We start from the raw sequence: 72,089 nt of genomic DNA, 5'->3' as shown, positions 1-72,089 counted from the left end.
TACAACACAAACACAATGTCAATAGGTCACAATAATGTTGAGATTTTATGAAATATAGAAGCATGTTTAGAAATTATGAATTTCTATGTGACCAGATGAATTCAACATTTCAGATCAACAATAAATCTCATTTGAATAATTTTTCAATTCAACCTATCTTACAATGCATAGTTTGTAAATAAAACAAAAGAAGAATGACTTTATGATCGCTTTACAGTGATATATAGAGATCTTCAATCACCAAAATTTTTGACTTCAATGTTCTAGCAATTCTCATTGAATTGAAAATGGATTTAAAGAAAAATATTTCTATTATTTGAAATTACCGAATTATTTGCGCCGAAAATATTTCCAATCATTTGATTATTTGTACCCGAAAAGATGATAAGTTTCTTTGAATGTGAGAGAAGATAAAACATTAAGATTTCGATTGGAAGGTGAGATAAGATTTCGATTGGAAGGTGAGATAAGATCCGTGTAGGTGAGAGAAAATTGGAAAGAAAGGAATATATTCCAAATTATCCTTCAATAATCTTTAATCTAAGTAAAAATAAATTCCTAATATAAATTTATACATATTATTTTATAGAAAATAAAAATTGATTTATAACATGATTTTTGAAAAAATTCTACAAATTTAATATTCCTGAAATTCTATTCTTAATGTATAATAGTTATGATTTTTCCCTTGAGTAAATTTTAACCCAACTCGATCCAATTCAGTTGTTGAAATCGAACCAAATCAAATCAGTTTGGGTCGATTGATTTGGTTTGGTTAGTTTGAACATTTGTCTAAGTTAAAAAACTTTGCAATCGATGCTTATTTTATATTAAGCACCGGTTATGTGCCACATTAATTTATTGATGAATATCAAATTTAATTCCAATCTTGGAACTTGCAAAATTTGTTGTCCACCAATTAATTAATGTTTTTGTTTGCACAATTTTACAATTTAAATTTGGAGTTTACAATAAACAATTCTTCTCTTTGCTTTTCTTTTATTTAGAAATTTAGAGTTTTCGTAGAAAAAGTGTAGATGGTAAACAAAGTATTTGAGAAATAATTATATTTATGTTTTTATTATTTTATTTTTAAGTTTAAAAGTATAAATTTTAAAATATGAAAAAACTTTAAAAAAAAAATGTATTAGAGAGTTGGATCGATTAATTGACGGGTTGGTTGCTTAAACCACAACTAATCTAACCTGACTTTTTAATGGTTAAAATTAATCGATCCAAACCGATATTTTGGTTCAAACTAAGCCGATTTGGTTTAGTTTAGTCAGTTTTTCGATTTTTTTGCCTACCTTGATGAAAGACTACTGAAAATTTCAATATATAATTTTTTATTCTATTTTGATTATTAGTTTATCTAATTTAAGTGACTAAATTTTTTTATTCTTTTGATAAAAACTGTTATAGGGGGAGGAGGATCAAACACCCACATGCTATTTGTGATTTTTTATTTTTAATGTTTTTATTTGCTATCGCACTAGATCAAGTGAATTCTATCTTAAACGAAACTCTTCAAAAGTTAAATTATTATTTCTATAAAAGTTTAAAAGTTTTAAAATGAAAGTTTACAAAAGTCTATGAAAGATTTTCATTAATTTTATATAGCCCATGTAAATTAAAATTCAGATTTTAATATAAGTCAAAGTCAATAGTTAATTTTAACGACACATTTTATAGACCCACATCTTTTCAACCACACATTTAATCAAATTTTATTAAAATCTTATTCTAATCCACACCAAACAGGGATCATAAATCTATTAGAGTTTACGAATTCAACAAAAAACTACCACCTAAAAAAGTCTGAACCTTGCTACATTTAAACTTTGGCGTACATTTGGGTTTACAATTTGTCACGTGGCATTATTCAATTGAAAATTTTAAATTTCAAATAGTGTTTTCATCCAATTGACACTTGATAACAATACAAGTATCAATCAAATTTAGGGCATGTTTGATTGGTTCGGATTCTGTGTAAAATGGAATTTGAATTCCACCTTCTTCCAATTTTGTGTGTTTGATATGATTTATTTTCCATGGAATTCGATTTTCTTGGTTGTCTTGAAAATTGGCATTTTCTTGGTTTTCAAGGAAAACCAATTCCCAACTACTGTTTACGTTTTTTTTTTAATTTATATTTTAGCAATGGAAACAAATTTTAAGAATTATTTTAAAAAAATATTTCTCTTTAATTGACAATTTTTATGTAAAATAAAATCAAATGAACACCAAAAGATAAATGATTTTTTCTTGATTTTTTTTTTTGGCAATGAAAATCCTCATTACCAGTAAATTTGATCTCTTTAATTGATAGCTTTCATATAAAACAAAATCAAACGAATCCCAAAAAACACTTTTATTTCAACATTTTACATGTGGAAAATTATACCAACCAAACACAAAAATTGAAAAATTCCAATAAAATAATTTCTAAGCAATTCAATTTCCTAAAATTCGTTTTATTTCCACCCAAATTTCATCTTTGTAATCAAACAGACCCTTAGTGTACAAATGGCAAAATCCAAAAAGTTTATAAAAGACTTCTAAAATTTCAATCGAATACACCCCCTTATGCTCCAAATGGCTGTAGTTACTGTAGGAATTGGTTCAAATAATTAACCAAAAATTGAAAAATGAAAAGGTGTGTAAAAGTGAAAAATGAAAAGGTGTGACTACATGTCAATTTCCACTAAATATTCGGACTTGATCCGATGGTCAAATTATAAAAGTAAATAGACCAACTTATTCTATTCGTCGAGTAGATCGTCATGGTATATTTGAAATCTCGAAACCAATTCCGGATGAATGATAAATTGCGGACCAAAGTTGGACGAAATGAAGTGTTGCAACTTTTTGAAATGATGCATGTTTTGGCCAAGTGTTGCAAATTTTTGAAAAGATGCATGTTTTGGCCCACACTACTTCATTTGCACCCTTTCTACATCAATAAATAGAACCCTATGGGCATGATTTTGAGTACACCAATTGCATTGAGCATTCATTCTCCTCTTGCAATTCTCTCCTTTCTAATTTCATAGCATTTTCATGCATTTCCTTGGTAAAGAAGGAATTCCGTTTGAATTCGCTGGTCGAAGTCATTTGAAGTGCTCTTATGGCTTGACGTGGTCGATGTATCTGGGAGATGATTGTTAAAAAATCGTTAGCACCGATGCAGGGCAAATTCATTTTAAGGACCAAATGTCAAACACTTGCATTGACCAAAAATTCATCATTTGCATCTTTCTTCATTTATTTTCTGATTTCTCTTAATTATGATTTGATTTCAGAAATGATTAACATTGTTTACATGTTTATGTTGCAAGGTTTGATCAAAAGAATAATTTGCTTTCGTTCAAGAATCGAAAGGGATGAGTTCATATCTATGCATTCAGATTCGATAACTTTTATGTTTTGCTTCTCAAATCCTATTTCTGTAAGTCGAAATTACGTTTCGATTTCACGCAAATAACTCTTATGCTTTTGTGAATATAATATGCACGTAATCGGTGTAAATTTCCCCAACAGTTACTGTATGGACTAATTGTTATGATTGATGTTTGATCTCAAGGTCTTTCAATTTGAACTGTGCATTGAGTGCCTGGATCATATTTGCCTGGTGACTTTCGAAGATGTTGTGTACGCGTTTCAGCCGCTCTATTCTGTTTTTCATCACTGGAAATATTAATTTTCGTAAGGGTGGTACTTTTTCTATGTACAGTTAAAACTTTACTGAGTATCTTCAACTGCTGACACTGTTTAGAACTAATGGAGGTCTCCTCGTTTATGGTTCGATGTTATCCCAATCTTTTATTTTTGATGCCCGGTAGTCTCTACTAACTGTTTTAATCCAAAAACTTTGTTAGTTTAACTTAAAAAGATGAACTTCCCTTTTTGCGTTTATAAGATCTGCATAAAAATGTCATAAAAATTGTGTACAAACCACCTTAATAACCCAGAAAAGAAATTAAAAGGGCATGATCCTCTATTCAAGCAGATGCTCCAACTGGTTCAGCAGCCTTAAGTCTGGAGGATCCGTATAGTGTTTCTTCAAACCGGATAATCTCATTTTTGGATCCATATGCTACTTGAGTCCTGTCATCAAGATTAGTGACGACCCGGTCAAGTACGGATTGTTTGCCATCACTGCTATAGCCACCGGCTTTTTCGATCAAGAATCCCAATGGGGCCACTTCGAAGAGTAATCTCAGCTTGGCTTTGGCTGTTGGGGATGTTACATTTGTGAAAATTCCTTTCTCTTTCACGATAATCTGCCAACGATATATAAGGATTTTTTAAGGCACGGTTTTATGTGGCACATAATTTTGATATCGATATCTTCTTTATAGAGAAAACATGTTAATGTGACTCTCACATTCGATATGAACGTTTGTATTGCATTTTTATTGGTTTCTTTAAATAGGATTAGGACTTAATCCGTAACATGTCATGGAGCCTGATTAATCACTCGATCACATTCATACAAGATTTTATCGAAGGTCGTGTAGGGGAAAGATGTAAAGACCTGGTTAACATCGGGAACCATTCCTCCGGTGTATCGCAAGGTGTATTTCGCACGAACATAGTAATCAATCAGCTGTCAATGAAAAAACATCAGCATGTCAAAATTTAAAGTTGTATTAAGACTAAATCCACACAAGGAAATGAGTCGTGAAGAAGGAAATTTGAGCTTGATGCAAATAAATTCTGTTAAATAATTCTTCTCACTACCTCTTCTAAGAAAAAATTATTCCATCAAGAGAAGGAATCGAGTTTGTGCATACTTTAAATGAACATTTGAAAGCATAATTCAAGACCTTAATAGTAAAAACCATTACTATACAACCTTGGCATATTCAGGATTGTCAAAGGTGGCCCTCAAATTGCCAGGGGAAAACATTTTTCCTTCACCAATTGTTGTTGTATCTTTCACATGTTGCCACTTTCCTGCCAGACAAGTATACCAATGAAAAAGATGTATGGAACCATAGCTGTCGATATTCAGGACAGTAAATAAAGACTTACTGTCAAAAAAAGTAAAATTTGACTAAAAATCCAGAAACAGTAACTTATTTTTAAAATAAATTGTTCTCCTAAAAATCCAGAAACAGCTAACTTATTTTTTAAAATAACCATCAAATATGTTAGAAATTGTTCTCCTGTCCACAGTGGGTAGAATAAAATGGCCCACTTGCTGATGTGATAGAAGGACTTTACTTACGGTTCTTTCCAAATGTGAGAACCTGAAGTATGGTTTTCTTCAAAGTGGGCAAGATAAAACTTTCCACTGTGAGCATGAGAACAGGACTGCAAATATGTTAGGCATAAAAAGTTACTCTTAGCAGAACATTTCCAATGTTCAAACCTTCATCGAGGAGGAGGAATTCGTGAGTTCCAGGGATGTCCTTAAGAGCAAGAACATATGTAGTACGAGGTCCAAAAATCCCCATGGCTGCTGCAACTTGATCTCTTCCTGTAATCCCTATAAGCTTGTCTCCAGGCCACACTCCAAAGATGGTTCCCACAGTGAAGTTTGTGTCAACAATGCTGGAACCATCAAGTGGATCAAATGCAACACTAAATCCACCTGTTCAAAATTTTTCGACAGAAAAAGTTTAGTAAGCATCTTTTAAATTATCTGCAGATAAGTTCAAGTTTGAAATGAACATATGTAGACCTTCGGCTGGTCCTCCCATGTCTTGGAGCTCAGGCACTTCTTCTGAGCAAGCATATTTGCAGAAGTGAGAGTATTGCAAAGCCTAGGAATCAAGAAATCAGAAGCTTGAATTTTGTAAGGATCTTATAACCTCAATCAGACTTGCTAGTAACAAAGAAAACGTAAGTTGCCTTGACAAAAATTCATGGAATCAGACCTTAAGAAGCCATTCTGGTTCGCATTAGTTATAAGTACAAAAATATAGATTTCTCTTATTTATATATACTTTCTTCGAAGTTTTACTTGGGAAGGTATTAGACCGGTATTGCTTCATTGATAGTGAAATGAATTCTCTGATGGTCATATGACCCATGTTTTATCGTTTATTCTCATTTTCAAAATAATCAATGAGCCGTTCAAATTTTGTTTTCATAACGAAAAATCAATACCTTGATATGAAGTTAGGGTATATTTGATACATTTCTGGACACTATAATAAACAAGACTTTAGCTTCTTTTTCTTCTTCAATACTGGCTCGTATTGTCGGGTCTAACTTACCAAATATCCATTCCAAAAATGGAAAGTTCGACACAATTGGGATTTTTTTGGAAATTGGATGCAATTACTAATTCATGATCTGCCCAAAAAATCTTGCTTTTGAGGTGTAAAGACACGAGAAAAAGCTCTATTAGCATGTCCTACCTCGAATAGAAGCTTATTGGCAAGCATATCAACAGCAAGCTGCTCATCTCCAAAAGAGTTGACACAAGCTGTTCCTCCACAAGAAGCTGTTCTTACTTTGAAGGAAATAGTTCTCAATGCTTCTCCCATGCACATCATCAGCCTAATCAATGCCTTATCGGCTGTTGCCTTTGTAAGAAATTCTTCCTGAAGTCCAACAGACCATAAGAACAATGAAACCTAAGCTCGCATGTTTGATACATTGGATTAAGTGACAACTATTTGTTTTCCTTAACTCTGTCCATTTCAGCATACCAAATATGTTTTTTCACATGAATCCATCAGAACATATCAGATTCAGGTAGTTTTTTCTTCAAATAATTAAACTGCTTATCAATCAATCATCTGAACTAAGCTAGTTATTGAATTAACTCACCAAACTATCACCAATCTCGCACTTGGTCACAAGAGAAGAGTTCTTCGTCTTCGAAACTCTAAACGAAGATTTTGGTGCAATACTCAAGGATTCTCCAAATAGCGAGCCTGTTCTTAGGCTCTGCAATACATTTTGTACTTGTGTCTTCAGTATTTTTCTTCCAAAAATCTTTCATGAACTGAATCATATACTATATTATAGCTATGGAAATATTACAACTCAACACACTGTATCAATCGTTAATCAAGACATGTAATCCCTATCGAGTTTACAGAATAGTATCATAGAAGAATTGCTGTCACTTAATTATGAAAATTATGCAGGTATTATGCTTTAGAAGAAAAAAAACATACCCTGGAAAATGATGGAGTACTTGAACGAGGCGAGGCCATGGCAGTGGAATGTTGAGACGAAACTGTGGGCAAGAGGGTTCCATGGGCACAGGAAGCAATACCAGTCTCCATTTTTTCAAGAAATCCTGAGTTAAAATCTTGCAAGAACTTGGATTTCTGCTAAAAATGTCTATGTTTTTTTAGCTTGAAAATGGGAGAGTAGATAAGCAGTTAACTGGGGAATGCCACCTGGCATATGCTCAATAGATAGAATGATGACACAGTGGCATGGGATCAAATAAATTTCTATCGCTCATTAATTTGTGGCTCAAATATTAATGATACAAAGAGATATGGTATGCTGGCCTGGCTGTTCATTTTTTGTTTGTATTTGCAATTTGATTTTACAATTTTTTACGTACACTGCTTGCATACGAAAATGCATTTATGCATTGAATGTTAGAGTTTTGAAATTGAAAAAAAAAATAAAAAAAATGTTGAATTTTAAGAAAAAATTGTGCTCAAATTAATTTGCTTGAATTTAATATTGAAGATTCCAATTGTTTTGTTAACCACAATACCTACCTATTAACCACCATTTTAAACCTAAAATTCAAGCGTTTCATAAAAAAAACTGGCATTAGCACTACAATTATGCTAGACGTACAATCTTATTTCTACAATCATGGATGGCAATCTTTGTTGACATCATCACATCTATCCATTTTTTGAATTGTTAAAAGCTGTTTTTTAAATCATTGGCCCGAATTTCACCACCTCTGACGTTGTCAACAATATTTGTCAACTAACATTGTACAAATAGTTTAATTCTTAGCATTAGGACTATTTGTAATATTTGGCTTTTCTCATTTTAATCATAAAAATTACCCCAAGCGTCCTTCATTTTAAAACTCCAAAATTATTTTCAATATTTTTCTATTCCATAAATACTGACTTTTTTATTATCCGCATATAGGAATTAAAAATGGTATCGAAACATTTGCCAAAACCTTTACATATCCATTTAAATCCTTCATGTTGAAATCAAAGATAAGATTATGAATGAAAGCTTGTTCCATAGATGCGAGTGTTTTTGAATGGATTATGATCTTCCAATTAATACGTAATTTCTTGAAATTTCTTCTCTATTGAAGGGGAGGCAGAGAGATGAAAGAAAATCACTTACAATTGGAGACTATGACCCCATGATAAATAACTGCATTAAACAGTTAATATTTTGTGTCATTTCAAATTGGCATATCATCAATTTTAAATAGCATTTTCCGGTCTCTATACTTAATTCCCATGACATTTAATACTCAGTAGTCTAAAAATTGACTTTAACAGATCACTTTATTGATTAAACTTTAAAATAGTACCACAAATTTTTAATATATATACATGTTTGGCACTATACGTTGGAATTTTTCCAACAATCTCCCACTGGACCATATATGTAATATTACAAATGTACTCAATTTTATGAGCTAAAAAATCTGTTATTATTATTAAGGGTATTTCCAAACAATCTCATTCATCAATTATATTGACGTAGGATCAAAACGATTTTCGTCACATTTAGTGTGACTAAATCCATCAATGATCATGTACATCCATACAACCAAATGACATAGATCAATCATGGGAGTGTAGCATCAAAATTACATGTTATGTGATCCAAATATGTCTATTTTCAATTGGTACAACCTTACTTCTTAAGTGAGATCAATACTGAACATAGTAACAGAGTGAAATGAGTTGAATACTTCATTTCTATATGGAAAAATATTCGAATACACAAATATGCCCAAAAAACTAAACATAATATAATGAAAATACAAACTCCAACTAAAATATGGTATCCTCAAGAAATACAACACTCATATGAGCAGTGTGCTCATGAAAAACCTTGGGTGACAATCCCTAAGTAAGCGAATCCACAATCATAGAGTTTGTTCTAATGTGCTCTAAGGAAATTTGTCAACTCTGTACTCTTTCCTTCATCACCAAGAACTTAATGTCAATGTGTTTTGACTTAGATGAGCTCCTGTTGTCGTTGGAATACAGAATTGCTGGGTTATTGTCACGATCTAACTTTATCGGTCTTTTTATGCCATTCAGAATGTGTAGCCTGGTGACAAAATTTTGTAGTCATATTCCATGGTTAGATACCTCATAGCATGCTACAAACTCCACTGTTATGGTAGAAGAAGCTATGAGTGTCTGGTTGACACTCTTTTAGAAAATAGTTCCTCCAGCTAACAGATAGATATAGCCTGATATAGATCTCATACTATCTTGGCATCCAGTAAAATCAAAATTAGAGTACCCTGTGATCTCTAACTGATCTGATCTGCTATATGTGAGCATGTAATTCTTTGTTCTCTTTAAATACCTCATAACCCTTTTGGCTGCCGTCCAATGATCCATCACTGGGAGTCACCTGATTTACAGTCTTGCATGCCAAATCTCTTAAGTACTTTATCGATGTAGCTCTTTTATGACAATCCAAGGATACCTTGAGAGTGATCTCGATTTATCTGAATCTCTAATACAAAAGAGGTGTCATTAAGATCTTTCATCTTAAAATTCATTGATAAAAATCTTTTGGTTTTGTGCAGCATGTGTATATCGTTAGTGACAAGCATTATGTCATCAACATACAAAAAAGGAAAATATGCTTACTCTCACTGAACTTGTGATATTCACAATCATCAATGACATTCATTTCAAAATCAAATGAGATAATGACTTGATAAAACTTCTGGTACCAATGACGGAAAGCTTGCTTGAGCCTATAGATTGATTCCTTTAATTTGCAAACCACATTCTTTGAGTCTCCTGACACAAAATTTTCTGGTTGCACAATATAGATCGTCTCATTAATGTCACCATTGAGAAACATTGTCTTAACATCCATCTGATGTAACTCAAGATCAAAGTGTGAAACAAGTGCCATAATTATCCTAAAAGAGTCTTTCGTTGAAATTTGAGAGAGAGTCTCTTTGGAGTCGATGCCTTCTTTTTAGGTAAAACCTTTAACCACAAGACGAGCCTTATATTTTTTCACATTATTTTTCGAATCCCTCTTGGTCTTAAAAATTCATTTGCAACCAATTGGCTTCACACCTTTGGGCTACGGGACAAGATCCTAAATTTTATTGTTTTGCATAGGCTTATACTCTTCATTCGTGGCATCAATCCACTTTTGAGAGTTAGAACCCTATGGTCTAATGGAAATTGATTAGATTGTCTTCCACCATTCAATTATTTTCCTCATGTTCCTGGAGAATTACTATAAAATCATCCGAAATAACATTTTTCCTTTCTCTCATGGATCTTCTTAATGGTATTGGTTTTTGAGGTTGTTGAGTTTGTACTTCTATAACCATTACTTCTTCAAAATTGTCTTGTTGAGGTTCTGGATATACTTCTTGATTAACGATAGGTATAGAAACCTGTATATTATCAAAAGCAACAGTAAGAATCGAAACTGATCATTGCTTAAAGACAATGTCTCTAACCTTATTCCCCCCCCCAAACTCAACATCATCAAAAAATGTTGTGATTCTCATTTCAAAAATTAACTTAAGTGTGAGATCATAAAATTTATAGCCTCTAGATCTCTCAAAATAGCCAATAAAAAGCTGCTCATTGTTTTGGAGTCCAATTTCTTTTCATGGCCTCAGTTAGAAATTCCTAAATGTGAAAATGCTTTAGATGAGGTTTTCTGCCTGTCCAAAAAGTTCATAAGGTGTTTTGGGAGCAGCCTTAGTTGGTACTCTGTTCAGAATATAAACTGCGGCCTTTAATGCCTCTCCTCAGAGTGATTTTGGTAAGGTAGAACGACTAATCATACTCCTTACCATGTCCTTAAGAGTCAAGTTTCGTCTTTCAACTATACCATTCATACTAGGTGATCCTAGCATGGTGTATTGTGGGACGATTCCACATTCATCTAGGAATTTAGCAAATGGTCCTAAACATTGTTCACCTAAACCATCATATCTGTCGTAGTACTTATCACCACAGTTAGACCTAATGCTCTTTATCCTTTTGTTGAGTTAATTCTCAATCTCAATTTTAAAAGCTTTTAACATGTCCAGTGACTCAGACTTTTCATGGATAAGATATATGTACCCATAACATGAGTAATTGTTTTTGAAGGATATAAAATATTGTTGACCTTTCCAAGAAGCCGTAGGGAATAGTCCACAAAAATCTGTGTATCAACTCTAAGAAATTCGAAGTTCTATTAGCACCGAATCTCATTGTTTTGCTCTGTTTTCCCTTGATATAATCAATATATACATCAAAATCTGTGAAGTCAAGGGAATCCAAAATACCATTTGATACAAGTCATTCAACTCTACCTTTTGAGATGTGACATAAGCGCTTATGCCATAATTTTGATGAATTTTCTGTATTTAATTTGCATTTAGTGTCATGTGATTCCATATGCAAGGTTTCATTGTATGATGCAATAATATCAAGCAAATATAGGTTATCATATGTACATAATGAACCAGGACAAATAACATTGAAATTTCATGAAAGGCTAAACTGATTGTTTCCAAATGAACAATAGTATCTAGATTTGTCCATTGAAGAAATAGAAATTAAATTTCATCTAAAGAACGATATAACAAAGGTGTCTTTCAAATCCAAATAATGACCAGTTCCTAATAATAACCTAAAAGTGCCTATTACATCAACTTCCACCGATTTTCCATCACCCAAATAGATGTAACTCTCACCATCATTTGGCTGTCGGTAGTTCAAGCAACTCTGCATAGAAACACTTATGTGAGTACTAGCACGAGAATCTATCTAACAAGTATTTTTAGGTACTGAAACTAAATTATCCTCAGAATAGACCAAAATAAGAATTGTACCTTTCTTTGCATGCCAAGCATGAATAGTACAGTCATTCTTCACATGTCCAGTCTTATTGCAAAAGAAACAAGTCCCTTTGTCTTCCTTCCATTTCTTTTGTGCTAGACCCTTAAGAGCAGCTTCATATTCCTTCTTCTTCTTCTTGCCCTTATCCTTGGAAGTGCTTATCAAGTGAGTGCTTTCAATTCTTTCTTACTTCAACCTTTCTTCCTCTTGCAGACAATATGAAATGAGCTCATTTAGAGACCATTTCTCCTTCTAGCAGTTATAATCGATCTTAAATTGACTGAATTATGTAGGTAGTGATGGCAATGGGTTGAGCCGACGAGCTCGGCTCGGGTTTGTGGGGAGCCGAGCCGAGCTTGTGGCTCGTCGAGCCCACGAGCTGCTTGCGAGCTCGTGATTTTTTCAATTTTTTTCGTAAATTTGCACATTTTGAACCTTTTTTTAAAAAAAATTTCATATTTTTTGACGAGCCCACAAACTCGACTCGTGGGCTCGTCAAAATGGCTCGTCGGCTCGAGCTCGAGCTCATCAAATGATGAGCCCAAGCCACCCACGAACCGGGTTTTGACGAGCCGACTCGGCCTATTTGATATCCCTATGTGCAGGATACGAGATCAATACCAAATGTACGAAGTAAGTCATCAGATAGCTCAAGCTTTAGCCCTTTAATTTTAAAAGCAATGTGGGACATCTCCATAATGTACTCTCTTATATTCCCCTTGCCTTTATACTTCACTGAAATCAAGCTTTGCAAAAGCATGTTTGTTTCAACTTTATTGTTTTTTGCAAAACACTTCTCAATTTCGTCGAGAAATTCCTTAGCATTAGTTACGCCTTCGGATACTACACCTTTAAAGGCTTCCGGAATGCCGCGCTTAGTGATCATTAGACCCATGCGATTTGAGCAGTCCTACCTTTCAAAGTTCCTCTTTTCATCAGGTTCGTAAGAGAAGCGGTTCCTCAATCCGGAATGCAAGGTATAAATCTATACAACCAAGAACAATCAATATGTTCTCTTTACAATCCTTGAATTTGTCCTATTAAGCATGAAAATAGAATTAACACTGGCAGATATAGTAGTAGCAGATGAATTTGTTGTACAGAGAACAAAAAGAAATAAATAATCATGCTCATATCAATATCCACATTTAATGATCAATGAATTCAAACAATGGTAAGCCCCATCTCAAGATAACTAGTGCAACATTAATATTAAGTCTATGGACAGTAATATTAATTGCAAGTGGTACTTATGATATAGTGATCAAACATTGACAATAATTCCTATCAAACAATAAACTTATCTTTGGATTGATTTATTATTCACATGGTAACCTTATAATTGTCACACATTTACCACCACAAATGTATATGTAATTCAGTCAAATATTAACCTTCCTTTGTGGCAGTTAATATCCAATGAACAAGCACCACACAATATCTAAACATCACAAACAAACCAATCTACACAATAGAGGTCACTTTGGTGACATATTGTTTCAATTAGTTTATTAAAAATCCTAGACAGCCTTAACTTATCATGAATGATTTACCAAAATATTTAAATTTGATTGTCTCACATAATTAAATCTCAATTATACCTCTCAAAAGAGTTCTTAGTACCAAAAATTGAGAAAGACAATCACCAATTTTGCATCATTAGATGTCTTTTGAAACTTTAGGGACCTAAGAGTTGATAATTCAAAACTTTAGGGGTCAAAATTTGAAAACTTTAAAACTTTGTGGGGATCAATTTTAATTAATTATAAACATTGAAGGCCTTAGTTGTAAAATTCAGAACTTTAATGGCCCAACTTTTATAATTTTCAAACTTCGGGGAGTGAATTATTAAACTCAGAACTTTAAAGGTCCAATTTGGATGGATTTCAAACTTTAGCGACTAAAATGTAAAACTATATTTTAAAATATATTTAACCTTAATCTTAAATTGGAAGCAAGGGCTTGAGATTATCAAAATTGCACCTCAGGCCTTGTCCCCAAAATCCATCCCTAACCTCTTTCTCTTATCTCTCTAGCCAGCGACGTCAAGCGCTGTAGTGCAGAAGACACTAGATTTTTCAAAAAAAATATTTTGAAACCCAATAAATCCATAAACTAAAATTTCAAAACTTTTAATCCAAATCTAGAAAGACAACCGAGAATAATATGCCAAAGATTTTTTTCAAATTCAACAAAAACAAATCTCAAATTGTCAAATCTGGAAACTTGAAAGTATGGCAAGAACTAAATTCCATACAATAATATGATAGAAGATCAAATAACCCAAAAGTCACAATTGTTAAAACCTTAATTTCTCAAAGATTCAACAATGGAGTGCTCTTTTACCAATTGTAAGAATAGAAAAGGGAACCAAAACTTTTGCCAAAACCTTTACATATCCATGTAAATCCTCCATATTGAAATCAAAGAGAAGATTATGAGCGGAAGCATATCTTGTTGCATAGATGTGAATGTTTTTGAACGGGTTATGATCTTCCAATTGATACGTAATTTCTTAAAATTTCTTCTCTATTGATGGGAATGCAGAGAGATGAAAGAAAATTACATACAATTAGGGATCATGACCACATGATAAATAACTGCATTAAGCAGATATTATTTTGTGTTATTTCAAATTGGCCTTTCGTTAATTTAAAATAACATTTTTTGATCTTTACACTTTATTCCCATGACATTTAATTAGCCCAAAAATTGACTTTAACGGATCACTTTATTGACTAAGCCTTAAAATAACACCACACATTTTAATGTATATATACATGTGTGGCCCCATACGTTGGTGATGCACAAAACCGTGTCGTTTTAACCCCTATTGCTTATGGTTCCTCTTTTTCAAGAGGATTTGCGGAATGTCAAACCCTTGTAAAGTTCTTCGCTTTACATCGAATTAAACCACATACTCTCCCTATTTATAGATATGGATTTTACCGATTAGTAATAATAATGTCATTCATTTTAATGCACCATCTCCTCCTTCAACTTAATTGTAGATCTGTGTTTAGTTTTGAAACCATTTTTTTTTTTACAAATTTTATTTTATTTTGTGTTGGGTACTATTGATTGTGGTGATGATTTTTTTTAAATTTTATTTTTTGGTATTATTTTTAGGTGATTTTGGTGTGTGAGGCCTATGGTGGTAGTGCTAAGGTTCAGGGTTGATTGTTGATAATGGTGGTCTTGATGATGGCAAGCGGTGGCGGTGGTGGACATGTAACATTGTGTTATACATTTATGGTGGTAACGGTGATCTAATTATTTTTTTAATGATGGTCGTATGTTGTGACACACTATGTTGTAAGGATAATGGTGGCAATCTGAAGATGTAGGTGGCATATTAATGAATGTTACAAGTGAGGATATAATAATGAATATTAAAAGTCATGATAATGGTGGAATAAAGAATGTTACATGCGGCGAGGCTACCAATGATGATAGTGTAACGCTAAATGTTACAAGTGATAGTGGCGACGATTGCGATATGGTAGAAATAAGGGCTAAATGTGTATAACAAATTGTGTTACATTTGTGAAAATGGTAGCGACCATAGAAACATGGGTTGAAATATGTGTAACAACACGTATGGATTGTCTAAACATATGGTGAAATGTGTGTAACATAATGTTACACATTGTATGTTGTTCGTGCGAAACCCGCAAACGTACGGATCATTGACAAGTAATAGATTTAGTGAGTTGAAAGTATCGTCCCACGAGAAAAAAAATTTAATTGAGTGTACTAGTCCATAATTAGATTCAAAGTAAATAAAATAAAAGTGTTTTGTGGATTTTAATTAATCTAACTTAATCTACGAAAGTGAGTAAAATGCAAATTTAATAAGTATATGGGAAGAGTATGTTGAATTACGAATCTACATATTATCATCTATTCCAATTCTTGGCTACGTAGTTAGTTTCGTTCATGCATTCTTGACAATTGATAATTCTATTGTAATTAATATTCTCTTTTCAAGACAAATTAAATCTATCTAATCACGACCTGAATCCATTCCTAGTTCGAATTCTAATGAATAGAACGCATTCAATTTCACAACTATCTCAAAGATTACACGCTTGATAAATCTTACTCCAAAAATTTATTACATGCATGTTAATCAAGAAGTGTTCTGAATCTATTGTGAGCCATCCAACACCACAACAAGTAATTATATATTTAATTGGTGATCAAGCAATCAAATAATAAAATTAAGCATGTAAGATTAATCAAGAATTGTAAAAATTTAACTAAATCACATGTCTTGAATTAAAAATAAATAATAAAGGGTTTCATCTTCATCCAATACGTGAGAGAAATTAACCTAGTATAATGTTGAAATTAAACAAAGAAAAGAGGAATGACATCACAACGTGATTAACTTCCCAATTTTTCTCGGCTTCTGCGTGTGTATGATATATATATATATATATATATATATATATATATATATATCAATTTCAGGCAACTAATGTTTTTTTCTTTATTCATCTCGGGCAACCGTCTCTTTATTTTTTTGGCCCATTTAATTTATTTTTTCCTTCAACTCCTCCACTTTCAAAGTATGAAATTTGATCTCCAATCTTTGCATCCAATAATCGATTTATCTCTCATCCTTTTCCAAATAGCCCATCACTAAAAACACAAAGAAAATTAACTAAATTAAATAGAAATTAATAATTTAATGACGTATAAGTTTAGAAATATAGCTTAAATAAGTACACAACTTGCACTTTTCACACTCCCAAACTTAAACCTTTATTCATCCTCGAACAAAACTATAACATAAATAACAACAAACATGTAAACATGTAAAAATATTTAGTCGAACAATTTAGTTTTTTACCTCAAGAATTAAGATCATCGTATTGAATCAATAAACCACTTTAAAGTCATAATGCCAAACTAATATCCACTATTCCAATGGAAAATCCACGTGTGTGAAGAACTAAAGTAGACCTCAATGTATTCACAAGTTGTTTTAATTTTCGACCCTCTATGGTCAAATATATCTTTTCATCTCTCGTAAGATTCACTCGCTCCAAACTTATTCATTTTCATTCTTTTCTCAATGTGTGATCTAAGGCTATGTTTGATAGCCACTTATTTTCTAGGGGAAATGGAAAACAAATTTCAACATCCACTTTTGACTTGTTTGATTGGCAAAATTTTTCAAGAAATTCGTTTTCCACCTTTGGCTGCCACGTCAGCATTTTCTAGTTTTTTCTTGAATTCGAATTCTCACAAATATGGTAAAAATTCGTTTTTCCGCGTTACTGTAGCATTTTTTTCGATTTTTTTTTTTTTTTTTTGCATGGAAACAAATTCTAAGAATTATTGTAAAAAAAAATATTTCCCTTTAACTAACAACTTTCATGTAAAACAAAGTTAAACGAATACCAAAAGATAGATGATTTTCTTGATTTTATTTTTTTTGGTTGACAATTGAAACAAATTTCATCCCCAATATCATTAAATTCTATCCTTTTATTTGACAATTTTCATGTAAAACAAAGCCAAACGAATCCTAAAAAATAATTTTATTTCAACATTTTGCACATGAAAAATTATACTAATCAAACACAATAATTTACAATTCTCAGGAAAATAATTTTTAAGCAATTCAATTCCCTGAAATTCGTTTTCAATTCCATCTTTGTAATCAAACGGACCCTAAGATTGAATTTTTCATTCCTATCCCCACCATCTCCAATTTAGGTGGATGTCACTGGTTGCAGGTCAACACATAAATGAACAAGGATTTTTCAATTATTTGATTACTTCGATTGTCAATACTCAACTAGGCTAATTATCCTTCATCAAAAGTCAAATTTACTCGAACGAGTGTTGGGACTTAAAAAGGCAATTAGAACTTTTGCTTTTTTTGATACACTTGCTTTTTTTATTTTCAAAAGATTTTTTTTTTTTTTTTTTACATTTCCTCTTAAACTTTCTAGATGACCTATGGTAGGTTTTAGGTCGATGACTCCCAAGTCAGATGACTTTAGGGTACCAAGTTTTCAAATATCCTTATAGGCTTAATAACCCAAGTAAAAAATGTTTCAAAGAGAATAATTTTTTAGGGTAACTTCATCTTTGATTGCTTTCTAAATGACACATGTAGCAAACTTTAAGTCGATAACTTTCAAGTTAGATGACTTTAGGGCACTAGATTTTAAGATACCCTTATAGGCTTAATTACTCGAATTATATATGCTTTAAAGAGAAGTTTTTAAATTTCAATATATGCCTTGATCAGTGCAATGCCCCTTATCACACACCTATTCAAGTAAACCGACCTCCAATTTAAGACTTTCACACAATTTTATCATATTAATCTTAGACAATCCACACAAATTTTTTCACAAAAGAAATTCAAATTCATATCCATATTTTCCTACAACAGTAAGATCACCCAAAATTGTGCTAAACTTGGTCTAAGGATGAATAATTTGTATGATTTGGGTAAAGCATCTATGTCCCACGAAATCAATCTATCAAATGCATGAATCAACTTATTTCATTATGATGTCAAACTCAATTATGGTACATGTATAATACCAAGTTTTGCAAATTTAAGTTTCAATCAATTTAGCATGTTTCCTATCCACAGTTTTATAAATCAACACTAAACCTCAAATTTAATCAACCTTGTCAGCAAACTGTCAAACCCACACAAGCACACAACTAGAAAAATTTAATGTATTTTTAAATAAACACTCAAAAACAAACTTACAAAATACATATGAAAACCAAGAATTCAAAGTTTTTCCCATCCCCAAACTTAAACCCGACATTGTCCTCAATATCATAAAGCATAATTAAGAATGTAAGGAGATGGGAAGAAAATGACGAAAGTACTCCTCGAATTTTTCTGTTGAACGTGCATGTCGGTTGTTTTTAACCATAGACATTTTGCCAGGAAGTTGGTGGGCTCATCATGAATTAGGTCGAGGTGGCTGGTGGTTTCGAGATCCAGTAGAAAATGTGTCAGAATCCTATATATGGCAATCAAATCAAGCATTAGAAATCAAATAATCTAGAACATGTGTTACTTAACCAAAACACTTGAAATAACCAACATTAAATTTAAGTACCCTAGCGAAAACATGATCAGATGATGATACCCTATAAATTTAAACGTGCTTAAATCTAATGCAAATTAATAATCAAAACAAGTTTATAGAAAATGCAATCAAGAAAGCAAAATAAATAAATGGTAACGAAATTGGGTTGCCTCCCAATAAACACTTGATTTATAGTCTTTAGTTAGACTTTGTTGTTTTGGCTACTCATGGTGGCTTGAAGAGGGAATTTTCAGTTCTGCATTTTATGCACCGATTGCACTTCCTTCTTTCGTCTTTCATCCTCCACAAACTTAAGTTTTCATTGTTGTCCCTACCAACAATTCCACCTTAATTTGGCCTATGTTTTTAGTTCTCCCAAAGATCAACTCGTTGACAATTCTCAAAGCACGATGGTTGCTTGATTGGATTTTCCATGGTAAAGCTCTATTGCTTAACATCCACTCTCAAGACTATCTCATTAGTATCAAAATCTAATAAGGCTCGACCTGTAGACAAGAATGGCCTTCTCAAGATTATTGACATCTGATATGCCTCTTCTATGTCGAGGAGGATGAAGTCAGCTGGAAAAATAAACTCCCTAGCCTTGATAAGCATGTTTTTAACTATTTCGTATGGGTGTTTCAGTGATCTATCCGCAAGTTGAAGAAAGATAGAAGCAGCATTGGGATCTCCCAATCCTAATTTCATGTAAAGAGACGAGATAATTAAGTTAATACTTGCTCCTAAATCAATTAAACAATTTATATTATGTAAATTTCCTATGGAACAAGGTAAAGTAAAACTTCCTGCATTTTTAAGTTTGGGAGGGATCCGGCGCTGAATGATCGCGCTGCACTCTTCTGCCAATACTACTGTTTCATCTTTTGAAAGCTTTCGCTTCTTAGTCAACATCTCCTTAAAAAAACTTAGCATAATTTGAAATTTGTAAAATGGCGTTAATGAAGGGTATGTTGATGTGAAATTGTCCAAGGGCATTCAAGAAATTCTTGAATTGTTTGTCTAGTTTATTGTTCTACAACCTTTTGGGGAATTGAACTAAAGATGTGTGTTTATTGCTAAGAATGGTTGCCTTGACCTGTACATTGTCTGACTATTCTTCTTGATTAACATTTGATGATTTTTCAGACTGACCCACTTGTTCTTTCCCCGTGGTAGGTACTTGATTCTCCTCAGTCACTTTATTCTTCACTGTGATTTCTGGCAGCTGATCTCCGCTTCTCATTGTGATAGCTTGGACTTATTCTTCTTTAGGCTATCTTTGAAGTCTTTAAGGAAATGGGATAGGCGGCACATAAGTTAGAACATGTATAGCTGGCTTGATATTGATGGTGTCTTGATAATTGCATAATTCATAGCTTCAACTACTAATACCTACTCCATTAGGTTCTAGTTTATAGCACTTGGCAGAGTACCATGTGCTCTTTTTGCTAACACAGCTACCATTTGACCCATCTGAGTTTTCAAATTTCTAATTGCAATACTTTGGTTCTGGAGAATAGTTGCAGTCTTAGCCATATACTGCCCCAATAAATCCGCAACTGATGCTTTCTCGGTTGTTGTTGTTGCTGTTGTTAGACCCTCAACCGTTTATTTGGAATATTTTCTCCTTGACATTGATTATTTGCTCACGAGAAATTTGGATGATTTCTCCAGCTCGGATTATATATGTTGGAATAGGGGTTGTCCTGTTTACTCTGAAAGTTCTACAGATAATTAACCTCTTCAGGCTGAATTACATGTGTGGAGGCTAAAGGACATCTTTTTATAATATGATCTGCCCCGCAACCGGTTTTGACTGGTGTACCATGTTCACATTTTGAGTAAGGCTATCAAACTTCTTTGCTAGTGCTTTCTGTTGGGCTACCAATGATGTAGTTATGTCAACATTGTGTAATTCTACTGTCCTCCTTGGCACTTTCCTGTCTATTGGCCACATGGATTAATTTTCTGCAATTCGCTCAAAAAGGTCCAAGGCATTATCCAATGGAATATTCAATATTGACTCTCATGCAGGAGCATCTGTAATGTTGCGAAATTCAGGTCTCAAGCTGAATAGGATGATAGATTTTTGATTCTTTAGGAATATTCAGAGTAGGGCACGTTCTAAATACTCTTTAAATCTTTCCCATGCTTTTGAATAGCTTTCGAGGTCCTTTTGTTTAAAAGTATGGACTTCATTTCGGATATGATGGACTCGAGATGGCGAGAAAAATTTCATTGTGAGCTTTTACACCATGTCATTCCATGAAATGATACTCCCGAAAATTAAGGAATTTGGCCATTCTTTTGTGTACTCCTTTAACATGTGAGAAAATATGCGTAGTAAAAAAAAATCCACAAACATTCCTTCATGGCTGATCATATCGCAGAGTATCAGAAGGCTTGAATATGTTCATGAGGATTTTCGGTTGATCTCCTAGAGAACCTGATATCTTGATGATTCTGGAATAAGTTAAAAACGTCAGGTCTAATATAGAAGTTGGCCTGTTGAAAAGGTGGATAGATAATAGTCGATTGCATAGGGGCTGGCAGAGGATTTACATAATCCCTCACTAAAACTTATCCCTGATTTTCTACTGCCCTTGGTTGATCTAGTTGGGATAATGGTAAAGGATTTTGAACTTGATTTGAATGTTGATTTTCTGCCATTTTACTCGCTTGTCTTTGCTCTGTTCTTCGCTTCCAAAAGTTCTTTCGATTTCGGGATCTATTGAAAGAAGCTTGATCTCGTCAAAATTTTGTATAAATTGTGATTTCCTGAAAATTGTAAAACGAGAGACTTAGATCGTTCAATGAATAGCCAAAACCAATTAAAAAAAAAACTTCAAATCTAAAAATAACTAATAAACTCAAATTAAATAAATTATTTCCCGGTAACGGTACCAAAAATTTTTTCGTGCAAACCCGCAAGCGCACGAGATCGTTGACAAGTAATAAATTTAGTGAGTTGAGAATATTGCCCCACGAGAAATAAAATTTAATTGAGTGTACTAATCATTAATTAAATTCAAAGTAAACAAAATAAAAGTGTTTCAAGATTTTTCATTAATCTAACTTAATTTATGAAAGCGAGTAAAATGAAATTTAACTTGTATATGGAAAGAGTGTATTGAATTACAAATCCACCTATTATTATCTACTTCAATTATTGACTTCATAGATAGTTTCGTCTATGAATTTTTGACAATTGATAATTCTATTATAACTAATTTTTTTCCAAGACAAATTAAATCTATCATAATCATGACGATAATTTATTCCTAGTCCGAATTCGAATGAATATAACGCATTCACTTTCACAATTATCTCAAAGATTGCACACGCGATAAATCTTATTCTTAAATTTTATTGCAAGCATGTTAATCAAGCAACATTCTAAATTTATTGTGAGTCTCCCAACATTACAACAAGCAACTACGTATTTAATTGGTGATCAAACAATCAAATAATAAAATTAAGCATGCAAGATTAATCAAGAATTACAAAAATTTAACTAAACCACATGTCTTGAATTAAAAATAAATAATAAAGAATTTCATCTTCATCCAATACATGAGAGGAATTAACCTAACATATCACCAATGAATCGACGAAACGTGATTAACTCCCCAATTTTTCTCGACTTCTGCGTGTGTACGATATATATATCAAATTCCAAGCAGCTAATGTTTTTTTTTCTTTTGTTGTCCCCGGGCAACCGTCTCTTTATGCGTGTACACATTGAATTCAAGGCGCCAATTTTCCTTTCTCTATGAATACATACTAAAGGCAGCCGTCCAATTTCTGTCGCCTTTGCGTAATTCCCCCAGTTGGCGTGTCTTTTTCTATGGTTTTGTCTCCGCTTTTTCTCCCCACAACCGCAATATTTGACTGCCAAACAAATTCCAATTCTCCTCCTCCTTTTCCTGTTGAATGGATATATAAAATCAGCCCCAAGCAGCTGCCCAATTTTGTTGTTTACCTCTCTATTTAATATCCATTTGATCTTCATTCTCATTCTTTTTCTCTCTTATTTTCAATCACTCAATCTTATCCGCTGGAATGTGATGTATATATATATCTATAAATTCAGCAAATCAACCCCTTTTGTAGCCCAATTAAACTTGGTGAAATTAATTGGACCAGCCCACTTTCTTGTGTAAAATAGGATTCCAATTGGTTAATTAATTTGATTCCAAATTTAAGTCCAAAACTTAGGCCCATTTAGTTTATTATTTTCTTCAAGTCCTCCACTTTCTAAGTATGAAATTTGATCTCCAATCTTTGCATCAAATAGCCGATTAATCCCTCATCCTTTTCCAAATAGTCCATCACTAAAAACGCAAAGAAAGTTAACCTAAGTTAAATAAAAAGTAATAATTTGACAACGTAAAAATTTAGAAATGTGGCTTAAATAAGTGCATAACTTGCACTTATCATATGTATCATAAATTTAAAATTCAGGATCTATAAATAGGGACATATGGTAAACAAATTTCGTTATATTTCAGTATTCTCTATAATCGTGCTAATGTATCACTCTTATCTTTTAGCAGTATAATTTTACAACTACCACTTTCCTATTTATTTGCTTGAATTTATTTTCTAATTTCATAATTTGTTCGAGTTGGTATTATTATACAAGTTTAATAAAGAACTTTCACTATCTAATATCTACTTCTATATTTTCTATTGTAGTACTATACCACGTAATTTATTAATGGCTAACTTATCATCTTCCGCTTAAACAAATATAATTTATTGAGTTTTGATGAACTTTCATTGATCCCATGAAAATGACAACTGTGGCATGGCGTGCAGTAAGACGAAAGAAGAATGACTTCATAAATTATTGCACATTTTTTACAAGATTTTAATTTAATTAGTTTAAATATTTAGTGTATTTTATAATCCATATACGATAAATAATAATATTTTAAGACATATATAAAAATTAAATTTTCTTTTCGTTTTGGTTGAGCATTTGAATATAACTGTATTAGTTTTCTACATTCAAATTATATAATCTGATGACGCTCATAAATTGGAAGGTCCTTTAGGTAAATGAAGGAGTGCAAAATCGAAAATATGGAGGCGTCAACTTTCAACGTAATTTTCCTCATATTCCCAAAATATTGTTGATATTCAAATATTAATTTTTCACATAGATTTTGAATGAAGTTATTGTAATATTGAAACTTTGATTCACTATAGAAAGAACGGTGCTTCATGTACAGAAACCAAGGCTACAGACTTCTGCCAGAATACACACAAACATGAATGTGATGAGATTTTTTGCAGTATTTTTTTAATGAGTTGGGTCCCACTTTATATCTCACATCTGTGAAAACCCCTGTGAAAAGGGGTTCTATACATTCAGCAATTCTGCTATAGAAATGAGATAACTACTGCTTGTCATCACTTTCAAAAATGAAATGATTGATGACAAGTGGAATATATACAATTTATTTTATAATATGTTAAACATATTTTCGTCTTCTATGTAATGTCAATCGTGTTTTTCCAATTTAAATTCTATTATATCTTTATTGTTAAATATTTCTTTAACCTTCTTACAGTGCATGGGTGAAGATTCTGTATTGCTCTACTTATGTGTCGTGATGGAAAACACTTTCGAAAATATTTTTTTTACTTGTACCAATTATTTTTCCGAGCTGTTGTGTTCAATCACTATCTCAAGTTGTGTAAGGCCGAAAATTGCTTTCAGTTAATTCAAAATAATTTACATTTTACCTTCAGAACAAATATATTGCTCGCTACAAGAAAGAATTATAAAATTGTGTAATTTGAACTCCATTTCTAACTATATTTATTTAACTTTCCTAGAATTCAAATTTTATGAAATTCATATGCTTGGAGCACCTACATAGCACGATACATTAGTAGGGGCCGACTTCCTCAATTTACTTCAATAGTGGAATATAGAGCGATATCGATGTCTATTATAACCTAGGACTTGATAACAAAACCCGCGACTTATCAGTACTCACAGACATAAAATCTAGATCATCTATTAGATTGACATGTAACACATGTACATCTCAAATAGAAACACATGTTGTGTGCATTGATGGCTTCAAAAAGATGAATGTGGCATTCTCGACATCTTTTCAAATGTTCAATTGTAAAATGCTGAGTTAAAATTGTAAGTATATTTTCCATTTTATTATTTAACAAATTATATCTATTTCATTTTATTTTAAAGTACATGAGATTTTCATTAGTTTATAATTTTACAAGGCTATCCTCAACTATAGTTTCGATGGATTTTAAAATATTATAAATCATAATGAATTTCGTGGATTTGAATAGATTTTTACAAGTTTCGAAACAATCTCGTCAAACCTTTTAAAATCTCTCTGTCATTAAAAGTTTTATAAATCCACTATTTATTGAGAATACCTAAATTTTAAAAGATTTCATTGAATTTCATTAAAATTTTAATTAAAAACACCTAAATTTTAATAAATTTTCATTAAAATCCATTAGAATATCAATTAAGGACACCTAAATTTAGAATAATTTTAAAAATTCATTACAATCTCGATTGAGGACACCCTCCTTACTTGCGTATACATATTGTAGTCAATCTCTAGCTCGGACAAAGGATAAGGATTTTACAACTTTACATTTCTTTAGAAATTTCTCTCTTCGTTATACTTCAATAAATTAAAATATAATTTTCAAGTTAACCAAAAAATAAAGGAAAAAAAAATAAATTCACGAGCTAGCTCATCTCATCCTACCACGTTAAGTTAGTGGAGCTAGGCGAGTCCACATTTCATGAAGTGAGTTAGAGGACTAGCTGACTGGCTCGGTTCATTGCGGCTCATTTGATACACATCCCTGTTATCCAATCGGCCAATCCCATGTTGGCCACGTATATTCGTATACTGGATAATTCGATGGTCCAATTCATTATTTTGCCCATTCTTTTAAGGGTGATACTACACGTACATTAGCGTATTTATAATGATGTCCATCTCTCATATGGCGGTACCACTTCGAATAAAATATAATTTATTCGAAGTGGAACCCCTCCATTTGAGAGTTGCATTTTATAAAAGTAGCATATTCATTTTTCCAATTGTATTTTGCTACGTGATCCTTGCGTGGGAAAAGGTTCAATGATACAGAGTCCAGAATCCTATTCAAAACGAGAAGAGAGATGACAAATCTTGTTAGTATAGAGCCATTTTTTTTTTGTGTTCATACAGTTGCCACATTATCTTTCTTGAATATTTAACTATTTTACACTCAATAATGTTTATCTTCTGGTATATCGCATTCTCTCTCTACACCCAATTATTTGATTGATTTTTTATTTCATGATGTTGAAAAAAAATGGTTTAATGGGTCAACTTTGAACCCAAATTTCAGTGGGACCCACCTTTTAAATAATACGGGACCTAGCATATTCACGTTCTACTCCGCGAGATGATTAACGTGATATATTTATTTATCGAAAACCATTTAAAATTGAATGAAATATTAAGTGTTATAGTAACCCACATAAACTAAGGATTATGGAAGAATTTGATTTACCAAACACTTATCCCACATAGGAAAGTTAGGAAACTTTGGTGTGGTTTATAAGGTGGAAGTTTGGAATTGGGTTTGGGCCCCAAGGGGTACCAATAGTCTTTGGAAGGGGGAAGACCTATATCCTATTGGGTTCGGTCATAAACCCACACGCGCGCGCCGCCGCCGTCCGTCCGTCCGAGTCCGGTGCGGTGCGGATCCGGGTCCGGGTCGACCTTTACACTATATTAACTTTTTGGACAAAATTTATTTAAAATTTTGGACCAAATTGTAAATAATCAAATTCTTGGATACAAAATGAAATTTAAATTTTGGCTTATTCCGGGTGTTTTATTTTCTTTTTAACAGTCGACTGTTTCGACTGTTTACCGACCAAATAGTCGACTGTTTACCGACCAAACAGTCGACTGTTAACCGACTTAACAGACACGACTTTTTAGAACAGTATGTCTGTTCGGATTTTTGAGGCTTGTCTGAAAGGTGACGACTGTTCGAATGGCCACGAACAAGTCTATAAATAGCCAGCCTTTCTATCATAAAATTTACACCATTTTCATTGCAAACTTTCTGTGCTTTGAATCTCATTTCCCTCTCTCTCGTTCTGATATTGTCTCGAAGTAAAAAATACTTCGTTGAGTTCGTTGGAACTCCTACAGACTGCAGTGCTGCTTCCGTAGGAGACGAAAAATTCGTTCTATCCTGGGAAACGATTGTTGAACGTCTTTAGCACCATTGAAGGCAGCAAATTCGTTTTAAGGACACATCGTGAAGTCGGTGGGCTCGAATTACAATTTTGGATCCTGTTGATCAATTCTTGCATTCAGGTAATTCTGTCAGATTGTTTTAGAAGGAGTGAATTCAAACTCTAGAAACAACAATCTTAAACGAATTTGTTTTTTTCAATTATTATTTGTTTCTGTTTCTACTCCTTCTTATCGTTGATCTTCTGATTGCATTCAGAAATGGCAACTTCTGGTACCACACTCCCGAATACGACCGGGGAAAAACCAGAAAAGTTTAATGGGTCAGATTTCAAGCGTTGGCAATAAAAAATGCTTTTTTATCTGACGACATTAAATCTGGCTAAATTTCTCAAAGAAAACGCGCCTTCATATACCGAGCAAGACAGTGATGCTGAAAAATTGGCTGCGGTTGATGCATGGAAGCATTCTGATTTCTTATGCAGAAATTATGTGCTTAATGGACTAGATAACACATTATATAATGTGTACTGCAATGCTAAGTCTGCAAAAGAACTGTGGGAATCTTTGGACACAAAGTACAAAACCGAAGATGCCGGCACGAAAAAATTCATTGTCGGTCGTTTTTTGGATTATAAAATGGTTGACAACAAGACTGTCATATCCCAAGTTCAAGAATTTCAGATCATACTTAGCGACATCCATGCCGAAGGAATGAAACTAAGTGAATCATTCCAAGTCGCTGCACTAATTGAGAAATTACCACCTTCATGGAAGGATTTCAAGAATTACCTCAAGCACAAGCGGAAGGAAATGAAACTTGAAGATATTATTGTCCGTTTGAGAATAGAAGAAGACAATCGCAAAACGGAAAAAATGAATGGTGCATCTACTTCGATGGAACCAAAAGCCAACATTGTAGAAGGAGGCTTCAAGACAAACAAAAAGAGGAAGCACAATGGGGAAGGACAAATTGGTTCTTCAAAAACTACTAAAAAGTTTAAAGGCAACTGTTACAATTGTGGCAAGGCAGGACATCGATCCAAGGATTGTCGAAAGCCAAAAAATGTGAAGGGAAAAACTAACCAGGCCAATGTAACAGAACATGAGAACCTCACTGATAAGGTACAAGACATGAATCTTTCTGCGGTCGTCTCTGAATGCAACTTAATTGGAAACACTAAGGAGTGGTGGGTAGATACTGGAGCTACTCGTCACATATGCTCAAACCGCGGGATGTTCTCTACCTACAAAGCAATGGATCATGATGAACATCTTTACATGGGAAACTCGTCATCTTCCAAGGTAGAAGGACATGGGAAGATAGTGCTGAAAATGACAAGTGGAAAAGAGCTCACTCTGAATGATGTTCTTCATGTGCCCGATGTTAGAAAAAACTTGGTATCTGGTTCTCTACTAAGTAAGAATGGGTCTAAACTAGTATTTGTCTCGGACAAATTTGTACTATCAAAGAATGAAATGCTTATAGGAAAAGGCTACCTGAGTGAGGGGCTCTTTAAATTGAATGTAATGACTGTTGTACCTCCAATTATGAATAAGAATACATCTTCTTCTTACTTGCTTGAGTCATTTAACATTTGGCATGAACGATTAGGACATACAAGTTATAACACTTTGCGTAGACTAATCAAATTAGATTTATTACCAAAGTGTGATTTAAATCCTAATCACAAATGCGATATATGTGTAGAAGCCAAAATGTCACGTCTACCCTTTCGTTCTGTTGAAAGAAGTACCGAACCCCTAGATTTAATTCACACCGACATATGTGATTTAAAATTTGTTCAAACTAGAGGAGATAATAAGTACTTTTTTACTTTTATCGATGATTGTACTCGATATTCCTATGTGTATTTGCTCAAAAGCAAAGACGAAGCAATTGAAGTGTTTAAACACTACAAGTTAGAAGTTGAAAATCAACTTAGCAAAAAGATTAAGGCCATAAGAGGTGATAGAGGTGGTGAATATGATTCACCATTTGAGAAATTCTGTTCGGAACACGGAATTATTCATCAAACTACCGCGCCTTATTCTCCTCAATCTAATGGTATTGTTGAACGCAAGAATCGAACATTGAAGGAGATGATGAATGCTATGTTAATAAGTTCTGGATTACCGCAGAACTTGTGGGGGGAAGCCTTGCTTTCTGCTAACTATATTCTTAACAAACTACCACATCGAAAAACGCAAAAGATACCTTATGAAGTATGGAAAGGTCACAAACCTAATTATAAATACTTGAAGGTATGGGGATGTTTGGCTAAGGTAGTAGTTCCTAAACCTAAAAGGGTTAAGATAGGACCTAAAACCATTGATTGTGTATTCATTGGTTATGCCTACCATAGTAATGCGTACAGATTTATGGTATATAAGTCTGAAATACCTGATATGCATGTTAATACAATTATTGAATCAAGGGACGCTACATTTTTCGAAAATACTTTTCCTTATAACGTGCAAGGTGAATCAAATTCACAAAAGAGATCTCATGAAAACGAAGAGACTATAGATCAAGAATCCATAAATGAACAACCTAGACGAAGCAAGAGGGCTAGGACGTCAACCTCCTTTGGGCCTGATTTTCTAACATATTTGTTAGAAAATGAACCTCAGAGTTTTAAGGAGGCTATGTCATCAACCGAAGCTTCATATTGGAAAGAAACTGTTCATAGTGAAATTGAATCCATACTACAAAATCATACTTGGGAATTAGTAGACCTCCCTCCCGGTAATAAGCCTTTGGGATGTAAATGGATTTTCAAAAGGAAAATGAAAGCAGATGGATCAATTGACAAATATAAAGCAAGACTTGTCGCTAAAGGCTATAAACAAAAAGAAGGTCTTGATTATTTCGATACCTATTCTCTTGCGAAAAGAATCACATCCATACGTATGCTTATTGCAATAGCAGCATTGAATGGTTTGGATATACATCAAATGGATGTTAAAACGGCATTTTTGAATGGGGAATTGGATGAAGAAGTTTATATGGAGCAACCTGAAGGATTTGTGGCCTCAGGACAAGAAAAGAAAGTATGTAGACTTGTTAAATCATTATATGGATTAAAGCAAGCTCCTAAGAAATGGCATGAAAAATTTGACATGGTTATGATGTCAAATGGTTTCAAAATTAACGAGTGTGACAAATGTGTTTATGTTAGGAACACTCCAAATGGATATGTCATGGTATGTTTATATGTAGATGACATGTTGATTATGGGTTACAATGATACCATAATTCAAACTACAAAAAGGATGCTAACAAGTAAATTTGAAATGAAGGATTTAGGTGTGGCCGATGTTATATTAGGAATTAAAATTTCTAGAACATCTGATGGTCTCATATTGTTTCAATCACACTACATTGAGAAGATTCTTGATAAATTCAAGAAATATAATATTATTCCTATGAAAACACCTATAGATGTTAGTATGCATCTTGTTTCCAATACTGGTGATAGTAAGTCTCAATTGGAATACTCTCGTATCATTGGCAGTTTAATGTATGTCATGAATTGCACTCGACCTGATATTGCCTATTCAATTAGTAGGCTAAGTCGATATACAAATAATACAAGCACTGATCATTGGAAAGCTATTGTTAGAGTCTTAGGGTATTTAAAACATTCCCAAAATTTTGGATTACACTATTCGAGATATCCAGCAGTACTTGAAGGATACTGTGATGCAAATTGGATATCAGATACTAAAGACTCCAAATCAACAAGTGGATATGTCTTTACACTTGGAGGTGCTGCAATATCATGGAAATCTTCAAAACAGACATGTATAGCTAGATCAACAATGGAATCGAAATTCATTGCATTAGAAAAAGCCGGAGAAGAAGCTGAATGGCTACGAAACTTTCTAGAAGATATTCCATGTTGGATAAAACCAGTGCCTGCTATATGCATCCATTGCGATAGTCAATCAGCAATTGGTAGGGTACAAAATGCAATGTACAACGGTAAATCTCGACATATACGTCGTAGACACAATACTGTTAGACAATTGCTCTCTACAGGCATTATCTCTATAGAGTATGTGAAATCAAAAGAGAATATTGCGGATCCGCTAACTAAAAGTTTAACAAGAAAGCAAGTCGAAAGTTCATCGAAGGGGATGGGATTAAAACTAATAAAATAATCAAAAGTTTTCATGGTGGCAACCCAACCTAGTAGACTGGAGATCCCAAGATCTAGGTTCAATGGGACAACCGAACTGTGAAAAACTTAGTATGCACTGGGAAGATTTTACTTCTACCCATTCCTATGATGAGCCAGTGCCTAGCTGCTTCGAAATAGGTTAAGATACGCTTTTAATGATTTCTATATCTTGATTTGTTCAAGTGGAGAAGTGGAGTATAGCAGAATACTCTTTATGGAAATCACCTATGTGAGTGAGAAGGGGCCGCTTCTAAGAGAATTAGGTAAACATGAATTCTCTAAAAATCACTCATGAACCAGGAGGTGTCCAAGGCCAAAATGGACACAAACGTGAGAACCAACTGTGTTCGAAGAAAAACTGTGTGACTTCTATTGTCTAGGTTTCCACAAACGGCTGACTGTTCAAAGCAACTTGCTACTGATTGGCTAAGGAATCCGATAGATTTTACTAGGGAAAGTTCAAAGTCATTGACTACTTATCCCGATGCAGTCTTCTTCAATTTTTTTCTTTGAAAAAACATATCAGGTGTTATCGTTTGGAATAAAGGCCAACATATTTCATTCATGTGGGGGATTGTTGAAAAAAAATGGTTTAATAGGTCAACTTTGAGCCCAAATTTCAGTGGGACCCACCTTTTAAATAATACGGGACCTAGCATATTCACGTTCTACTCCGCGAGATGATTAACGTGATATATTTATTTATCGAAAACCATTTAAAATTGAATGAAATATTAAGTGTTATAGTAACCCACATAAACTAAGGATTATGGAAGAATTTGATTTACCAAACACTTATCCTACATAGGAAAGTTAGGAAACTTTGGTGTGGTTTATAAGGTGGAAGTTTGGAATTGGGTTTGGGCCCCAAGGGGTACCAATAGTTTTTGGAAGGGGGAAGACCTATATCCTATTGGGTTCGGTCATAAACCCACACGCGCGCGCCGCCGCCCGTCCGTCCGATCGGCCGGCTCGGCACGGCACGAGCACGTGCCCATGCCCGAGCCCGAGCCCGAGTCCGGTTCGGTGCGGGTCCGAGTCGACCTTTACACTATATTAACTTTTTGGACAAAATTTATTTAAAATTTTGGACCAAATTGTAAATAATCAAATTCTTGGGTACAAAATGAAATTTAAATTTTGGCTTATTCCCGATGTTTTATTTTCTTTTTAACAGTCGACTGTTTCGATTGTTTACCGACCAAACAGTCGACTGTTTACCGACCAAACAGTCGACTGTTAACCGAATTAACAGACACGACTTTTTAGAACAGTATGTCTGTTCGGATTTTTGAGGCTTGTCTGAAAGGTGACGACTGTTCGAATGGCCACGAACAAGTCTATAAATAGCCAGCCTTTCTACCAGAAAATTTACACCATTTTCATTGCAAACTTTCTGTACTTTGAATCTCATTTCCCTCTCTCTCGTTCTGATATTGTCTCGAAGTAAAAAACACTTCGTTGAGTTCGTTGGAACTCCTACAGACTGCAGTGCTGCTTCCGTAGGAGACGAAAAATTCGTTCTATCCTGGGAAACGATTGCTGAACGCCTTTAGCACCATTGAAGGCAGCAAATTCGTTTTAAGGACACATCGTGAAGTCGGTGGGCTCGAATTACAATTTTGGATCCTGTTGATCAATTCTTGCATTCAGATAATTCTGTCAGATTGTTTTAGAAGGAGTGAATTCAAGCTCTATAAACAACACATGATTCAGTTGATATTTTTTGATCTGTTCAAGTCTTGGTTCCTTAACGCTATCTGAACTTTCCAGATCCTCCTGGCAGTGTAATAAGTGGGATGCATGTGGTGAGTTTTTTCTTTTTCTTTTTCTTTTTCTTTTTCCTGTTAGATGATTGTGTAGAACGTCATAGAACACATTTTCTCTTTTTTTGAAGGCAAAAATCCATTGGGATTCCCTTTTTCTACAGCCAATTTTCTGTTTGATTAGCGGCAATTTTTTGAATAATTGTCGTTTTGGTGGGAGGATCATCTTTTACTTTTTAAGTCATGGTTCTATTGGTTTTGCAGCTTTAAGTTGGAGTAGTGATCCCATCTATTAAGCCTTGTTGCCGATAAATCTGGCGTTGACCATATGAACCCCTCGGTGATTCTGGGTTGACCATATGAACCCTTGAGTGATTCTTCACTGAGTAATGGTCCAGAAAAAAATAAATCAATGTAATTTCTTGAGTAGTAATACTTACGAACATGTTCAAGTTTGATAAAAATGGAGCTTCTTTAAGTTTTACATTTGTTTGGAACTATGCTAACCATAATTTTAATTATTATGAATGAGCTATCTTAAATGTGTGGTATTATGTATTGATCTACGATTGATGCAGGTGAACTAATATCAAGAAGGGAATTAATTAATAGAATTTTTCGATGAAATATACTTGAGCTGCTGCTTGCTTCTTACGCTGATTGTAAAGAATGTCTGCTTATGGACAACAGATGGAGCGGGAGTACTCCGCTCAAAGTCTTTCGAGTACAAGAGGTTCCGGTAATTCTGCTCTTGAAATTGAAAATAAGATATCGGTGAGTAAAATTAATCATCACATGTTTGGTTCATGAATATGAAAAAGATGAATTTTCCATAAGAAAGGCAATTCTTTCAATAACAACTTCTAGGGATTTACTTGGATTATCTATTGATTTATCTAAGTCACTTGTTGTAGAAATGGGAAGTCATTTTACAATGGAGAGAGGAATTTACATGTCATCTTTTGCTGCTACAGTCTTTATCTCTGGGCTAGTTACAATCGGGGTATCATTGATGGCATTGCTGATTGCATTGACAGTAATGTTGCAAACTTGTGAAAATACGAATTCAGGAGATTTACAGATGTATAGAAACATTGAAACATATTATTATTGCAAAAGTTACGCTCTGCATGCAGAGTTGAACAGTTTAGAAGTAAATTTTTTCCCTGCAATTTGCAAGGATGCAGCCATACGATACATCAATGAAGGTCAATATTTGAGAGATTTAAATATCACAGTTGGCATTGCTGAGGATTTCTTCAGCAGAGTAAAGCCACTGAATGATGGTCGAGACATTGTGCTGATGGATGCAGACGACTTCATTACTTCAGAAAATGTGCATTCTCATCTTTTGATGCGCTGGTAATTTCCTGCATAATCTAAAAGCATGTTTAGTCAGTTTAAATTTTAAAAACAGAAAGTTATAGAGCTTTCTTATAAAATAGCAAAAGATTTGTGTCTGGTTTGTTTTGTGCCTCCGTTGTTATTGACTATTCCCACGAGTTGTGCATAGTTTCTGGTTTCTGGGAGACTCTAAATTAGCTTCAGGTCAAATTTATGATTGTTGTCTTAACAAGGAAAGTCTGTTACTATGATGTTCTGTTTCTCTTCCATCTTGAAACTGCACCCTCTTATTTTTGCCTTTATGGATACTCTGTCCTAGAAAATAAAATCAAATAAATACTTTCCAAACCATTTCCTGGAGACTTTCTGAAAATACAAGCTTGCAAGCCATTAGTAATCCAGATGAAAAAAAGTAAGTCTTACCATATTCTTTTTAAACTCGTGATATATGGAATAGAGGTGAATGCTATGCATGCAACAAAGTCATATGTATTCTTCGTTATGGTAATAACTTCTTTGCTGAGCTGATTGGATACCTGCTCAAAGGGATTAGTATCAAGCATTACCATGTTCGATACAAGTCATGTTTTTTTCATTTAGGATGCGTATTCAATAGAACTATAGTGAGTAGACGAGATTCTATCTTCTTCTTTTTTTTTGGTTAGTTATGCTGTTGAGCAATGTCCAATCGATCCTACTAAACATACCCTTTAGTATTTTTGAAGAAAGGCAAGACTAATTAATAGCAATATAGTTTCAGAGGGACCAAACGAATAGTGTGATTCATCTAGCTTTGCAAAGAAAAAAAAAGGGTAATGGTGACTGTCTCTTTTTGCTGCAGGATCAATAAAGATGCCTTCCATGATAGCAGTAGGGTGAAAAGAATGTTTGTCGTGAAGTTATATCTGAAACTTCAAGCCTGGCGATGGCCATTGATTTTGATATCAAGGAAACCCGAGAAACTGCGTGATGCCACAATAGAGCATCTGGCATCAGTGGGATGCAGTGGTTGGTCTTCACTAATCATGAGGTAATTCATTCTTTTCTTAATAATTTCAAGACATCTATAATATGAGCCTTGTACGACATACTCCTGTATGATTATAACACAAATCTTCTAGTTCATGTGAGATGCTAACTGCAAAGTTTAAATTCTTTGAAGATATTTTTTTCTTGATTAGATTTAGAAATTTTCCCGTCTAATGATGGCATTTATACAGACAGACCGTAAATGTAGCATAATTTTAAAAGTTCTAGCACTTGAATTATATATGAGTAATGACATTGAGTTTTTTGAGGTCTTCAACAATGAAAAAGGAAAAGCAGAATTTATACACCACAGGTTTGAAGTCATAGAAAAATTGCATCTCATCACAATCACTTGTAGAGGTTATTATCAACTGTTTCAAATGAACAAAAGAAGCCACAAAATCTCCTTTAGTAATCAAAATTCGAAGAGGAGACAGATGTTCATTTTTGAAATATCTGTGCTGCTAAAATTATTATCTTGCAATGACTTATATAATCGAAAAGATGTCGAGCATATGAAGATGTCATATGATAACAAACCTTTAAGAGAACATATTAGTAGAGATCCCCATCCATCTGTAACAATGGCATATATATATCTGCTAATGGATGGTTTCAATCCTCGTTAACATGGCACGGGACTCTTAACGTGTCCAACTCTTGTAGATGGTTTTTATATATGATTCTGAATTCTGTGGCATCTGTAAGGCTCGTCACAAGGTTGGTCCTGATGCAGAATGGACAATGAAACTCAAATGGATTCTCAACATTTTTCAAGACACAGGACTAAACTGCAAAAGGAGGGGTTTCGAATCACAGCTTTGATTAGCAGCCAGATGGATGCTGCAAGAGGGCCATGCATAGGCGAACGCATTTTCAAGCTCCCGACCCCTATGTTCAATTACAAAGCAGAAGATTATGTTGAAAGCAAAAATTTATAAGGGTAAATTTTTACGCTCAGAATTATAATAGTATCATTCTTTTGTGTTGCTGAGACGAAAATCTTCATCTTACTTCATTAGTGCCGTGTGGAGGAGAAGGTGTATATTGTATTCAAGCATAAATTTCACAATGATAAATGTTCCCTTATGGCATGTTGGATTGGATAGCACGGGATATGATTAATGAAAAGATGTTCAAATCTTGTTCATTGTTTACTAAATGTGACCGTAAATGATTTTGTGCCCATTAGAAATTTCGTCCCCAATGTAAATACATGGAAACTTCGAGCTTGCGTTTGTATATGTTGTATTACAACTTAATTATCGACTTATCGTCATGTCATCATTTTTTTAATGCATTGCAAATTAATTAGCAATAAATTCTTTGTTAACTTCACCGCTTAATACTTAGAACTTTCTATGCATTATGTGATCCTAATATTATTGATATCATTACATTTTATTCTTATAAACTTCAATGGCATCTTTGGTAGGGAGACTTGGAGAGCATTAGACAACGTTAAGTAAGAAAAATAAGTTAAATATTGTTTATTAATATATTCAGTACCATACGAAAATGTTGGATAGCCATATGTTCTATGATATGCTGATAAGACTTTTTTCCTTAGTTATGTTTTCTATGTTACGTAGAATTAAGTAAGACTAGACCTAATTAAAGAATAAATATAATTAGATTATTATTATTTAATGTTATAAAGGCTGCCTTACTGGACAAATCATCAATACATTCTCACCAAGAAAGACTCTAAAATTGAAATGTTTTCTATTTTAAAGAGTTATTTTTTAAAATTAGAATAATACTATTTAGTATCAGTAGTGTTAGAGTAACGGTCTATGTAATATTATGAGATAAATTTAATTAAAAGTGAAATTATGTCATTCATTAATTGTACCTTTCATCTGGTGATACTTTAATGTACCTAAATTGGTATTATAATACAAGTGGTGTTAAATATCATTACTCTTAAAATTATCCTTCAAGAAACTTTTCAAATTGACATTTTAAAATAGAGAATGAGTTGATAGTCAAATCCACTCTCTATAATTAAGTCCTTGTTTGGTCCTCGTTACTTTCAAAAGACATTTTTTTCTCTTATTTTCAACCACAGATTCTTTAATAAAATAATATTATACGTAAATTTAAAATTTTTTCTTATTTTTTAACTACACATTCTCTGTCAAAACGATATTCCAAAATACATTTTGGACGAAAAAAATGGAGCTCAAACATGCTTTAAATGCATTTAAATTATTTCAATTTTCAATACTCCACATATTGACCCAATATATATATAAAGAAAATATAAGAAATAATACAATAATTTGAAGGGAAGCTGATGAAAGTTAAAAAAAAATAAGGAAAAATAACAATTATATATCGAGATTAGTAAAATTAAATGTTAAAGATAAAAAGATTGTTGGAGAATTCAAGATTTGTACGCTCTAAATTTATGAGTGCTCTCTAAATTGAAAATTATACTTTTTAAAAATAGAGCGTCTAAATTGCTCTTATATTCTATCAATTTCAAAGGCCGCAACTTTTCCAACCTAATCAAGAAAAACAAAAATAAAGAAGGGAGATGTGTAACAAAATATATTGGTTATCAATTCATATTCTAATACTTAAAGTTCTAATTTTTCCGTAAAAATAGTAGTGAAAATGTCTATTGCAGACGATTTTTGCTATTTGTACATCGAAACATGGTGTACATGTCCCTCACAAGAGAGGAGCTCACGCCTAATAAAAAAAATTTTGGGTCCTACCTTTTGTGAGGAAAATTGTACATCAAGGAGTCAATTGACACTTGGCAAAATTGATTGCAGAATATGTAAGTCTACCATTAACAAAGTACAATGAGCTTGTTCAATAGGCTTTTTCCTTTTGTACCAGAATAATTCTTTTGATTTATCTCATTCGGATTGAAAACGCTGACAAAAAAACGTGGCTGCACAATAAAAGTACACAAACATTCCATGTACCTTACTATACACTATCACTTCTCCTAAAACGAAATGGCTTTACTGTACCCACACTAACTACTTATATATGCACCAAATTCCCGCTTTAAACCCAATTCGTTTTCAACGAACTTCCACAGAATGCATCCCTTTATTCTGTACACCGCCCTCGTCCTCTGCGCCACCGCCTGCACCGCCACGACCTTCGGCGTCACCTACAACCCATCAATTCCCAACATCTCGCCGCCTGAAAAAGTGGCCTCCACCCTCCATCGCCTCCATATTCAGGCTGTCCACCTCCTCTACCCCACTCCGGCTGCCTTGCGAGCCTTTGCCAACACCAACATCTCCCTCCTCCTCTCCGTCCCCAATTACCTTGTCTCCTATTTCGCCGCTAGCGGCTCCGCCGCTACTACCTGGCTCTACTCCCACGTCCTCCCCTTCCACCCCGGTACCCGCATTTCACTTATCTCCGTCGGCTCTGACGTCATCGCCGCCACGGCTAATTTTTACGCCGCCTCCGATCCTACCACCACCCTCGTCACGGCAATGAAAAACCTCCATTTTGCCCTCCGAGATCTTGGCATTCACTCCATCCCTGTTTCCACCACCTTGTCCTTCATCAACGTTATGACGACTTCGTTTCCTCCATCCTCCAAGGAGTTCCAAGTACCGGACAATTCTTTGATTATCACACCATTGCTACAGTTCTTGAATGAAACCAACTCTTCACTTTTGATCAATTTGTACCCACACATTACCTATAGAATGGGTTCCGAAATCGCACTTGGTACGCTTTGTTCCAAGAACATCCGTTTAATTTCTTGGATGACACCGTCACCGGTGTCCACTACATGAAAATATTCGACATGATGGTGGATGCTGTTATAGCTACGATGGCAGATTTGGGCCAAGAGAATATTCCAGTGATCGTGACAGAAACCGGGTGGCCAAATGAAGCCGAGTCTGATGCTACCGGAAACTATGCCAAGATGTACTTGAAGGGGTTGCTGACGCATTTGAGCCTGAGGTCAGGAATGGGGACTCCATTGAAGAAAGAAGGGGTTGCTGAGGCTTACGTTTATCAATTGTTTGATGAAATTGATCTAAAAAAGAGCAGTAATAGAAATGGTACTAGCATTTCAAGGAGTCGATGGGGAAGGCAGAAATGGGGAATTATGCATCTCAATATGACTTTGAAGTACGGCCCGTACAGGATTGATTTCCAGTTTGCCAAAGGATTCTTGGAATTGGTAATAGCTTTGTTCATATGCTTCATGTGTTGCATGTTTCTAGAATAGACACACAGAATTTCCACTGCCTTGTATGGGCATCGAGAATTGTTTTGCTAGTCTTTCTAGTTTCTACTCTGTTAGTTTTGACGTCATCTGATTCAGGTTCAGTAGTACCAAGTCAAGATGTGTAATTGAGGATATGTCAGAAGAGGGAGAGAGATGACAAAACTAACACGACATTGCCAAATTTATCGAGTACTCTTTTTGTATTTGAATTCCAATTCCATAAATGGGAATGGCATAGTGATTTTTGCCTTGTGAATCTTTTTAGACTTGTTACAGCTGCAGTAAGATTCAAAAGCACCTTCTTTCTGGGTTGAAAAATCTTCAAGAAACCTGCGGTCCATATATGCCAAGAATTATTAAACGAGCAACCAAAAAATGCATATTAAGTCCTAACCCAAGTTGCCAAATGAGAAACTTACAAGCATCCATTAAAGCAACATGCATCATTTTGTATACCCCGAGTAACTGTATGAAACGTTTGTTTTGTCTTATCCGAGTATGCCCGGTGTACTTGTACATGAAATTTTACATTTATCAATAAAAAAAAAAAAAGCATCATTTTGTCCTTTTGTAATAAGAAGTATAGCAGAATTCTTTCTTGAACAACTTGGAGTCGGGCCTTCTTTTGTAATAAGTATAGCAGAATTCTTTTCTTTTTGAGAAGAAACACCATGTCTACAATTCCCTGCAAGCTTCTCCAAGGTTTTAGCAAACTTTTGCCTATTTAGGATAATCAGTAGAATATCTACAACCACTTTTATTACTTTTTAGTGGATTAGTCCCTCAGAAATCGGAACAATCACTTTAGCAAAACCTTGTATCATGGTGATCTTCTCAAAAGAGGGGCTCTTGAGAGCAATGGTTATTCAGACTTGGTTATAAATTATATTTTTCATAATGCAATTCTCCGGTAGTGATTATAAAAGGCATGACATGAAATCCTAGGCTTAGGAGTTCTATAAGCCAAACTGCATCATATTGACCGGTTTCGCTAGGCCACAAAAACAGATAAAACTTATGAGCCATTTATCTATCCAGAAATCCTCCAGTGAGTTCATGACTCACTTGTCACTTGAAAATAATTAAATTTGCCATTTATCTATCCAGAAATCCTCCAGTGACTTCATGACTCACTTGTCACTTGAAAATAATTAAATTTCACCAATCAATTTTAAAACTACTCTACAAAATTCTTAATTTATAGCTTCAAAAAGATGAGAAACAAGCCAATATGACACGATCAGTCCAACATGAATCATTTTTCACTTGCAAATACTGCAGTGCATAAACAAGTTGTATGCAAATTATGATGCATCGACATGGATACGTATATTTGACATGCAATTTTTCAAAAAAGTATACATTTAGTGTTATACTTTTTTTAAATATGAGCATTTATTTGTTATTTAATAATAAATTTGAACTAAAAATATATAATATTGTGATAAATAAAAAATAAATGATCATAGTAGCGTGTTTGAGGAATGTCAGTATCGGACACACTGCCTTAGTTAAGTGTTGGACATTAACACGTTACCCTAATTGATGGGTCCGTGCAACAAAGTATGCAAACATCAATATCATGGACTACGAGAAACGTGAGGAATTGAACTTACAGCACAGTGAAATTATCCACAAAGTATCTCCATGAGTAGACACAATACATGGGTTCTATAAGATTCAAACAGAAGCTTTAATGGACTTATAAGATGCACATAGAATCTAGCTTTTGCTAATGCTGTAGAGGATTTGAAAATTTGGTCCACTTTTGGGGGGGGGGGGGGGGGGGGGGGGCGGGGGACAAATTGATCATAATCGTAATGAAGACTTCTTGTGCTAGGTGCTGACAGACAAATTATTGATGGAAAATGTGTGATTAAAAAAGAATGAAAATTTTTTTATTTGCGTGTAATATTATTTTCATAAAGAATGTATAATTGAAAATGAGTACCGTAGAAAATATATGTGATAAAATGTGAAATAATGGATGACAAACAGGGGCTAAATGCAAATTTAGAGATAGTTCTTACACTAATAAAAGTATTTGTCAGAATGCACAAGGTGTAAAACATAATCTGTGAACAATCATGCTGCAGTGATCGAAAATGGTTGACAGAGGGGATGACCGACCCACATAATGGTGGGATCCACTTTTTATTTTGGATTTTTTTATTCATGCGGGACCCACGTGCATGTAAGAGGATGTTAACCATTTGGTCATCCATTTTCAGGCAAAGTAGTTTAATTCATCTGTGAATACGTATCGGCACAAACCTAATTTCTTATCTGCCCGTTCAATTTTTCAAAAAAAGAATGGATAAAGTGTTGGAAAAATTCCATCGTATGGGGCCACAAATGTATATATATTAAAATGTGTGGTTCTAATTTTAAAATTTAGTCGATAAAGTGATCCATTAAATTTAATTTGGACTAATGGGGATATTAAATGTCATTAGAATAAAGTATAGAGACCAGAAATATTATGTTAAATTGATGAGAGGCCAATTTGAAATAATACAAAGATAATAACTGCTTTAAGCAGTTATTTATCACGAGGTCATGGTCTTCAATTGTACGTGAATTCACATCTCTCTGCATCCCCATCAAGAGAGAAGAGTTTCCAAGGGAATTACGTAACAATTGGAAGATCAAAACCCGTTTAAAGCACAAACATCTATAGATCAAGGTAAGCTTCCGCTTTAATCTTCTATTTGATTTCAACATGAAGCATTTATGTAAATTTGTGAAAGGATTTGATAAAGTTTGGCTTCTTTCAATTCCTACATAACGGTGTTAGAATTACGGGAAATTTATTTTTGTAGACATGAATTGGAAAAGTTTTTAATAAGTGCAATGATTAATTGTGACTGTTCAATTGCAAATGATATCTATCAAAGAGTTATACTGTTTCGAAATGGGTGTGACATTTTAATAGAGTGCAATATACACCATTAAAAATCAAAATGATGCGGTCTAATTGTTTAAATTAATTTGTGCCAAAAGATGCTATCATTTGAAAAGATATATGAAAATCTATAAATAGGACCCTCCGAATTCCATTTTCACCACTCCAAATCAATTCCATATAATTGATTTCTAATTCTTTCATTCTCTATATTATGTCAATTTAACGTCCGAATTATTTTTGAGTTGCATGTTCGATATTTAGTATTCGATATCTTTCATTCTAGAAGAGTAGAGTCAAGTGTTGATTCGTCCAACAATATTAATATTGTGTTCTATTGATTTTGAAAGAAGCATTGTATCTTAGGATACAAATGTTCATTTGATTCTGTTAGCACCACTGCAGAGGGAAAAATTCATCTTGAGGAGATTTGCATTTGCATACCTTGTTTCATTTCATCTCCATCTAATTTTTACATCGTAGAAAGTCGCAATTTGTGCATATATTCATACGTGAATTTTGATTTCTATAAGTCAAAATTCTATTAGATATTTTGCAGGTGCAAGTCACAATTTTATCATCTTTGCATGCATATATTTTTGTTAATAAAATATAATTCATGAACTAATTTATCTGATTAAGGCAACGTTTGAAGCTTGTGAAGACCTGCTTAGTAAACTTGCATGATGGATATAGTCACAAGTTTCCATGTACTTAATAAAAAATAACTATTGCAAATTGTTTTCGACATTACAAGTTTCGATCAGATTAAGCTATAGCTTGTTAATGAATATAGAAACTTCCATAGATGATCTAATTTATTTCAAGATTTTGTGTCCAATAAAGGTAATGGTAGCTTGGCGAGGAAAGGGTGATTTGGTTTAGTTGGGGAAGAGATCCACTGATTTTTATTTTTATTTTTTCCTTCTTTTTGTTTATCTTATTACTTTTTCTCGTAATATTTTTTTAGTAGTGCATCCTTAAACACAAACAAAAGTTGAACGGATTAATTACACATCCAATGTACATAATGTTTCACCCCTTAACATGGAAGGAGACCCACGCATAATAAAAATTATGCATGTATGCCCTCCTTGTGAGGGGGCTGTTAGAGTGTATGTACACGAAAAGTGTACACACAACATAATCCAATTTGTAAACTTACATGGCTTTTCATAAATCACGGCAAAAAAGCAAACATGCTACGTAATTTGAATCGTGATTATACAATCTTCCTGAATGAAAATAAAGTTCAAAAAATGATTTTCTTTTTCTTCCATGAACGAAATTAAGACAATTTCTCGTTTAACATTTGTAACTCTGGCAAATAATGTGTTGAGGCCTCTCTCCCAGGCTACTGGACAAATCTGAAGACATGTTCCATATGCAGTTAATTGCCAACAAATGGTCCAAACTTTACCTGAGAAGGTCAAACCTCTCTTCACATTACAAAACAGAACAGATGATATTCACAGTTGATGCTCGTCCAGTTTAGTCATTTCATCTACTACGCTTCTTCGCTTCACTATAGAGAATAACACCGACAACAGTCAGACTGTACCCGAGCATTCCAGTAACTGAGACGGGATTCCTAAATATCATTATTGAGACTACAACAGCCACAGCCCCTTTTGCATTTCCAAGGACCTGAGAGAACCATAATCATATTACCATAGAACATATGTAGAAGACCAAGAATAAGCCAAATACCGTTCATGTGAAAACAAGAGAGTAAGGCAGGAGAAACAGCATAAGATGAGTTCAATGCAGTCTAAATGAGTTGAGTTCTCTCAGCCATGGAAATATGTAGTTTAGGAGAAATAGGGTCAACAGAGTTTGAATTAGACTAGATTTGTTTGACTATGATTTTGTTCATCAAGGGAATTACTAGGGCTTCCATTTAGTCATAGACTACAATCTGATAGATTATGAAACTGAATCATTTTCCCCGAATTCTCCCATTTTTTTGTCTTTCCTCCTCCAATCTCTCTCTCTCTCCCCCTCCCCTCTTCTCTATCAAGTTCTGCATCACTACTGCAATGGGCCTTTTTGGACATCCCAAAAGTTCGCATCGGCTGTGAAAAGTCAAATCCCTTATCTTATTTCCCACACAATATAAAAATTAAAAGCAAATCACATGTTTGAATTGAATTCAAAATAGGGGTAAAATACACATCATTGTCATAACATAGTGCATAAAAAGTTGGTTTTACAAAATAAAGCAAATTTTAGGGGATGGTTGGTGTATATTAACTTGACGAGAATAAGGGCAGAAGGCGTAATCACTGACATAACAAAATTTCACTTCAATACAGCATGAACGTGATGCTCAAATCCAGCAAACTAAATTCTCAAGCTTCCCACTTTAATTTCATTCTGAACAGAAGCAATATACTTCAATTAAGGCAAGCAATGACATAAATATCTTGAATGAACAATAATTTTCATCAAGTAAGCAAATGATGCTGGGTCATAAAAAGAGGTAAAAGAATTTTATTTGGGCACTAGGAATTTGAACCTATAAGGTAGAATTTTATATGAACTACAGTGACAGGAGAAAAGTTCGAAGATCTAAAAACGTTTAATCCAATCCCATCAACTGGATCGATTACACCACTAAGAACTCTTCTACATCTCTTTCTCTCCTAGAGAAACTGAAGGTAAGGGATCAAGACTGCAAATCCCATCTGTGCTTTGCCCCTATACTGTTTAATGACTCATTCACATTAATAATTATCAGGAATATAACAATGTAGTTGTTCCAACACCATGCATCCAATTATCCTCGATATAGAATGAAATAAGGGAAACGTGGTAGCATTCCACATGAAAATGTTTGCTCATTATTTAGCGATATCAAATTAATAATCATTTGACAAGGACGAATATAAGTTCCCACAAGGCGAGAAGGGATACATCACACGTGTTATCAATTCACGCAAGAGATTACTTCCAGTATATTTAAAATTATGTCGAAACCAACATTATTTCAGCAGTCAAATAGACAATGATATCTCAGAACACAATGACCATAAAAGGGAGAGTATATCTTGACAAGAATGCATGTGCACCTTATTCATTACTTTTCTTAACAAAATGTTATGAAATGCAATTGGATACATACATTATTCTGCAAAAATATCTTTAGGCAGAAAAATAGGACAAACTTTAAACTATAAATTTTCTTCAAATTCAAAGCTGTGTTTGTATCTTCTCCAAAAATTCAAGTTTAGAAATCATAATATGATGCAGAATATCAAAGATGTAATAGATTAAATGCAACCATTTTGTATCCTCCTATGCTGTTTATTCCCTTATACAGCGTATCTTGTTATTATTGTCCATTCTAGTGCCACAAGCTAAAATATCCATGAAACTTGCCCTTTTCTTTTTGAAACGGAAACTCAAAATTTCTCTGATTCAAATATCAGCATGAAAAATATATTTGCAAATTGAGGTCAAGCTTCAAATCCAAATCATGGAAGGATAATAACTTGGATCAGAAAGCAAGGAATACCTGAAGAGTCAAAGCACTGGTGTGCTTTGTAACCAGAAAATTGGTCAAATTTACAAAATATGCAAGAGAAGAATTAAATAGGAGTAACCAAACAATTCTGTTATCCTCTCTTGCAAGTGCCAAGGTGATACCGACTACATTTTCCTCCATAAAGAGTGTTGCTGGAAGTAGGAATACAACAGCTATAGGAGCCATGTACAAGAGCAAATTCATAGAATTCAGCTTCTCCCTTGAAGAAAAATAACAAAAGTTTCAGCATGCACATATACGCCTTACACATGAAAGGCTAGAATCTCATGCAATAATATAACCAGAATATATAATGCATAAGAATATACAAGCATTACCCTTCAGAAGAAAGCAAAATCCCCTGCAGCACTGATTTAAGTGCCCTAGCAGCTGTTGCTCCAACACACATGATAAATCCAAATAAGTGGAAGCTTGGCTCGCCCTAACATCATGGAATAATTCAGAAACAAAATTGATTTCTCCTAAATTCATAAAAAACCAATAATTCAGCACAAACATGCAATGCAGACGTGCTCACATACAGTATTTCTTATAACTTGATTCCTTGAAGAATCAACTTGAGAGAAAACATGGTTCCCCCTGATAAAAATGGTAAACAGATTTACAATGAAACAACATTGGTCTCTGAAATATTAATTTGAAACCAAAAAAAAGCAACTTCCTCTAGTTGAAATCAATGTACGTGTTTGATATGTTAAAGACTAAATCGCACCGGATGAAAATGTGGAATTAAGAAAGAAAAGTAAGTTAAAATCTTGTACTATTTACTAGACAAAGCTGACCAATGCCGTTTATCAAACATATCCTCAGCGTACCAGCAGATATCAGAAATTTTCATTCCAATCAATGCAAGCTTACTACACTGAAAACAAAAATAAAAAATAAAAAAATAAAAATAAATAAAAAGGAAAAAAGAAAAAAATCAATATCCAACTCACCAACCGGACCAATTAAATACATTACATATCAGTAAAAACACTCCTGTTTCATTAAAAAAAATGTTTGAACAGAAAATCCCAAAAACAAACATTAAAAAACTTGATTCCACAATGCACATAATCAATTAAGAAGCAAACAATTGGATATGCCCAATTCAAACAACTTCAAACATACCCCACTAGCAATGACAACCCCAGTGACGACCGGAATCAAAGTCACATATGTCAACCATGCCTCTCTTTTCTGAGTTATCAAGTACGCAAATACAGCGGTGAAGAAAGGAGTTGTGGCGCCAATGGCTTGATTAAAGCTAACGGGCAAGTACTTGAGCGAAATATTCCCGCTAACAACAGACGCACAGAAAATCAAGCAAAGAGTAGAGATCTTCATGAACTGAACCCTAGATCTTATTGTCTGCATTGGAACCATCTTCAGCCACGCGATTGCGATGTAGCTCAGCAACGAGCAAGCCGTCATGTGGCACATGGTCAGGAAAATGGGGTACTTGAACCCATAATTGCTCAACAAATACTTGTTCAAAAGCAGCACCCCGATGTTAGAAAAATACCATGCCGACACTAAACCAATCGTCAAAAATCGGCCCGACGATTTCGCAGCAGACATTTTTTCCATTTTTCAAAAACCAAAAAGCGTTGTTTAATATGAACAAATTTATGAGGTGGGATTATGAAGAATTGCGAATTGATCTATTAGAGTTGGGAAAGGGGGCATGGGAATAGAAGAAAAAGAGGGATCCGAGGGACATTTAAAGTCGAAATTGTGGGCTTCAATGGATCTGATTCGATTCAATTTCCATTAACAACAATGCATATTTAGAAAAATACAACTGGAGATTTTTGGGTGTACATATATAGATATACATAAGTATAGGAAGGTATTGGATGATATAGAAAGAGAGAAGAAATCTGTGAGAATTTGGACAATTGAGAACCTGTGAGTGTGAAAATTGGAAGTGAGGCGAAGTTGCAGCTCTGTGTTTGAGGACGGCCGACGAAGAAATTGTTTGCAGAAGAAGTTGAGTGAGGGAGAGAGAAAATCAAACGAAAGGAAGCTGAGTTAATGCTAATTAATTAAATTGGCGTTTGGGCAATTAATTCATTCATTCAATGAATTGTGCAAATTAAGGAAGAAGATAAAACAAAAGTAAAGAATTGAATGGTTAATTGTGAACAACGTGAAAATATTCTTTTTCAAAATCATTTTTAAGCATAGAATAAATCTATAATTTCTTCTTACCTTTTAGTCACACATTCCTAAAAAAATCAACTTTCATTTTGAATAATCTCTCTTATACCAGCTCTGTATTAATTTACGAATCATTGTGTAACATTTGAGGAATAAAACTCTTACACAGACCCCCTTTGCATAGGAGCTCTCACGTGGGGGTAAACCCCACACATGGAATCCACCCCGTGTGTGTGCATATTTACAGACTCTGTACAAATGAATCTGTATAAATAGCACGAACCAATTTGCACTGGGTGTGTACAAACCCAACTTTTGATGGATGTGATACCAATTACATGTTCTACACGACTGTTCACATTTATCAATTCCCTTGCATTAGCCATGCTCCAATGATCCACCAAGTTTCGACCTTTTCTACTGCAAGATAAGCGTTTGAACATAATAAGGTTACCCTGACCTGTCCTCTAAGCAAACCAATGATTTTATAACAATTTGATAACTTAGAACAAACAAGAGAAACCGTACAATTCAAATCTTCTTAAAACGATCACTCGGTGTTATTATCTAGCAGAGATTTTGGCAAACTCCTTATTTCGTGTTCAATTCTGAATCATCAAAGCATTAGGATGTACAATGACTAAAATAAATTTGAAGCAAGCCACAAGAACAAGTTAATTTGGTGGTCAATTAGCTCAAACCACTCAAATCTTGTTAAAACACATTCAAGTAAGCTAAAATCTTGCTCCATTGTGCTATACAAAATTGCATACCAAACATGCTCTTATGTTTGAAGCTAACGAAACCATATTTACCAACCCCCTTTACCCCTGAAACATGACGACAAGCATTTTCTGACGAGCACGCATAAAATATATCAAAATTGGAAATCGTTGATAATTATGATTAAAATAGTGACCCAAATTGTCAGAATCAGTTATATCTAGTTTGATGTCCAATCCTTGGTGATAAATAAACATGACCAAACTATGGAGAGAAAAAAAAGGCAAAAGAGATCCTTCTAAAAGCCACCAATACTCGAACTCCGTTCAGCCACTTGAAACGCTGCAAGAATGAGAGAAAAATGGAAAAGAAACATCAGAAACCTCTCGACAACATTGAAGCTATTATAGACATCACCACATAATTATACATGATTTCTAAGAAGCACAACATGAAACACACAGTACAATGAACAAACGTGAAACAAGGATCGAGTATTATTTTGAATAGAGATGCAGGTACAAACTTCGTTGAACATAAAGTGGCAAAAGCAAAGATTCTAAATGTTGGTAATGTAAATGATCATCGGTACTACATGCAGAAATTTTAAATACCATATAAACAAATGAGATTTATTAACAATCGAATGCTTGCAAAGTTAGTTTGAGAAAGCTGGGTCAGTTCCATTCAACTAAGCCTAATCACGGTTAATATGTAAAATCAATTCTGAACCTGAATGAAAATTACAAATCTTCAGATGAATCAAAATTTAAAATGACCAAATGAGGTGGGATTGAATTGGAACTCGAAAAACTTCGATTCAAGGATATAATCATAATACACAGTTGAGAAAAAAATCAGAATCCTTTAAAGCACCCCATAGCCCTTAGTTCCCTTCCCAGTCTCTTACAGAAATTGAAAACAAACTTTCAATAATTTCTCAGATCCTTCATTTCCTACTCCTGTTAATTCCTCCAAGCCTTGTTTATATGATAATGAAGGCTAGATATTCCACTCTCAAAATGTACAAATGGACACTACACTTCCTTGAGAGTTCCAGTAAGATTTCATTCTTGAACAGAAATCCATTTTTGATTTATTTCATCTACTCCACGACCAGAACAGGCACAATATTGAATCAGAAAAGCTTGTAGGTAAAACAGAAAGGCATGAAAATACGCATATATGGAACACTAATAACTTCTTCTACATTACATTGAACATCACCAGCACTCAGCTACAAAAGAGCATGCATAACTGCAGTTATTTATTAAACTGGTGGCGTCAAATATATCAAATTAAATGTCAGTTTATCAATAAAAATCAACAATTCAAGGTCAAAGTATCACAATTTCAAGAATCATTTGGCACATAATTTGGAAAAAAAAAAATCAAAAACCAAATAAACCATTATCAAACAGATAATAAAATCCACATTTCACCAAAAAAAAAATTACAAACAGTAAAAAGCAGTCACAATTCACTTCCACAATATAAAAAACTTCCAAGAATCCTGTGAAAAAACATTATATATCACTTTCAAATGAATTAAATTTAACTATAAACCAATACCTTCAAATGTTGCTAGGGTACATGAAGACGCGAACTCGGGCTCCCATGGACTTGGGGGGAAGGTTGGATTTGAACTTAGCACGAACAACACCGGAGTTTCCATGGGGACGAATCACCTTACCCCAAATGCAACGATAGTGAGTCCCATTCTGCTTCACCTTAGCCTTGTAAATGTACGCCATTCTTTTCCCCTGGTACCAAGCTACCTCCTCCTTGCTGTTCACTCCCTCGATCTGGATTAAAGACGTGTTCGGGTACTGGTTCGACTTCGACCTCTTGTACCCCAGGATCGTGCCTCGAACGTACAACCTGCAATCAAACGCATTATTAAACATAACTTTACTAAAATATTGATAAGATTATAGATACGTGTATTTGTATGCATATGTTAGGGTAAGATCGGGCGACCTGACGCGCTCTCCTTGGCGACCCTTCACCATTTTCGACTGCTGCTTTTGGGAACAGCGACTGAGCGTTAGTGCCGGAGAAGATGAAAACTAAAACCCTAGTTTAGTGCAAATAATTAAACGGCCGTTTATATAGAGGGCTATCTGGGTTTGTAGTGTGGGCCGGGCTCATAGGCTCATAGATTTCGGATTATTGAACTCCCGTTGTCGAGAAGAAAAAAGAGATTGACAAATTGACACAAATAACAGCGATAATTAAGCTATAGCTTTGAAAAATGGGTAACGCTGCATATACACTTTTAGTGCATATAATGGGTTACATTGTACCAGTTGAAGGACGTGTGATACATATAGAGAGCTTGTAAGTATGTATACAATAACAATAATTAATTTCTAGCGAGTAGATATGTCAAAGCTTTACGAGCAGCGTTATTTGCAAATTGATTTGGGACAACTTGTTAATGCACAATATTTTTTCTTAAATTATAGGGAAAATTGCAGTAGAAGCTCCAAATCTTTGTAATATTAGCAGACTTTCCTCAAACATTTGATTTGTTGCAGCCATTACCCCTAACATTTTCAAATGTTACAGGTGGAGCCCTTTTGGACAATTTCCATCCAAAATTTCGTTAGTTGACCAAAAATTTAATTTTGACCACATTTTTAATATTTTAAAAAGGGGTAAAAAAATAAATTTTTATTTATCACATTAAATAATAATTAAATTAAAAAATAATAAACCCGAAACCCAGTCTTCTTCCTCCACCCCCCACCCCAGTCTTCTTCCAAATGTAGCAACAGAGTACAGTTTTAATTTATTGACTAGGGGTTTCCATTAAATTGACCTGTCTCGAAGCCGCGATTTCGTGTAAAAATCTGTCAATTTTGTTGTCTATTGTGGAACCCGATTCAATCAAAACCCGAACAAAATCAACATTTCCAGATTTAACAGCCAGGGACAAGGCAGATTCTCGCTCTAAATCCCTTCCATTTACATCTGTACTAGCCTCAATTAGGCCTAAAATGAAGTATGAATTTCCATTCTTTGCAGCAAATCTAAGCAAATAACTTAACTGAGAGTCATCGCATCGGGAAATTGCTTTTGAAAACAAGAAATTCATTTCCAGGAACTTGTTTGAAGGCGAAAGAAGAAATTCAACAACTTGGGGTCCAACAAATGAGATCAATATCATAGCATCTTTGAATATATACGGGCTGAGCTTTGAAAACAGTCGCCAAAAATCATCCTGATGGGCTTTTCCGATAGGCAGCATCGATGATCGGCCAAGGACTATCTCTGACGGCATTGATAACGACGACTGATTCAGAAATAGAGTGGAGATGCAGTTGAGAGAGATGGGATGAGTGAGAAACACCGTGAAAATGAAAATTTATTAATGAATAGGGGGGGTAGGGTGCGTGGGGGGTAGGAGGAAGTAGACTGGATTTTGGGTTTTTTTTTTTTGCTTTTTAATTTAATTATTATTTAATGTGATAAATGGAAATTTACTCTTTTACCCTTTTTTAAAATATTAAAAATGTGGTCAAAATCAAATTTTTGGTCAACTAACAAAATTTTGGATGGAAACTATCCAAAAGAGCTCCACCTGCAATTTTTGGAAAGGTTATGATCGCGGCTGCAACAAATTAAAGGTTTGAGGAAAGTCTGCTAATGTTACAAAGGTTTGGAGCTTCTGCTGCAATTTTCCCTAAATTATATCTAATTACCTCATCATGTAGGATTCAATTACAATACAAACTAGTAACATGAATCAATTTAGATACTGACTTTAGAATGTGTCTTCAATTAAGATTTTAATGATTTTTGTTGACCTCGATTTTTTATTAATGACGCGGTCAACAAATTTTGACTACATTTACATTAGTATGGCTCATGCACACGAAAGTGTTAGAAGCACATTGCCTTCTCCAAAGTGAGGGTGGCGACCACTATCACTCGACTGTAGAGTCAATCAACTTGTTTATATATATTTAAGTGTGAAGCGGACGAAAGATATAAGCCATGAATGTGTACGGGCACCGGGGGTTCAGAGAGAACAAGAGTTGGCAATAACACAATGGATGTGGAAAATTGGCATTTAAATGGCTCTAAATGCAAATTTTATTGCAGAAGAGGTGAAGTGGCTGTCGTTGGATGAAAAGATAAGTGGCCTCATCTTAAAGGTCGAAATGTTTTCTCCTATATGTCACTTCTGTAATCTATGTCTACAGACATTTAATGATTCTGAATAGTAGTCATCTTATAGCCCAAGTTTGACATATGAAAACAGACTGACAAGTAAATTGAAAGGCACTTGCTGTAGAGAGGACACATCAATCAATCACAAATGCTTTTATGCAGGAATTCTCTTAAAAGAGGTGGGGGAGATGATGCCTCCGCACGCTAAGAGGCTACTGATTTCGAATTTACTCTACAACAGGTCGTGGCACGTCGTCTTGCCCATGGAGGATCGATCTATACATGGCACCTCGACTGAAGTGGTGTATCACTTCAACTCCTATATCTAGTGGCCTTGGTTAGGTAGGAATGTAATGTGAATTACGTGCCTAATTTAGCTTGCTAGTTGGCACTACGTACTCGATGCCTGAAGTTTCGTCGGATGAGATATAACAATAATCCCCCAAGTCTAGATATAAATATTTATATAACGCATTTAATTAAATTGAGGATGAAATGCGTTACACGTGATATGGAGTGAAGTATGAATGTGTTCGTTGTTGGAGAAGTAATGTTCTAGCGTAGAGTATCTTTATCTTTGTTGAAGCCAGATTGGAGAGGTAAAAATTTGATTAGTTGTGGTGAAGCACAACACAATAGTCCCCATAATATTGCTGATGAGTCCAAAATCAAATGTTTATCATTTAAATATTATCCTTCATAAATCTACTGTTACAACTTATAGTCATAACGGGAAGAATTTGTCTTTTTCAAATCATTTTCAATCAGTGTAGAATTGTCGTCAAATTCATGTGGAACACCTCTTGAGTATTCTCATATGTGATGGGACAATTCTCGAATCTAACTCTTTCGCACATGACATATTTATACAAGTTCCCAGTACATATCTTTTCTCTATTGCTAAAATTTGAAGCTGCTTGTTAATCACTTCAAGACTGCCCCTGCCTCGCTTCTTTATTCTTGGCTAGTAAGGCACTAGGTGTTATTTTTTAATATCTGTTAATGTTTAGATTTGAATTGTTTGGTCCTTTAGTGTCATAGAGTCTTATCTTTATACAATTAAAGTGTAAGACCACTAGGAATAACCATACACTGCAGTAAAACCGTTTTTAAACCCTGAAAGCATAAAAAGTATGTGCTAAATGATGTCCATTTGCTCTCTAGGTTCGACCAATTTCTCTAGAAGGTGGCATGTTGATTTTAGTTATTGCCAAAAAAAAAAAAAAAAAAAATTGAAGAAGAAGAAGAATAAATGAATAATTTCTTTTAACATGGTTTTGTTGGAACCTTTTGTATATTTATAATTTTGCTCTATAAGTTGCATATCCTTTTTTCACGATAAGTGCAAAGAAAACAACATGGTAGTGATCTTTAGGTGTCGAGAATAGGGCTTATTAGGAATTGTAATAATTCGCAACATACATAATCATAAATTTCGGGTCAAGCTACTTACTTGAAATGATGTATGTCAAGAACTTTTCAATGGTTAAATCACCTTAATTTCCAAAACTCCAAATCTGCAATTTTCTTGCACTCCAATGGTCACATTCCTATCACAATGGAAGGTGATTATTAGTCACAACCTAAGTGCCTTTTTTTTTTTTTTTTCCCATGTCAAAATAGTGATTCTAGGTTCCTTTCAATTTTGGTGATATTTTCCATACGAATTTCACCATTTTTTTTGCTATTTTTTCCCTCTTTTTCTCTTGAATAATTATTAGAGGTTAAATGGAAGTTAATGAAGATTATAGGAAGTTAAAATTCAAACCATTACCTCCAAACCCTTTTAATGTCTTGTGGGTTGGGCCATCCCACATGGGCAACACATGACCCATATATTTTTAACATTTCCCACTAATACATAATGGGCTTATCTCGAACCACAAGCGACAATGAATATTACACATTAGATCCTTCTCAAGGTCCATCTCACAAAAACTCATACGACAAATATATCGTGTGACCAGCAAGTACATATTAGAGCTTATGGTACGATAAACCTGTTAGAAATATAGTAGCTCTATAAGATGAACATTACATAACGTTATATCGCAACTCATTTTTCAATATTAATTCAAGTATTTCCAATTCTTCGAATATTTATGAACCCCATATCATATCAATGTATTCACAATTATGTTCTATATCCTAAAGGTCAAACACAATTGTTCGGTTGATAAATCCAAATATAAATGTTGAACAAAATATTTTTTCTCTCCTACTTGAATCTTTCATCTTTAAATTAGTTGTTTTCCTAGACATGTTTCTAGGAAAACAACTAAAATAAAATCTCAAGATACTGTCAAAGTCATAAGGGTATAAATGATGTTATATAAACCTTAAAGTCTCACACAATGGAAAAGCAAGAATTCATTCACTCATTTACCCAATATTGGTCATAATGGTATGAAACACGTCCTACGATATTTTCTTCATTTCTTAGGGCTTATGTCACATTCATTGTAAACAAATAGCACCGTACAAATCTTAGTTCAGGCATTCTCCGATACTTAACTTGAGTTCTCCTTATATTCATTCTTCTAAGCAATCTTAAATTGAGAACTCGATCTTGCTACTAAACATGTTTAATGGATAACAAAATTAATTTTGATTACTTGTTGTAATCTCATCTTGATATCTCAATAAGGTGACCAAATCATGTATACAACATGATCACTTGTATCATTTCAACACACCCCAAAGTGTTTGAAGCGATTATTCATGTGAGTGAACCTCTCAACCTATCTGACATATTTTATACATGTATGCAAATCACTATCTCGTAATCCTAACGATAAATTATACATGAATTCAAAATTGTTCATCTATGGGCATACAAAATCGAATCAAGAGTTTGTTGATACAATAAGTATCATATTTTTCTCAATTCTAAACATTTGACACTACCAACAAATATATCTGTAAGTATCTTTAGAGACGAAAATTATATACCATTATTTACACAGATATATTGCAAAGACACTTTCTTTGCGAACGTCTTTCATAGAAATGCCATCGAGTGTTTTGCTGCATTTTGATATTTAAGATCCTCAACACATGAGATAATTGCATAATTATCATGGATATAATATTCTTAATTAGTATCATTAGATACCTAATACATCTATACCAAATAATTTCTTCAACTGTCAAGACATATACTATGGGATATATTTTTTGCTACTCCATATAACAAGATTGCACAAGTTTAGTAACTAGTTTTGCTCGATAACTCTCATCTTTAGTCGACATTTCTATTACAATATCAAGTTATTCATTTGACAACAAATAGAATAATTGATGCTACACCATTAAAGTATTACAATACTCTTTCTAAGGATAACGTTGATACTAATTGACCAAATCATGACATGACAAATATTAAGACAAGTATACATCATAGAACACTATTAACTCCTAACCGTTTTAGATATGGTTCTCTAGATATCTCTTTGTGTACTTATGGAGTATTTGAACATATATAAAGACTCTTATGGTCGGCTTTCGATATAGAAGTATTAAAAGGGTAGCAATTCTTCAGTTAAAAATATTTTATAATCTTTATAGTATAAACTCTTGTGATAGAGTAAGAAGATTAAAATAATTTTTTTTTTAATTCAAAACATACAATTTGCTAAACTCGTGTTCTCAAAGATTGAGGACAACCTTTTCAAAATAGTATCAATACACCTTCACATATTAAGCCAATACTATGTCATCAATAGCAAAATTAGAATTATAACATACCATCGGACCTTTACATAAATACAGGGATCTTCATCCACATGACGAAATATTTTACGAGATTTAATCCCTGTTTAGAAACTTAAGCACCATTGTTAAAATGGTTGTATTAGGTCATGAGTGTAACTATAAGCTACAATAATATTAAAAGGCCTTTAATATGAAATCTACAAGTCGATTCATGTAAATCTCTTTAATCAATTTTCAATTAAGAATAAAAATACAGTCTCTGAATCTATTTGGAATAACTCTAAATTTAAACATAATACTACGATAGCATCAACGTACGAAGTGAATCTCATTGTCATAAAAAAAAAAAAAATTATCTAATACACTCATATTGGGTGTAATATTTTCCAAAAAAAAAAAGAAAAAGTTATTTTTATTTATCATAAACTCATTATTCTTCCACATAACTTTCCAGAACTTAAATGTTCTCAATAAACTTCATGACTAATTAGAACTTCCACTATATATCAAATTAGGTTGATATTCTATACTCCATATATGTACTTCATTCACTTTTTTCAATATTGCTCTTTGTACTCATGTATGTAAGGTATTGAATTATTAAAAATAACAATAGCTGCCATTGGAGCCAGATTACCCTCACTTGAATCAAAATCTTAAAACAACTCATTTGTAATCAAAACTAATTTATCAATACACACAACATTAATTCCAATAATATTGTTCAAAGTCTTCTCCCTTACTAGGAAAAATGTCACATATCACATCTTGTGAGTCGATTAAGTGACACACAGTTAACCAAAACTCTTCTAGAAAGAAAATACATAAATTGGATTGCATTATATCAAGTTTCATCACATTCAATAATATTTCATTCTTTCTTCCCAATTGACCATATAATTATTGGCGATCAAGGAGTAGCCAATCAAATAAGAATTTCTCTTTCATCACATAGATCATTGCTCTCTCATGATAGAGACTCACACTCTCAAACAGTTCTCAAAGTCTTCACTTTCATATTATGATTTTCAACTCCTTCTCAATAAAGTATAAATCAATACAATATCTTCAACTTATGAAAGTAGAGGCATAATTGAAATGCGTGAACACAACTATAAATGTAATGAAAATATGAAATTTCATCTCTATCTCACAAAAAAATTCGGATTGATTTACTCTATGGAAGTTTAGATCATATAACTTTGAATGGTTTTCTCAACTCAAAATCTCAAACCATTGCACAAATATCTAAAATCATAATTAAACATCACCATTGTGAGTACGAACAGAACTATCACGTATAAGGTCAAGTAAGAGACCACTACTAGAAAAACAATAAATGAGATAAATAGACTAAAGACATTTTTTGATATTATATAAAATAAGTTTGTAACTTTTAAATCTACTATTGACACAAGATAAGATTCAACATTATACGTAAACAATACAAAGAAGAACATATTCAAATGTAATATCCTTTAGTTTAACTACTTTCGAGTTTATAGATTCAAACCATATGGTTAAAACATTTGAACCTTTGTAATATTGGTCCTCTACCAAATTTACTTTCATATTCTTCTATCTGATATTCTCTTCTTGATCTATTTTCCAGCGTTCTCATCTATCCCGCATTTGTTTCAACTCATTTAAAATTTAAAATTCGAAGACTTATAAGAACTAAAAGATCACCACACAAGTATGTGCTCAAGACTTAGCAACATCAAGTTGCACGTCTCTTAACTCGCAAAACTAATAATGTCACTAGAAAATAGTGACGCTTCAATTTGCAAGTCAAATGACTTTCAAAATTTTCATATATTGAGAAGAGATTAGGTTGAACTTACTATCCATCTAAAAAAAATGTAACCAACAAAAATGTTGATACTATATTAACTATCTCAGCTAAGTCACATTCGAGAAAATAGATCATGTATGATAGAACTTAGCAATTTAAATGTTTAAACACTAGAATCTATCTTTTTCGTACTTGTTAAGGTTCTTGTTCTTTATTATCTAGAGTAGTATGACCCACATCAAGTTTTCTATTGCATGGTTGATGCTCTCTAAAGCATTATATTCTTTTAGTACTCAAAATCTTATCATACCAAATGTTATCACATTTAGCTTATCACCTTTATTAAGGTTAACAATTATAAATTTTGATGCCATGATCCATAAGATTTTAGAGACATTTTTATTCCCAATCAATGTCTATTTACGCAATATACCATTTTGCATTATTGCAAATTAATGTACATGATAGTTCAACGTTAGATATAGAGTTGAAAGTATACTATGTTCCCAATCACCGTCCACAATTCTACTGCTTCACTATGGCCCCCATTATTGCCAAATTTTAATGATTGAAATAGTATTTTTTTATGAAAAACGTGTGGTTGAAAAAGAATGAAAAGTTTTTGATTTGCGTGTAATATTATTTTATGGAAGATTATATGGTTAAAAATAAGAGAGAGAAAAAGAATGAGAATAAGAATGAGAATGGGGGCCAAACGGGGGCTTAATTTTATCACGCAAAATTTCATGAGTTCTAAGCGAGAATTACATTGATCCTTCCAACTTGAAAACTTCTACTCAAATAGTGAATCAAATAATTTTAGATGAGATTTTCTCTAAATTTTCTAATCATTAATTCTGTTGACTTGGCATTTATAACAATTCACGAATTAATAGATATCATACAATTTAATAAGGTAATTCCATAATGTGCAATAAAAGTATAAATATGCAATAAAAGTATAAATATGCACATTTATCCATTTATGACATATATCATCATGATATTGCAAATTAATTCTTTTATAAAATAATTTCAATTATAATCAAAGAATAAAACTCACGTCATTTAATTTTATTTATACAGATTCTCAACCTTACTTCAATATTTGTTGCAACACATCCCAACAAATGGTAAATAACATCGGAATTCTCATATACTGCTTATCGTAAAAAATTTCCCAAAAATATTCACTTATTTCACTAGGTTATGTTCTAGTTCCGCTTATTAATTTTAATAAGCATGCAACTTTTCAACAAATTCCATAATCTTAACTTTTCTAATATTTCCTCTAAGGATGCTATAAATGTATATAGATCTAGACATGTATGATCAAGCATAAAAATTAAAAACAAATCACAATGGATCATATAATCTAATAAAAAACCCACACAACTCAAAAACATAAATAAAAGTAGTATTTTAAATACTTTTAGAGTATTTTTTTCATTTAAAAAAAATAGAACACTTCAAGAAATAATAATAATAATAATAATAATAATTCCCACTAGTCAAGTACCACTTAATATAAATCTCTATTTTATAAATAAAAAAAATTAGAATTTCGCCAATTTAAAAAATATTTTTAATACTTTTTACAAATTTATTTTAGTATTAAACGCAAAAAAAATATTTTTTATTGTTCAAAAAATAATTTAATTGTCGTGAAAATAAGAATAATTCAGGGACCAATCTATAATTTCATAATTGAAATTGAGTTCCACATGCTCAATCAAGTACGAGATCAATTTACAATTATTTTTTAAAATTAATAAAAAAAAAGGGGGGCGGGTTAACGCCGCTACACCATTCTCGAGAATAATTTTCAATTGGTCATTCAAACTAATTTTAACGTTTTGAATTTATCTGTTGGTCAAATTTTATGAAATCAATTTTTAAGACCATATTTGGGACATCAACAAATCTATCCGAGAGTGAAAATGGCAAAAATATGCAAAGTTTTCAAATTTTCGATCAAACTTCGAGAGGTCATAATTTCTTCATTTCAATGCCAAAATTAATGATCTTTATACCATTGGAAAGATCTTATAAGATCTATCCAACCATACCAAATGGAAAGCATGCAATGAAGTGTAAAAGAAGTTATCATGTGATGAAATTTTGGATTTTACTAATTTTCATGCAAAAATTCAAATTTTTATCCAAACTTCAAAACCTAATATCTTTTTCATTTCCAAGAGATCTCCTCCAAATCACTGGTATGGCTATCAAAATCATGAGCATTCGACACTACCTTAGTAATAGAAAGGAATCATGACACAATATACATAATCATAAATTTTGGATCAATATGCTTACTTGAAATAATGAATTCCAAGATATTCAGAATGGTTGAATCAACTTACTTTCTAAAACTCCAAATCTACAATTTTCTTGCATTCCAGTGGTATCAATCTCGATCACAATGGAAGGGCATTATTAGCCACAATCTAATTATCAATTTTTTGTGAGTTTTTACGCGAACATAGTGGTTCTAGGTGCCTTCTAATTTTGGTGATATTTTTCATACGCAATTTTACAATTTTTTTGCCATCTTTTTCCTCTAGAGGTAGTGAAAGACTCACATTGGGTCATGTGGAGTCAGATAACCCCATAATTTTTGTTGTTTTTTTTTTTTAGAAAATAATTGTTTTTATCCCTTTCCAAACTACTTTCTCGCACTCATTACTGGATGTTAAATGAAGTCGAAATATTACATTTTTAATACCATTTCAAAGTGATAATGGCCTACTTTCTTACTTATTAATGGCGTGAGAAATGACCAATCCTAGAAAAAGTTATAATGCATCAAAGTAGGCTGTTCCAAACTAGCATTCAGAGAATTCGATAAATATGCTAACTTTTAGAATTCGTCGATGATTGTTTACTATCCAAAACCACAAATCACCTATATCATCTAAAAGCTCGTTTCAAAATTACATTGTAGTCATATTGAATGGTTCAAATAGATATAGAAAATGGTTAAATATGCATCAAACATACATTCTAAAAAAAGATGTCTAACTCGTCGATTCTTTAAAAATTTCAATTATGTCATTAACGCATTTTATTTTTACACCATAATTTTTTCTATTTTACATCATTTTATTAGGAAATTCTATATGGAATATGACATCAATAAGTAGGATCATTACGCCTTAATTATTAAATTTAAATTTCATTTACTTCCTAAATTTAATGTGAATTTTATTTCCATTCATTTACTTCATACATTTAATTTTATTTACTTGTCGTTAGCTCAACATCTGAAATAGTAAACAAAACTATACAAGTAGCAAAATTCATTTAACAATATTGATAATGATATAAGTATAAGATGTTTTTAAAAGTATCAATATACTCATTAACTTATTTGTATTAATATTATATTGTTTCTAAAAAAAAGTTATACTTTGATTTTTAACTCCACAATACAAAAAGTTTGGGTCTGCTCGTAATTAAACATTACAAGGGAGTTAATGGATGTTATAGATGTGAATTTTAAGTTCAATTCATTCATTTCAAACTTTTTATGTCTTGTGGGTTGGGTCATCCTACATGGGCGATCCACAACCTATATTTTCTAGCAGGAATGGTATGTGTGGTTTATAGGGAAAGCAAACGAGTGTTATGAAAGAGGAAAAACCCATGGTACTCGGAACTATTCTTACTTTGCTGCTTAGACAGTGGAATATAAGCAGCTGTGGTTGTTAACCCTCCTTGGGTGTCTTGGCAGCGGAAGCTATATGATATTGGTTATTAGATATATTAGCTCAAAGAATGAAAGAATGAGTAAAAAATAAAATGGAGAATCGTGAAAGATTCAAGAAGACGCACCACCTTGTTAGTTTCAATTTTTAAGTATAATGAGGTTGAAAAGGAGTTGATCAATTAATAGTGTTGTGTACATTAACCTAAAAAACCACCAAAAATCGAAAAGTAATAAAAGACAATGTAAGAAAACACAAGGATTGTTCACCCAATTCGGCCAAACACAACCTAATCTAGGGGGTCTCAGAGGTCAACCCGTTACTATGCAAAAAACCTTCAAGAGAGAGTGTATAACTTGAATGAGTAAACCAAATTGGCCACACATATGGTCATCAATCCATAAGGATCTCGCAAAAACACAAACCCTAGCTTACAATGACTAGACAGATCCTTGCTAAGAACTCAGTACATATTTACTACCTGCAAATCAAGCCTGAAACATTACACTATATGTTCTACTATCATCAGATACACTAAAATATCGATACAAATTCACTATCAATCAGTAGATCGAAGTAGAAGAAGAAAAATAGACAATAGTAGAAAAGAGAGAAAACTCAAGAGACTCCAAGACCAAGAAATGACTGAATGAGTCATGGAGAGTCTAATGTCGAAAGACTAAATCTCAACCATTAGATAGGATCAACGATCCACAGCAGTCCAAAAAAAGCACAACTTGTGTGATTAAGAATTAGCCAATGTATGAATGCCAACTGGTCAGATTGTGCAAGTGGGATAAAAAACACATTTCCAATTATAAAAGTGTGGTTTGAGAAACACAACTTCACAATTCTTCACCTTGGTTCTCAAACCATACATACTCTCTTGTTGCTATAATGCAAGTGACGACACCATACCCTACATCATTTTCCAAGTACCTACACAGAAAATTAACATGTATCAATATTAAGGAATGACAAACATGATCTGAATTTATTAACAGGCAGTATTTTAGTGCCCATATCAGTAAGGTTAAAGTCAGTATGAATTTTCGCAAGAACCATTTCACCCGATGAAATTTTTTCTTTTATGAAATGGTACTTCACCCCAATGTGTTTTAACATTTCATGATAGACAGGATTCTTCTTAAAAGTAGAGTACTTTAACTATCAGTTAATATGACATATGGAGTATTTAGAAAATTTACTTCAGTTAGGATTTCTTTAAGCCATATGCATTCTTTTACACATTCAGTAATTGCCACATATTCAGCTTCAGAACTAGATAAAGTGACAATGGATTAAAATTGAGACTTCCAAATAATACAATTATCACCTAGTGTAAAAAAGAATGTAGTTGTAGACTTTCTTTGATCTTTATCTCCAGCAAAATCAAAATCCATATAACCCTTAAGAGTTAATGGTTCTGATCCATTTTTAAACACTAATCCTATACTTAGTGTCCCAACTATATATCTAAGCAGCCACTTTAACCTGGCCCAGTGCGGTGTCCCAGGATTTGCCATAAACCTACTTAAGAAATTGATTGAATATGTTAAATCTGATCGTGTTGTGATCATGGAAAACGTAACAAATCCAAATAGCATTGGCATATGGTACATTTGTCATATCTTTCATTTCAGATTCAATTTTTAGGAGACTAGGGAGAAGAGAGATTTGTATGGCCAGCAAGGGAAACATTGACAGACTTAGCTTCTTTTATGCCAACCTTTGGTATTACTTTGTGCAGATATGGTTCTTATGATATAGTTAGTATATTTTTTTGCCTATTTATCTTTTATCACCATCTTCAAAATTTTCTTGGCATTTCCTAATTCCTTCATATCAAATTCAGACTTTAACAAGTTTTTTAGTCTCATTATCTCAGTTTTACTGGTGCTGGCCAGAAGCATATCATCTACATACAGGAGTATATATGTCTAATTATCGATTTTAGAGTTATTGTAATATAAGCAATGATCATATTCACTTCTTTTAAAACCAATTTTCAAGACAAATGTGTCAAACATTATATACCACTGTCTTGGACTTTGTTTGAGTCGATACAAGGATTTTTCAATTTACAAACAAAATCAGATTTCCATTTTTCTTCGAAATCTTGTGGTTGACACATATAAATGTCTTCTTCCAATTTTCCATGTAAAAAGACAGTTTTGACGTCTAATTGTTCAAGTTCCCAATCAAATTGAACAACTAGAGTAAGTATTAGTCTTACTATTTTGTATTTGATTACAAGTGAAAAATTTCATTGTAATCAACTTCTTCCCCTTCCTTGCCTTATACCTCAAAGGATCAGATGATGAAATCCATTCTTTCAGCTTAAAGATCCACTTACATTGAATCATTCTTTGATTCCTTGGCTTCTTTAGAAGTTTCCATGTTTTATTTTCAAGAAGGGATTTCATTTTTTCTTTCATAGCTTCTTTTCAATTTTGTGACTTAGAACTGTTCATAGCTTCTTTATAAGATAAGAGTTCGGCATGTTCTAAGTTTTCATCAGAGATAAGGGCAAATTTTGTCAGATTATTTATTCCATACCTAGGGTTAGGTTTAGCCCCCATTTGGCCGCATCAATTTGAATTATAATGGGAAGAATAGTGCTTTTTGAAAAATGAGTGGTTGTAAAAAAATGAAAATTTTTGATTTACATGTAATATTATTTTATTAAAAACTGTGTTGTTGAAAATAGAAGAGAGAGAAATTTAATTTAAATTGATGAGAATTAAAGGGCGCCAAACAGGGGATTAATCTATCTCTCTTCCCTATCTCTCACTAATTGATAATCTTGGGCACTAGTTTCATTTTCTAGGTTCTTAGATGCCACATTTTCAATTTCAATTTGGAGTGGAATAACTTCACCTTCATCAGTGTTTTCTACACTTTCACTATGTTGTTCATGTTATGCTAGCCTAGAACTGATCAGTATACCTCTTACTTGATTACGCTCAAAGTATAATGAGGTGATTGTATTATAGATTTGGAGTGTCGATTCCACTGTGAGATGGAAAATTTCATCAAGGATCAAAGAAACTAGGGTTTTCGTGATTTTATGTGAAGGTAGATTGTCAATTGGAATGGAATATAATTATCAATACGCAAAATTAATGAAGCATTCGAATTCTCTCAATTGGATTGGGCCATCGACATCAACAATTCATGGCTTTTCACTCAATAAGAGGTTTTTCATCACAACCCTCTAATCAGAATATTTAACAATGAAGATCAATTAATTTTCAATTGTAATCCTGCGATCTAGACTTTTGCAAACCATTCCCACACACATTTATTGGACTAAGATTAAGAAACGACCATATACACAATGCATAAGGCAGTAAATAATCCACCAATAAAATTAAATAAAATTGAAATTTAACAATTAGTTTAATTCTACAATAGAGAAAACTTGATTGAGTCTATGAAGAATGTAGTAAAAGTTAAATCAATTTCAAGCAATTTCATGAAAGAAAATCTAAATCTAGAAGTGTTCGACAATAAAAGTACCAATTTGCATGAATAATTCATGTAAAGTAGCCAAATCTAACGAGTTCCTCTGTAGCTTCACATAGGAATTCAGTTCTTCATGGATTTCTTGAGCCAAACTTGAGAGAAAATTAATAGGAGATAAGTAATAATCATTCTGGAGTGGAATAGAGTTAAAAACGAGTGCCAAAACGTATTTCCATAATAGGTTAGAAGAATTAAGGAAACTAAATTTTCGGCTAGAATATATTCTGTACGACTGCTTTCAGTATTTTGGCCATAACCTTTTCTCCCAATGTTCGATTAAGGCAATTCAGAGTACATTGAAAAGCTAACACAAAGGACTACAATTTTGCTATAGCTCTTTCCAAATTCAAACGTTTACTAGGTCAAAAGTTGATCTCAATTTCCGACTGAAATCCTGGAAAATCCTCATACGATTAGAATTTGATTTGTGAATATGTTATGGTCATATTTCACTTCTTTTGACTTCTGATTGCACCCAATTGACTCCTAGCTTTTTGAAATCATCATTCCATCACCCTTCTCCTCTTTGAATTATTTGCAACTTGGTCCTTGAACTGTCACTTTCTTCCATTTTAGTCTTTTTTCGCTCTTTTCTTCTAGACTCCATCGTATTCATCCATTTGTAACCTAAATCAAAATACAAAGGTACTTAATGCATTTAGGCATTAATATATCATGCAAATGCAAGTATAAATGGATGAAAATATGACAAATTGTGCTATTATCATTACCTTATTCATGAGAGTTCTATTCATTCTCTCAACAACCCCATTCTGTTGGGGTGTATGCTTAACGGTTCTATATCTAATTATTCCTTTTTGCTTGCAAAATTTATCAAATTTAGTGTTACAGAATCCCAGCCCATTATTTGTCCTTAAGGTTTTCAATTTATTGTCTAATTGGTTCTCAACCATCTTTAACAACAATATGAATTTTTGAAAAGTTTCAGTTTTGGATTTCAAATGGTAGGTCCAGACCTTTCTAGAACAATCTTAAATTATATAAAGAAAAAATTTATTCCCACCAAAAGTTGGGTGGTTTTCTAGCCCCCCATAAGTATGTATGGACATAGTCTAGTGGTCTATTTGTAGTGTGGGACCCTGTCTCAAAACTTACCCTATGAGACTTCTCTAGCACACAAGTTTCACAAAAGTTAAAGGACTCTACTTTATCCTTTCCAAACAATCTCTGATCATTAAAATACTTTAGGCCCTTTACTTTATCCTTTCCAAACAATTCTGATCATTAAGATACTTTAGGCCTTTATTACCAATATGACTCATCCTACAATGCCATAATTTAGATTTACTTTCAGTTACAATTAAAGATTTTGAGTCCTGGGAATTAACAGTTTCTCTCATTAAGTAGTATAGACCATTCGTTTTTGGTCCCTTCATAACTAAAGAGATCCTTTCATGACTTTCAAATTGTTGTTTTCATATTTGAATGTATGTCCCCCATTTTCAAGAATTCTCAACAAAATGAGGTTTCTTTTTAGATTTGGAACATGTCTCACATTCTTAATATATCTGACAATGCCATCGTACATTTTGATTGCAATGTCACCTATTCCAAGAACATTTTGTGAATTATTATCACACATATATACTTTTCTGGGTTCTATCTCCTTGTAATCATGAAACCAAGATTTATTTGTACACATGTGAAAAGTACATTCAGAGTTTAGTATCCAATCAGTGTCTATTTCTTCATTTTTCACAGTCATTACAAGAAAGTTGTCAAGATCAGAACACACAGTAGCATTGTTCAACTCAATGTTGCTGTGTTCTTTCAGCTTCTTCTTTAATTCAAAGTAATCTCTTTTGAAATGTCCAAGTTTTCCACAGTGATAGCATTTTTTGTTACTTTTTTCTCTTGATTTAGATCTTGCTTTGGATTTAGATTTGAATATTTTATTCTGTGAATGATTCTCCCTTTTTTTAGTTCTCCTCTCACAAATAAACTTTCCTCTCTTGATTTAGGTCTTGATTTTTTCTTAACTTCCAATTCCCTAGAGCTTAGGGCATTTGTTATGATTGTTTGTGTTAAGGCATCTCTTTAGTATTTTATAGTATTACTGATATCCTTATTAGAATCAGGTAAAAAGTTTAGAAGGATCACTGCAAGATCTTCATCTTCAAATTTTTTGTCATTATGAGCAAGACTCTTTACCAGTATGCTAAAATCACTCAAATTGGCTTCTAGGTCTTTCTGGTCATCCATTTTAAAACTAAACAGTTTTTCTAGAAGGTAAATTTTATTTGGTAAAGTCTTGGTCAAGAACAAGTTGTCTAAGGCTGTCCATAAGTCCCTAGCAGTTTTAGAATCCTCTACTTGTCTTACTACATTGTCTGATAAATGCAAGATAATTGAACTGTAAGCAATCCCATTCATTTCAAGAATATCATCAAGCTTAAATTTAAGTTCGGCAGAATATGTATGAGAGTCATCCAGGGCTTTAGCAACCCATTGTTAGACCAATATGACTCTCATTTTCTACTTCTTGATTGAGTAATCCCCCTTTCCGTTGAATTGTGACAATTCGTTCGAACATAGGTTCTGTAAAAGAGTGATTACTACTGGTGGACATGAGTGATATTCCAATGTATAGTCACTCAAGTGCAGAATAGGTTATTAACATTTTAAGGAAAGGCTGATGACAAAATGAAAATCACCATTCTATCATGCACAGGCAAAGACAATGTCTTAGGCAATAAGGTTGTTGTTAATACAGGGTTACATAACAATTATAACGAGGCTATGAATAACAAATTCTACACATCCTCCTATTTCAAATTGATTAATAATATAGAGTACTCAGTTTTCAGCAATTAATCAACAAATCAATGAGCATGTAAATATATAAACCAATTTATCCAGTGATAGTTAAGGGAGGTCTCACCCAGCTCTGTTGAACAACAAAGCTGTTCAAAGATTCTAAGAAACTCCCTATCACCTGTCGGGTACTATCCCTTAGAAATAGCCAAGAAACAAATCAAGGGATTATTTTACCTTCACACTTAAAAGAAAAATGTCAGAAACTTTGACCACCTGTTCGAGTCTATTCAGATCCGAACAGTATGCAATGTAAAAGGGTTAAAGAAATGAAAAACAAACTTCAGAAAAATCGGAATCACTCAAGAAATTAAGAACACCTCAAATCGTTTATCTTCATAGCAAGGATTTTAAACCCAGACGCCTCAAGAATCAGCTCTGATATCAGATTTGTTAGGTATATTGACCCAAAAACCACAAATAACTGAAAAATAATAAAAGATGATGAAGAAAATAATCAAACACAATGATTGTTTACCCAGTTCAAACAAACACGACCTAATCTAGGGACTCAAAAGTAAGCCCGTCACTATGCAAGAAACCTTCAAGAGAGAATGTACGACGAAAATGAGTAAACCAAATTAGCCACACATATGGTCATCGATCCACAATGATCTCACAAAAACACAAACCCTAGCCTACAACGACTAGACAAGTCCTTGCCAAGAACTTAGTACAGATTTACCAGCCACAAATCAGGCCTAAAACACTCCATTGCATGTTCTACCATCATCAGATACACTAGAATATCAATACAAATTCACTATCAATCAATAGATCGAAGTAGAAGAAGAAGAAATGATGGTAGAAGAGAGAGAAAACTCAAGAGACTTCAAGACCAAAAAATGACTGAATGAGCTGTTAAGAGTCTCGAAGAAGTCTCTAAAACCAATAATGTTGAAAGACCAAATCTCAATTGTTAGATAGGATCAACGGTCCATAGCAATCCAAAAGAAGCACAACTAGTGTGACTAAGTATCATCCAATGTATGAATGCCAACTATCCAGACTGTGCAAGTGGGATAAAAACGCATTTCCGCTTATAAAAGTGTGGTTTGAGAAGCACAACTTCAAAGATAGCGAACTGGAAATTTGGCTTTTCAATTGTATTTATCAACGTTTTGTCCACAAAATAAAAATAAATAAATAATAATAATAATAATAAATGAGAGCAAGAAACAAAAATGGTCAATAATATAGCAGCTTGGTAATGGGGTCGGTTTTTAAGATGTGAAAACGAAGGGGAGTGCGGGAAGTCGAGGACTCCATGAGATTTACCTGGGAAGGCATAATAATATCTGCCCTCAGTTTTGAGCAATCAATTGACTGTCCATTTCCGATTGTCTTGTAGACTCGAAAGAAAAAACTTAGTAAACGGTAGAGAGATGAAGAATTGCTACCCCTTGATAGCTAATTTTTACCTCAATGATGAGTAGTAATACTTGAGAATAGCTCTATTTAATCTCAAAAATCTAATCGTTTAGGTCGTTCCTAGCCGTTAACTTAGCAGCAGCAGGGGCAAAAAAATGGAAAACAGTTCCTCAACTGGATTCAATTTTTAACCCTTATCACCTAATAGGCTATACCATTGACTTGTTGCTCAAACTCTGTTCTATTAACGCTTTGCAAGAATCCATTTTCTAGTAATGACTTGTGCTGATAACTTTTCTTCTGTTGTATCAGATCAGCCGAATGATAGCGGATTTTAAAAGTCATCGGTTGTTGTACTGCAGAAAGAGACCATCCTGGAGAATGGAATTAAACACAAAAAGCGATTCCATTTTTTATGTGAATTTGTTTATCATACTCTTTTCCTGTGACTGATAGACAAGTTATATTTTATAGCATATTGACTAGTTACGTCTTTTTGAGTTTAGAACCGGAATGTTATCATTTTCTGTTGATGGCATCTAAATATCAATTAGCTGACACAATTCATTATATCTAATTTCCTTGTATAGGAAATAGTCTGACAAGATAACTTTCATAAAGAAATCGCTTCTCTCCCATTATATCCCATTCTTAACGAAATCAAGTATACCGTCCATATTTCAACTGTAATATTAGCATGCCGAATGCCACGAATCATGAAAACCTACAATACAACATGGCAAATAATAACAGTTCAAAGTTGAGTGTGATGGCATAATTATAGTAGAAAAAACAAGTTCAAATCGAGGACTTTCCACAGTTATGACTCAGCTGCAAGCAGTGATTACTAAAAACTTGTGATGCTTTTAAATAAAAAGGATACAAAACATCCCAGCATGTAAAGAGCAATGGCAAACGAGGTGGTCAGACTGTTTATCCGTACAGAGAGAATGGAATGTGAATGCATTGAAGAAACAAAGATGCTAATATTCTAGCAGCAGTAGAAATAGAGCTTCATCAATTGGGGGGCGGGTTAACGCCGCTACACCATTCTCGAGAATAATTTTCAATTGGTCATTCAAACTAATTTTAACGTTTTGAATTTATCCGTTGGTCAAATTTTATGAAATCAATTTTTAAGACCATATTTGGGACATCAACAAATCTATCCGAGAGTGAAAATGGCAAAAATATGCAAAGTTTTCAAATTTTCGATCAAACTTCGAGAGGTCATAATTTCTTCATTTCAATGCCAAAATTAATGATCTTTATACCATTGGAAAGATCTTATAAGATCTATCCAACCATACCAAATGGAAAGCATGCAATGAAGTGTAAAAGAAGTTATCATGTGATGAAATTTTGGATTTTACTAATTTTCATGCAAAAATTCAAATTTTTATCCAAACTTCAAAACCTAATATCTTTTTCATTTCCAAGAGATCTCCTCCAAATCACTGGTATGGCTATCAAAATCATGAGCATTCGACACTACCTTAGTAATAGAAAGGAATCATGACACAATATACATAATCATAAATTTTGGATCAATATGCTTACTTGAAATAATGAATTCCAAGATATTCAGAATGGTTGAATCAACTTACTTTCTAAAACTCCAAATCTACAATTTTCTTGCATTCCAGTGGTATCAATCTCGATCACAATGGAAGGGCATTATTAGCCACAATCTAATTATCAATTTTTTGTGAGTTTTTACGCGAAC

The 72,089-nt window shown here is 33.4% G+C and overlaps 5 protein-coding genes across 13 annotated transcripts; 2 read left to right on the top strand and 3 right to left on the bottom strand.

Moving 5' to 3' along the window:
- Window positions 1-3,878: 3,878 nt before the first annotated feature.
- On the bottom strand, window positions 3,879-7,360 carry LOC111397888 (sedoheptulose-1,7-bisphosphatase, chloroplastic-like). 2 transcript variants are annotated; one of them, XM_023024859.1, is made up of 8 exons: window positions 7,140-7,360; window positions 6,787-6,906; window positions 6,372-6,557; window positions 5,690-5,771; window positions 5,378-5,599; window positions 4,859-4,959; window positions 4,538-4,609; window positions 3,879-4,283 (listed from the first exon to the last, which is right to left on the bottom strand). In XM_023024859.1, the coding sequence occupies exons 1-8, from the start codon at window positions 7,248-7,250 to the stop codon at window positions 4,002-4,004; spliced, it is 1,176 nt and encodes a 391-aa protein (XP_022880627.1). In that variant the 5' UTR covers window positions 7,251-7,360; the 3' UTR covers window positions 3,879-4,001. The 2 variants fall into 2 exon arrangements, with proteins under 2 accessions (XP_022880627.1, XP_022880628.1); XM_023024860.1 differs by lacking the exon at window positions 6,787-6,906 and having other exon boundaries at window positions 7,140-7,358.
- Window positions 7,361-26,232: 18,872 nt separating this feature from the next.
- Window positions 26,233-37,022, top strand: LOC111397852 (uncharacterized protein At2g39920-like). 8 transcript variants are annotated; one of them, XM_023024838.1, is made up of 5 exons: window positions 26,233-26,300; window positions 33,895-34,055; window positions 34,231-34,678; window positions 35,502-35,690; window positions 36,426-37,022. In XM_023024838.1, the coding sequence occupies exons 2-5, from the start codon at window positions 33,986-33,988 to the stop codon at window positions 36,628-36,630; spliced, it is 912 nt and encodes a 303-aa protein (XP_022880606.1). In that variant the 5' UTR covers window positions 26,233-26,300; window positions 33,895-33,985; the 3' UTR covers window positions 36,631-37,022. The 8 variants fall into 8 exon arrangements, with proteins under 8 accessions (XP_022880606.1, XP_022880610.1, XP_022880601.1 ...); XM_023024842.1 differs by lacking the exon at window positions 26,233-26,300 and adding an exon at window positions 26,318-26,397; XM_023024833.1 differs by lacking the exon at window positions 26,233-26,300 and adding an exon at window positions 33,263-33,358.
- A 1,570-nt stretch (window positions 37,023-38,592) lies between these two features.
- On the top strand, window positions 38,593-40,005 carry LOC111394858 (glucan endo-1,3-beta-glucosidase GII-like). Its single transcript, XM_023020926.1, is given in 2 exon segments — window positions 38,593-39,397; window positions 39,400-40,005. Coding segments are annotated over 2 exon segments (1,158 nt in total). The 5' UTR covers window positions 38,593-38,751; the 3' UTR covers window positions 39,912-40,005.
- Window positions 40,006-43,968: 3,963 nt separating this feature from the next.
- LOC111397828 (probable sugar phosphate/phosphate translocator At3g11320) lies at window positions 43,969-48,525 on the bottom strand. Its single transcript, XM_023024805.1, has 4 exons — window positions 47,477-48,525; window positions 46,681-46,784; window positions 46,334-46,562; window positions 43,969-44,463 (listed from the first exon to the last, which is right to left on the bottom strand). Exons 1-4 carry the CDS (start codon window positions 47,933-47,935, stop codon window positions 44,317-44,319), a joined length of 939 nt encoding a protein of 312 aa, XP_022880573.1. The 5' UTR covers window positions 47,936-48,525; the 3' UTR covers window positions 43,969-44,316.
- Window positions 48,526-49,381: 856 nt separating this feature from the next.
- Window positions 49,382-51,360, bottom strand: LOC111397835 (60S ribosomal protein L35a-1-like). The gene is made up of 3 exons (XM_023024811.1): window positions 51,212-51,360; window positions 50,804-51,112; window positions 49,382-49,573 (listed from the first exon to the last, which is right to left on the bottom strand). The coding sequence occupies exons 1-2, from the start codon at window positions 51,241-51,243 to the stop codon at window positions 50,806-50,808; spliced, it is 339 nt and encodes a 112-aa protein (XP_022880579.1). The 5' UTR covers window positions 51,244-51,360; the 3' UTR covers window positions 49,382-49,573; window positions 50,804-50,805.
- Window positions 51,361-72,089: the final 20,729 nt, after the last annotated feature.

The sequence above is a fragment of the Olea europaea genome, chromosome 1 (assembly GCF_002742605.1).
Source record: "Olea europaea var. sylvestris chromosome 1, O_europaea_v1, whole genome shotgun sequence".
NCBI lineage: Eukaryota > Viridiplantae > Streptophyta > Magnoliopsida > Lamiales > Oleaceae > Olea > Olea europaea.
This window is presented reverse-complemented; position numbering and strand designations above follow the sequence as displayed.

Excerpts from the sequence above, each read along its gene's own strand:
- LOC111397852 (XM_023024838.1), top strand. The coding sequence starts at position 33,986 with ATGTCTGCTTATGGACAACAGATGGAGCGGGAGTACTCCGCTCAAAGT. Across the intron at positions 34,056-34,230 it reads TTCGAGTACAAGAGGTTCCG|AAATGGGAAGTCATTTTACA; the intron begins GTAATTCTGCTC and ends CACTTGTTGTAG. Across the intron at positions 35,691-36,425 it reads TGGTCTTCACTAATCATGAG|AATGGACAATGAAACTCAAA; the intron begins GTAATTCATTCT and ends GTCCTGATGCAG.
- LOC111397828 (XM_023024805.1), bottom strand. The coding sequence starts at position 47,935 with ATGGAAAAAATGTCTGCTGCGAAATCGTCGGGCCGATTTTTGACGATT. Across the intron at positions 46,785-47,476 it reads GGGTTGTCATTGCTAGTGGG|GGCGAGCCAAGCTTCCACTT; the intron begins GTATGTTTGAAG and ends CCATGATGTTAG. Across the intron at positions 44,464-46,333 it reads CCAGTGCTTTGACTCTTCAG|GTCCTTGGAAATGCAAAAGG; the intron begins GTATTCCTTGCT and ends TGGTTCTCTCAG.
- LOC111397888 (XM_023024859.1), bottom strand. The coding sequence starts at position 7,250 with ATGGAGACTGGTATTGCTTCCTGTGCCCATGGAACCCTCTTGCCCACA. Across the intron at positions 6,558-6,786 it reads GCGAGATTGGTGATAGTTTG|GAAGAATTTCTTACAAAGGC; the intron begins GTGAGTTAATTC and ends GTTGGACTTCAG. Across the intron at positions 4,960-5,377 it reads ATTCCTCCTCCTCGATGAAG|GAAAGTGGCAACATGTGAAA; the intron begins GTTTGAACATTG and ends CTTGTCTGGCAG.
- LOC111397835 (XM_023024811.1), bottom strand. The coding sequence starts at position 51,243 with ATGGTGAAGGGTCGCCAAGGAGAGCGCGTCAG. Across the intron at positions 51,113-51,211 it reads CGCCAAGGAGAGCGCGTCAG|GTTGTACGTTCGAGGCACGA; the intron begins GTCGCCCGATCT and ends GTTTGATTGCAG.